The sequence below is a fragment of the Aquarana catesbeiana genome, linkage group LG07, assembly GCF_042186555.1.
Source record: "Aquarana catesbeiana isolate 2022-GZ linkage group LG07, ASM4218655v1, whole genome shotgun sequence".
In the NCBI taxonomy this organism is placed as follows: domain Eukaryota; kingdom Metazoa; phylum Chordata; class Amphibia; order Anura; family Ranidae; genus Aquarana; species Aquarana catesbeiana.
This window is the reverse complement of record NC_133330.1, coordinates 8,000,553-8,072,641: the sequence shown is the minus strand read 5'-3', so window position 1 is coordinate 8,072,641 and position 72,089 is coordinate 8,000,553. Positions and strand designations below refer to the sequence as shown.

The window sequence follows — 72,089 nt, the reverse complement described above, 5'->3', positions numbered from 1 at the left end:
GCTTACTAATTGTATAGCATTAAAATAAAGGTCACCGCATACTATTATTCAGGACACATTATTCTGCTGGTATGCACACAGCATTGATCACACATTGCCAATATTATTCCATCATGTGATATTTAAAAAATAGGTATACCAAGACGTGATAAAACTACACATACATAAAAATTTAAAATGAGAAAAATAAAAATGAAAATGACATGAAATACAAATAAAATAAAATAAAAATAAAAACTGAGGTTTGCCACCTAATTGATGAAGGTGAAAAGAGAGATCAATAATAGGCTGGACATATTAAATGGGATATTTCACATTGCCCAGATATAGGTGGGAATTCGGGTCTTCAGTAGGGCCAATTGACACCCATTTGGAGATGGGAGAAAAATTGGAAATAAAGGGGAGGATACAGCAATTATGCATTCTTTACTGTACTAATGTCTGGGTAGTGGTCTTAGAGGAGATTATTTACAAACACTACACTCTAGTGTGTATATGAGAACCATATGTGTTTTATGTGGAGGAAAATAAGACTTTTTTATGAGTGGGGAAAAGTCTTTTTTAGGTTAGTTGTTACGTCTAATGGCCGTAGGGGTCTTGAAGAGCCCAGAGAGTATTTTAAAAAAAAAACGTTAAAGTTATGACAGAACTTCATCATTATATTGAAAATCAACCAGCGCTAATAATATATGATTATCAATAAGCAGCTGTGATACTGAGGGTAAAATTTATCAAATCCCTAAATATAAGTATTAACAAAAAGCAGTACAGTGCATAAAATTACATTTCATAGGATTCACATAAAAACACTACTAAAAACTCAACTACAAAGTCCATGATAAAGAATTTCCAACAAATGATCCAGTGGCACGAGTGAGATCCACACAAGATGAGTGACTGTTGTGAAAAAGACCTCCACCAACGGTGACACAAGCCGCTCACCTCAGCTGATGGACCCCTGAGTTAAATCAGTCAGGTCAAAGACAGCATTTCCCTCAAAGGGATTTTAGCAGAAACAGATACACTTGTTACCAGTCAGATATCAATATCTTGTAGACTTGCAGTGATCACATGGAATGAAAATAAAGAACATCTAGTGCTCTCTGTATGTTGCATAAAAGGATTTAATGAAAACCAGCAGTAGGAACACTTACAAACAAAGCACTGTACCCCAGAGCGGAGGATAAAATCGTAAATGGATGATCCACGGAGATCAGCGAGCGAGACGCGGGTGACGTCACGATCCAAGTCACGTGATGCTTTTCCGTACACGTTACGTCCCTAATTGGAGGCGGGACTTCTTCAGCGGCCTGTACTGCTTTTTGTTAATACTTATATTTAGAACTTCATCATTATTTATCGAACGAATACTAAAGGTGATATACACAAGGACGAATGTAATACATTCCATAGTGCATATTTTTCAAATTTGGAATGTTTCAAAATTAGATGTAATATACTCCATAGTGCATGTTTCTAAAGACAGAATGATTCTAAAATTGGTGGACCGTGTTGACAAAAAAGAAAGAGTAACGCCTGGAAAAAAGATGTTTAGTGTGGGCCGCACTTTATCATATCATATCTTTTAAGACCTGGTGAACATGCATCATGAATTATTTCAGTTGTGGCAGGGAATGGATTCTAATATTTTAGTCAACTATGAGGAGCAAGAAAAAACAAAAACGCGTGATGGATCCTATATGTGAGGGTCAAATGTAATGTATTCCAAAAGCTACCCCTATATTCTAGAAAAGTATAGAAAGGACATTATCGTTGTAACAGAACTTGATCCCTATATATATATATACAAGGACAAATGTAATACGTTCCATAGTGCATACAACCCCTGGCAAAAATTATGGAATCACCAGTCCCTGAGGATGTTCCTTCAGTTGTTTATTGTTGTAGAAAAAAAGCAGATCACAGACATGGCCAAAAACTAAAGGCATTTCAAATGGCAACTTTCTGGCTTTAAGAAACACTAAAAGAAATCAAGAAAAATAAAATGTGGGGGCCAGTAACAGTTAGATTTACTAGAACAAGCACAGGGAATAAATTATGGAATCACTCAATTCTGAGGAAAAAATTATGGAATCACCCTGTAAATTTTCATTACAAACACTAACACCTGCATCAGATGAAATCTGCTTGTTAGTATGTAGGTAAAAAGGAGTGATCACACCTTGGAGAGCTGTTGCAACAAGTGGACTGACATGAAGCATGGCTCCAACACCAGAGATGTCAATTGAAAAAAAGGAGAGGATTATCAAACTCCTTAAAAAGGGTAAATCATCACGCAGTGTTGCACAAGATGTTGGTTGTTCACAGTCGGCTGTGTCTAAAACATGGACCAAATACAAACAACATGGGAAGGTGGTTAAAGGCAAGCATACTGGTAGACCAAGGAAGACATCAAAGCGTCAAGACAGAAATCCAATCATCCACAGTCCACGATTGCCTTTCCTTAGCCCATTGTAACCTTGTTTTTTTGTGTTTAGGTGTTAGAGATGGCTTTCTTTTAGCTTTTCTGTATGTAAATCCCATTTCCTTTAGGCGGTTTCTTACAGTTCGGTCACAGATGTTGACTCCAGTTTCCTCCCATTTGTTCCTCATTTGTTTTGTTGTACATTTTCTGTTTTCAAGGCATATTGCTTTAAGTTTTCTGTCTTGACTTTAATTAATTGCCCTTTTGGTATGGCAACATACCAAAAGGGCAATTAATGCACATACATAGAAATTGCAGTAATCTGGTCGACTACGGGGAACAAGCAAATACCATAATTAACAGGTTTGTAGACACGTGGACATTAGGGGGTAACACATCTGAACATTATTTCATAAGGCATTAGACCCTGTGGAGGGTGTATGCACATTGACGCCCAGATTTATTTATGCTCTCCTCCTTTTAACTTAGACATTAGAGGGTAACATATCTGTATATTGTTTCTAAGGTATCACACCCTGCTGAGGGTGTACATACATTGACTTAGATACCTTCCGCTGAAAATGTATTATCTATACATTCTTTTGGTACTTTGTTTATCAATTCCTTCACATATCTACACCTGGGTCCGGAGGACTGCAGAGGGTGTAACACAGCAGTTCTATTACAATACATGTGTGTTTTTTTTCTTAACTAGAACAGCGCCACACCTACTTCCCCTTTTACATTCACTCCAGTACACTCCACCTAGGTGGTGGTGTACCTGTAGGGGCAGCAGTTCATTCTTTAATTCACTTTCTGTACTTGCATCCTGTGCGCGGATTTACCCACACACCTTTTTAAGGGGTCAAAACAGACCCCTGACATCTCACCTTTGAGACAGAGAAAGGAATTGAGGACACAGATTCTTCCAATCCTTTCTCTGTAGACTCAGAGCCCCCTCTGCCCCAAAGCACCCCCTCATGTTGAAAGCATGTGGCCTGGTATGGTTCCAGAAGTAAGGGCGCTCACTCATCCCCCCTCTTTACTGTCCTGCCAGACTTAATGCTCGGATAAGGGACTGGTATGGATTTTGGGGGGACCCCACGCCGTTTTTTTTGTTTAATTTTGGCACGGGGTTCCCCCCAATCCATATCAGACTCGAAGGGCCTGGTATGGTTTGGGGGGACCCCCCACATCGTTTTTTTTCTACTTTTTACTATTGCAATGTTTTTTTTCTCATTAAGCTGTCAGCAGGGAAGCACGTTGACAGCTGATGAGTCATCCGTTGGTAAGGACGCAGCGGCCGACTTCCCGGCCCGTTCCTTAACAACCAGCTATTCACTGTGCCTTAATTGGGCAAAGCTTTCCCAATCAGGGCTTAAAATGCACTGTGCAGCGTGCAGTGCATTGTGGGGCACTCAGCAGGGCGAATATCCCACAGAGCGCCCCACAAATTTGGGTATTCATCAAACGGGCGAATTGTCACACTAATTCTCCTCCCGACCAATCAGGAAGCGGATCCTATTGGCCTAGGAGGAGGAGGGAGGAGGCGGGAGGAGACGCATGGTGGAAGCTGCCGTGATGCTGAGGAGGAGACGCAGGGGAGGGAGGGAAGCACTGCCCGTGCCATAGATGGGGTAAGTGCAGGGCTGTTAACCAAATGACTGACCGGGGGGGTGGGGGAATGCAGGTGACACGAACGACCGGGGGGGGGGGTGTGGATGACCTGACCGGGGGGGGGCGGTGTTGGCTGCTGTGGGTGCACTGTATACCATGTCAAATAAATCCAAAGAATTTCCAAGCTCAACTTACCAACCAGCCTGCAACCAACCGAATTTACCTATCTAACAGAATGCGTTAAAAACAGGGGTTTAGTTGCACACGTTTGCAAACACATGCGTAAGCTGCAGGCCCCGCCAAGGCACCCTGTATCCTGCAGACCCTAACTCTAAATTTGAAGAGTCTCCACAGTGGGAGCACATGTGTTCTGATCTGGTGTTCCCACTGTGGAGAATCTTCAAATTTAGAGTTAGGGTCTGCATGATACAGGGTGCCTTGGCGGGGCCTGCAGCTTACGCATGTGTTTGCAAACGTGTGCAACTAAACCCCTGTTTTTTAACGCATTCTGTTAGATAGGTAAATTTGGTTGGTCGCAGGCTGGTTGGTAAGTTGAGCTTGGAAATTCTTTGGTTTTATTTGACATCCATTTCCCCTTCTAGTGCTCCCTGCTGTGAAGACCAGTTATAGGTGGGAGCAGTGACCTTCTCTTGTTTTGCACTGTATACCACCAGCTGCCACTGGGCATCACTGGTGTGGTGTGTTTCTTATGTATCTTATATGATTGTCTCTATAGTCCCCTGCTACCTCTTCTTCTGTATGATAAAGACATGTGTCAGATTTGACATATTTCACATTTGCATGTGCAAACATACTGTCGATGAAGTCTGAACACAGCTGGGGATAAGAACATTTAGGCACATTGATGTGCTGAGAAATGTCATTTGTGCTGCAGCCTCGTAATTCTTCTGTGTACTACAAAACATGAGGATTCCTTTGGTACTTTATTACTTCCTTCTTTTTTTACAGGTATGTGGTCTTTCAATAATCCTGTTGGCGATGGCTGTTTATATGTGTATATTCGGTTCAAAATCAAAACGATATAAAAAGATATACGAAGCCAGTTTGCTCCAGGTCGCTGAGGAGACCATAAATGAGCAAGTAACAAGCAAGCAGAAGGACCACGTAGTCTCCATACTTAAAAGCAATGGCTGGGAAAAATTTAAAGTTGGAGGGTCTGATACCCTAGAGAACTTACAGGAAATGACAATCCTCTAAAAAGGAGGTAAAGAGACAACTACAAAAGCCAAACACCAGTGAAGGCACAGAAGGTACAGGAAGAACTGAAGGCACAGAAGATACAGGAAGAAACGAAGGCACAGAAGGTACAGATAGAACCGAAGGCCCAGAAGGTACAGGTAGAACCGAAGGCACAGAAGGTACAGGTAGAACCGAAGGTACAGGTAGAACCAAAGGCACAAAAGGTACAGGAAGAACTGAAGGCACAGAAGGTGCAGGAAGAACCGAAGGCACAGAAGGTACAGGAAGAACCGAAGGCACAGAAGGTACAGGAAGAATCGAAGGCACAGAAGGTAGAGGAAGAACCAAAGGCACAGAAGGTAGAGGAAGAACCGAAGGCACAGAAGGTAGAGGAAGAACCAAAGGCACAGAAGGTAGAGGAAGAACCGAAGACACAGAGGGTACAGGAAGAACCGAAGACACAGAAGGTACAGGAAGAACCGAAGACACAGAAGGTACAGGAAGAACCGAAGGCACAGAAGAACAACTAACCAAAGAAATATGTACCTCAAATGTTTAAAGTGTATGTAACCCTAAAAAACAATGTTCTAATATGTTTGACATCCAAAGAAACATGAACTGCCCGTGGGACTTTAGATTAGGCGCAACACACTCAATAATAAAATCAATAAAGTAAAGATTTATTGGTAAATATAATTTCCAACAGATCAACAGTGACATAATTGCCATATAGTCAAGCAGATAGGCCAATATATAGATATTAATTCCACAGCCAGGTACAGTGTTTTCAAACATCAATCCATAATAGGTGTGAACTTGCACCTATGTAACCCGACGCGTTTCGTGACATAACGTAACTTCCTCAGGGTTTGATGTGCACACAATTGTGAATCTGCAAGAAATCACATGCTCATGACCTAATGGTAGTCGCTTGGAAATGTCTGACTTGGGAACTATGTTAATTATGTTTGACATCATGCCTCGCTGTATACAATTTTCTTAAAGTGGTTGTAAAGGCTGAAGTTTTTTTTACCAAATATGTATTCTGTGCAGTAAGGTAAAAAAAAAACTTCAGTAAGCAGCTCATCCTGCACCCCCTCCTTAAATAAATACTGTGCCTGAGCCTGATCCCGATCCAGCGATGTGTATGAGTGCTGCTGCTCTCCCGGCTCTCTGCCTCCTCATTGGCTGGGACACAGCAGCCAGAGCTATTGGCCCCCCCTGCTGTCAATTACAGCCATTGAGGAGGGACCAGTGGGCGGGGCCGAGCCCCGTTCTGTGTGTCTTATGGACCACACAGAGTGGGGCTCTGGACAGAGCAAGCACTTTGGGTGGGGGTGCCACAAGGAGAGTGGGGAGGGGGGATTTGAGGGGCAGCGGGGGTATGTATTGTTCTAAGATGAAAATTTTGGGGAGGGGGGTGCTAAGAGTGGTGATTTAGGAGGATTTGTGTTGGGAGGGGAGATGGGGGAAGGAGATATGTGCTAGCTGGTGAAATTAGTGGGGCTTTGTACTGTTAGGGGGGGATTTGAAATGATGGGGAGAAGATGTGTGCTAGGAGGGGAAATTTTTTTGGGGGGGGAGGGGCGGAAAACAACCCCCCCGGTTAGCCGGCACCCTCCGCCACAGTCGATTGGGTCACCCGCACCAAGTCCCCCCCCCCCTCCGGGCTGTCAGTCGGTAATCCAGCCCTGCACTTACTCCATCTATGTCGCGGGAGGGCAAGGCTCCTACGGGCGGCGGGCAGCGGCTTCCATCATATCTCCCCCTCTGCATCACAACGGCTTCTGCCATGTGTCTCCTCTCCCTTCTCCTAGATGCACAATAGAATCACCTGTCTTTTCAGCCAATAGGGATACGGGTCTCAGGACCTGCTTCCTGAATGGCGGAGAATCAGTGTGATAATAGGGAATATTCATTCTCTATTGTCACACTAATGGATGGGCTCAGGGCGCAGTGCTCTGCTCCTCGTTGTTGGGAGGTGGGAGTAAATGATAAAGGCTCTATTCTAGTATAAGGGAGGAAGAAGGGTTGGGGACAGGAGTGGGGTGGGAGGGTAAGGGTAAATAAATGAGAAAGAGAAATAGAAATGAAGACACTTTAACTAAGAGGTGGGGGGTCAATAAGAGCCCCTTAAAGTATTTAGGGTGACGGTATGGCCAATATTGGTCTTATACACATGGGGAGAAAAAAGAAAAGATTGTTTTTGTTTTTTTTTTGGGGGGGGGATAGCATGGCCGATAAGGGCCTCTGCAAAGGAGTTTTATTTGTGTGTGATAGTATGGCCAATGATGGCCTCTTACATTGGTTTTCTAGGTATCATTGGTTTTTGGTTTTTCACTGTTGTCGTTTTGGTGGTAATATGGCCAAATAGGGCCTCTCACACAATTTTTTTATTTTTTTTTATTCTCTCGGGGTAGGGAATGGAGAACACTGGAAAACGATTAAACGTTGTTTACATGAGAGGATAGGGGGGATATTGTAGAAGGAAGGGTGATCTCTAGGGAAAGCAGGGTGTAATCGATGGAACTCCATATAAATAAACTGAGTGTAAGGAGGGAGAGAGTTCAAGAGGGAGGTAATTTCTTCTTTAAAAAGAAGAAAAGGAAAAAATTTAAAGAAAAGAGGAAAGGAAAGAAAAGAGAGAAAAACAAACAAACAAAAAAAAATACCAGGTAACCACCGATGTGCCCCCCCCCTCAAACAAAACCCCACCAGCCGCCACTGGATTATACATATTAAATATTATCATCAAATGTTACCTTTAATTGATTGTGAGCTTTCGGGAGTAATGATCTTTTTTTTGCTTAGCTTTTTGTTACGTACTGTGCATTATCTCTGTATTGCTTTCACAGTACAAATGTTTTATGTATCCATATTATATCCATCTATTAGAATTACTATATTCAATCTACAGTATTATATATTATCTCCATATTGCTTATACGGTACAAATGTACTTTATATTATCTCTGTAATGTGTATACTATATATATATGTATATATATATGATCTCCACAATGTTTATAAAGTATATATGAACTATATATTATTCCTGTCTTGCTTATACTGTATATAAAGTATGTTCTGTATATTAGTTAGTTAGTTTTAGTGGAATTGCCATGGATTCATTCAACAATTTAAGTACATAAAGAACAAAAGGGAGGGGAAGGGGGGGGGGGATGGAAGCGTAATTGAGGCATCACTAAAAAGGCAGCTCAGTCTTAGTGACCGAACAAACATTAAATGAAACCCGCAAGTCCCCTGTAGGTGGGAAAAGAGCCCCCTCCGGGAATAGCCCTACAGGTCTGTCTGTGATACACCCATAAACCCTAAGGCTGGGGTCACACTAGAGTACAGAGCGGCTTACAGCAAGGGTCCGGTGCGCCTCCATTCACCATTTCAGGTCCGATTTCAGTTCCGAGTTCGGACCTGAAACAAAACCAGGCGATGCACAGGACTCGTACGATTCACACCGGAGGTGCTCCAGAGATGTGTACACCAGCTCCATAGAGAGCCGATCACAATCTCCTGACATGCGAATTGGATGCTTGGGAAAAGCCACATCCAATTCACAATAGTGTGAGCTCGGCCTAAAGCTTTGACCACCAATATTGCAAAACCTTTATGAGATATTCTTCAAGCTATGATACGTTTATCTTATGTTATAACCTTCAGTTACTCTCTCCACTATCAAAGCACAATGCGGTCATTTTTGTGGAATGTAACTCCCACTGCTGATCGTTTGTGGAAAATAGGTTAGGGAAAGTGGTAAAAGGGGAAGAATGGTAAAAAGAGAAAAAGAATACAAAAAATAGGAATAAAAATACTATTAGTCCCTCTGGGGATCTACTGCCAGCCATTTCTGGAGTCAACACCTTATGTCTGGGACCTGCAAATAGGCAAGTCAAGGAGACCATATTTTGATGAAGAGGTGTTGTTTGTCTCGTAAGACACTAACCATTTTTTTCATTTTGCATGATCAATGTGAGTTTACGCTTCATTAAGGTTATGTCGGCGTTCAGTCGTTGCCTACTCAAAGATTTTATGCTATGGAGGCTTCTATTTTTCTTTGGGTTTCCTGTACGACCTGTGGAAGTGCGATTTTCTCTGGGGTCACCAAAGGTCCTGCCTGATTGAAAGGTATTGCCTCAATGAGTTAAAAGGGAAAGTAGGGGTGGGTACCATCATCCTATAATTTGTATAGCGAAGAGCTGGGAGATTGGTCAAGGGCTACTCAAAGGTCCTGCCTGGGTATAGAGCTGTAAGCGTGTGTGATCTCCCGTAATAGGAGATCATAGGGAGTTGGTAAGGGGCCATTCTATAAGAGGTGGAAGTCACTTTTCTGAACATCACTCATTTCTTGGTGCACGTTTATTTATTATCATTGTGGGATCACCTTGGATATTACTTCACTGGATGGACTCAATTAATTATTTAATTTTCACTATTTTTATTATTTATGTGTTTAGCCCAACTTAATTTTGAATATGTATAAAATTTAGCTTTTCCAGGTCGCAATGGCAATTTTGGCCACCAGGAACATGAATTATATTAAGTTCTGTGTGTGTCTCGGGACGTTTTCCACTGGTTTATTCAGTAGGGCAATACTTGCATCCTTAATGATAATAACAGACGTAACTGAAAAACGAAAAGAGTGCACTCTCATCCAAAAGTGGTCCACCATGTACTGTATTATTTAAAAGAGTGCCAATCTGGCCACATCCTCTGAAGCAAGAGGCCAATGAGCCTGGTAACATTTTTCAAGAGGTGTTCCAGTACCAGGTTACTATATATTATTTTCACATATTTTTGTACATTGCTACTAAGCATTTTAGAATTTAATTAATAAAAGTTAAAATAAAAATCCTTATACAGTGGAACCTCGGATTGCGAGTAACGCGGTCAACAAGCGTTTCGCAATACGAGCACTGTATTTTTAAAAATCGTAGCTCGGTTTGCGACTGTTGTCTCGCAAAACAAGCACGATTCAGGCCAAAGAGCGTGTAGTACCACGTTTGGCTTGAAGTGGAGGGGCGCCGGAGCTGAGCGGCGCCGAACGCAGTCGATTGGCGATGTTCGGAAATGCATGGAAAGGCCCGAGGACAGCTCGGCTGACCTCGGCAAACCTCGGGAACTGAGTCTTTCTGTGGTTTGCCAAGGCCAGCCGAGGTGTCCTCGGGCCTTTCCGGCCATTTCCGAGGTTCTCCGACGCCCCCCCCACCTCTGGCCGCATGCCATTGAAGTCAATGTGGAACAAATTATTTTCGTTTTCATTGACTTCAATGGGGAAACACGCATTGATATGTGAGTACTTTGGATTACGAGCATTCTCCTGGAATGGATTATGCTCGTAATCTGTGGTTCCACTGTACTGGGATTCTTTACAATATGGTGCTGCCTGGTGACACCATTAGGGAATTCCAGGTAGTGTTCTTTCAGTGACTGTTTTTCTCAGCAATGTCTGTCTTTAGCTCCTAATAAGCTGCTAATCTTCATTCTAGCTAAAAAAAAAAAAATAAAAAAATAAAAAAAGAATACAGAAGAATAAAAATAAATGAATGGGCAGCAACCAACACGCTATCATTTCACGATTCATCCAAAACTGTTGGGTGGTAGGTTATACTGTAGGTTACATTCATTGGTTCATCCGTCTGGTCAGATTTGCAACCTAAACCTGGTGGGAAGTGGTTGGATTGGTCTGACAATTGCTACGTGTGGTCAGCATTATGTCTGCAATGATCCAATGGTACCAAAAACACAGGGGAGGAAGTAGGAGGAGCTACAGCTCTGTATTAGCAGGAGGGATGTGAAGGGGTTACAGCTCATCAGTGCTAATGATCACTGTCAATGAGTGACACAGAGGACAGCCAGAGACCTGAGATTAAAGCCAGGAATACTCTATTCTCAGGTCACCACTGAAGGGTTTTGTATGGAGTTTGGGTGGGGGACTTGCATTGTATTTTTCCCTGGTGTGGAGTATCCCTTAAAATTCATACCAGACATGAAGGACCTGATATGAATTATGGGGTAATCCATTTTTTTGTGTGAGGTTCCCCCATTAACATCTATCCACGCTCTCACCTAGGATAAAGGTCTGTTATGGAAATGAAGGACATCTCACCCTGTATTTCTCTTTCCTGACAGACTCCATGGCAGCCTACGTATGGGTTAATCCTGCCTCTCATACCTCATAGGACCCCACTCCCATAAATCTTTGCTTCTAGTCAGAGACCGTGTTCCTTTTTTGTCCTCCTCCTAGAACCAAGGTGTATCTTAGAAAAAGGGAGAAGGGGCTGTAGGCATAAAGCCTGGGGATTTTAAAGGTGTCAATATCAAAGATTATAACAATCAATTCAAATTATGTTGGAAATAAAAAAATAATTTTATTACAATTTAGATTAAAAAGAGCCTATCAATAGGCCATACATAGTACAACATTGTCCAAACAATTTTTTCATAAAGTGCAAATAACAATTTATGATACAAATACCACGTATATTCTCGACATGTTTCGCTCAGTGGAGCTTCTTCGGGAGATCGTGTGGTATTATTTTTAAAAAACTGAAATTTATATAAAAAAAGAAAATATCAGTACAGAATAACATATAAACGCATATTTGTAGTAGAAATAAATCTTACAGATCAATATATCAATTTGGTAAAGTATTGCATTTAAATTTATAGAGGTCATTATTTATTTAGTTTACATTAAATTGATGTTTAATTAAAAAATTAATAAAAAAAAAAACAAAAAAAAACAAACAAATATATAATGATATGTAATGAAGTAAACTATAACCTTACCAAGAAACAATATTTATAAAATGAAACTGGAAATTTATCAGGTAGTGAAGAGATTAATCCCTACGTTGACCCCATCTCGTTAAAATTCCTGGATCACCAGATTGCTTGCAGAGGCAATACTTCTAAAGTCACAGTTTTTTATATATATATATAAATATATGTTCCCAACTGAAAGAGATAGGACACATATGATTGAAAAAATATTAATAAATGTTTAAATTTATTAAAAAAAGAGAGGATTAATTGATTATGTTCAACAGAAATCATTATATTAGTGGGATTTTTTACCTGAATATATTTTATAGAGTAGAATCAATTTTGCTTTGCATAGGACATCCAGGGTGTTTAGTGGGACAGGAGCACCAACCATAGGATGTAAAAAGGAAACCTCAAAAAAGAGGAGAGGTAGGGACGGTCTGAAAAAGGAAGGGATAAAAATCAGCCTTCATTTAAGTCCATCAGCCATATAGATAGCCCAGTAATAAAAGATTTACTCTCAGTTTAATTAGATCCCAGGCACCTTGGAGTGGGGGGAAAATCTAATAGATAGAACAATAAGAGTTAGCATTCAAAATGGAGCTGCCTACCTTGCAGGAATATCTTGAGCTTTCAGTAAAGTGAGGAGGAGAGATCCTTCCCTCCTCCTTCTGTGGTGTCCAGCAGTGAAGTGACAGCGAGATAAAGAAAATCTCCCTGTTTAAATATTGCACTCCGGAGCGGCTGGCGTCTGACGTCACCGCCGCTCCGCGGACGTACATAGGACCTCATTGCGCATGCGCACGCATTGGATTGAACGGCGTCATGAGCTGTTAAGGAACACAGCTGTCGATCGCCATTTTTGAAGTGGTTTTGCCCTCACATGATGGGAGGGGGGCTGGCGTGGCTCAGAGGGATAGATGCTGATGATACAGACATGAGTGAGCCAAAATAGAAAGTAGTAAAGGTCTATTTAACAGTGCGAGGCATAACGCAGGGGGCCAGGAGAGGCATTTGGAGACGAGGCCATTGATTGGAGACCAACATTCTAACAAATGCCTAGGTGTCTGTGCAAGCTTGTAAAGGGCGAATCAGGATAGAGGAGGGGTCAAAACATAAAGGAACTATTCGATATATGAAAAAAATAGTAACAAGAAAAAATAAATATTCATAATAGAAAATATTGTTAGGAGGTAAGTACTTAGGAAAAAATGAAAATTAAATATAATGTAAATTAATAAAAAAAAAAAATAATAATAATTTTTAAATATATATATGTATATATACTAACACAATTATGGCATACATAAAATACTCATACAGAAAATATGTAGTTAATCCAAGAGAAAAAGGGACATGTTTTGATGTTTTTCACAGAAAGGGTTTGTAGCTTAAAGCATCATTCAGGCCTGGGGCTTTTAAAGCCTCTAAATTTGAAATCCATTTGGCCTCACGTTGTAATAGAATTTGGTGGTAATTACCACCCCTTTCTCCTGGGGGGACATGTTCTAAGGCTACAAAGCGCATCATAGTGTCATCGAATTTATGGAAGAGGCCCATATGACGGCTAATGGGCGTCTCCATTCTTTTTTTGCACACAAGAGAAACATGATCTCGTATACGGTGAAAGAATGGGCGCTTTGTTTTGCCCACATAAAAGGCATCACAGCCACAGGTCATTAGGTAGACAATGCCAACTGACTGACATGTAACTGAGAATTTGGGAGAATAGATACGGCCATTGGGAAGGGCAATAGTGCGTGTTGCATGGATATACCTACAGAAACCACATTTGTGGCTTGGTCGTGTACCCCTATTCACACTGGTAGGGATGAGAGATGGATCATAATGACTGTGAACAATCTTGTCCTTAATGGACTGTGATCGTTTAAAGGTTATTTCTGGATGATTTTTTAAATGTTTGGAGACCCGTGGATCCCCCATTAGAAGATACCAGTATTTCTGCATTAATTCCCGTACTTGTTTGTGTTGTCCTGAGAATCTTGTGATCATTCTTAATTCTGATGGGGGTGTAGGAGTTTTTTGACCATGAATGAGGTCCGATCTATTTTGTTTTTTGGCCCTCGCGTATGCTTTTTTTAGGCTTTTATTGCTATAGCCCTTCCCAATGGCCGTATCTATTCTCCCAAATTCTCAGTTACATGTCAGTCAGCTGGCATTGTCTACCTAATGACCTGTGGCTGTGATGCCTTTTATGTGGGCAAAACAAAGCGCCCATTCTTTCACCGTATACGAGATCATGTTTCTCTTGTGTGCAAAAAAAGAATGGAGACGCCCATTAGCCGTCATATGGGCCTCTTCCATAAATTCGATGACACTATGATGCGCTTTGTAGCCTTAGAACATGTCCCCCCAGGAGAAAGGGGTGGTAATTACCACCAAATTCTATTACAACGTGAGGCCAAATGGATTTCAAATTTAGAGGCTTTAAAAGCCCCAGGCCTGAATGATGCTTTAAGCTACAAACCCTTTCTGTGAAAAACATCAAAACATGTCCCTTTTTCTCTTGGATTAACTACATATTTTCTGTATGAGTATTTTATGTATGCCATAATTGTGTTAGTATATATACATATATATATTTAAAAATTATTATTATTTTTTTTTTTTATTATTTTACATTATATTTAATTTTCATTTTTTCCTAAGTACTTATATCCTAACAATATTTTCTATTATGAATATTTATTTTTTCATGTTACTATTTTTTTCATATATCGAATAGTTCCTTTATGTTTTGACCCCTCCTCTATCCTGATTCGCCCTTTACAAGCTTGCACGGACACCCAGGCATTTGTTAGAATGTTGGTCTCCAATCAATGGCCTCGTCTCCAAATGCCTCTCCTGGCCCCCTGCGTTATGCCTCGCACTGTTAAATAGACCTTTACTACTTTCTATTTTGGCTCACTCATGTCTGTATCATCAGCATCTATCCCTCTGAGCCACGCCAGCCCCCCTCCCATCATGTGAGGGCAAAACCACTTCAAAAATGGCGATCGACAGCTGTGTTCCTTAACAGCTCATGACGCCGTTCAATCCAATGCGTGCGCATGCGCAATAAGGTCCTATGTACGTCCGCGGAGCGGCGGTGACGTCAGATGCCAGCCGCTCCGGAGTGCAATATTTAAACAGGGAGATTTTCTTTATCTCGCTGTCACTTCTCTGCTGGACACCACAGAAGGAGGAGGGAAGGATCTCTCCTCCTCACTTTACTGAAAGCTCAAGATATTCCTGCAAGGTAGGCAGCTCCATTTTGAATGCTAACTCTTATTGTTCTATCTATTAGATTTCCCCCCCACTCCAAGGTGCCTGGGATCTAATTAAACTGAGAGTAAATCTTTTATTACTGGGCTGTCTATATGGCTGATGGACTTAAATGAAGGCTGATTTTTATCCCTTCCTTTTTCAGACCGTCCCTACCTCTCCTCTTTTTTGAGGTTTCCTTTTTACATCCTATGGTTGGTGCTCCTGTCCCACTAAACACCCTGGATGTCCTATGCAAAGCAAAATTGATTCTACTCTATAAAATATATTCAGGTAAAAAATCCCACTAATATAATGATTTCTGTTGAACATAATCAATTAATCCTCTCTTTTTTTAATAAATTTAAACATTTATTAATATTTTTTCAATCATATGTGTCCTATCTCTTTCAGTTGGGAACATATATTTATATATATATTAAAAACTGTGACTTTAGAAGTATTGCCTCTGCAAGCAATCTGGTGATCCAGGAATTTTAACGAGAGGGGGTCAACGTAGGGATTAATCTCTTCACTACCTGATAAATTTCCAGTTTTATTTTATAAATATTGTTTCTTGGTAAGGTTATAATTTACTTCATTACATATCATTATATATTTGTTTTTTTTTTTGATTAATTTTTTAATTAAACATCAATCTGACCTCTATAAATTTAAATGCAATACTTTACCAAATTGATATATTGATCGGTAAGATTTATTTCTACTACAAATATGCGTTTATATGTTATTCTGTACTGATATTTTCTTTTTTTATATAAATTTCAGTTTTTTAAAAATAATACCACACGATCTCCCGAAGAAGTTCCACTGAGCGAAACATGTCGAGAATATACGTGGTATTTGTATCATAAATTGTTATTTGCACTTTATAAAAATATTGTTTGGACAATGTTGTACTATGTATGGCCTATTGATAGGCACTTTTTAATCTAAATTGTAATAAAAATTTTTTTTTTATTTCCAACATAATTTGAATTGATTGTTATAATCTTTGATATTGACACCTTTAAAATCCCCAGGCTTTATGCCTACAGCCCCTTCTCCCTATTTCTACTATATATGGGATGTGGTGTCTTATTTGTTGGTCCTTCTTGTTTCCTTCTTTCATCAAGGTGTATCTTACATTATTAAAGTTTCTACGGTCCAGTCCTGGTTGCACAAATGTTTTTGATGGCGGTTCTGGAGTCCAGCAGTCCCAGCTATTAGCAGGGTGGATATGGACGACATATGCGATGCCATGAAGAGCTTCCTGGCCTTGCCAATGGCAGGCAAGCGGCAACTTGGCCAAACATCCTTGCTATTAGCAGGAGGCCTCTTTTGAAATGCCTTGGTCGTGCAGTGAGTGATCGCTCCCAGTCAGGCTGGATCGGGATCGTGCTGTGGTGGTATTGTATATTGTTTTCTATCCATATGGCAGCAGTATTTGTGTGTATTGTTTGTTAGAATTCCGTCCCTTCTTTTTGCCTTCCTGGCCTCTATAGCGGCTGGAACGCATCTGCGTCCCAGTCCGCCGGCCTCTTCCGGGTTCTCTGCACATCTGCGAGCCTCGTCTGAGATCAAGGCTTGGTCCGCACGTGTGCAGTTCCGGAAAATAGCGGCATGCGCGCGAGCTCCACTGGGAGATGCTGGGGGCGCGGTGACGTCATCGTCGGCGCCAAGTTTAAATAGCTGTTAGATACAGCTATTGCTTGGGATGTCCTGCAGGTTCAAAACGGCAGCTTCCCGGTGCACTGGTTCGAAGTGAACAAGGTAGGAAGCTTTGCTGCTTGCTGACCATGTCTTTATATCTCTCATGTTACCTGTTTCTGATGGTGGGTTGATCTTTTCAGTTATCAAGCTTTCTGCTATGAACCCCAGTGGCCAACCCTTACGCTGTAGGTAGGAATATTTTCCTTCTGCTTGTCTGTTCAGGTTGTTTTTTTCCTGGATCCTGTTTATCTCCTTTTTCTTTCACTCAGCCCCACTAAGTCTGAACATAGGCCTTCAGCATGCGAAGATAACGATCATTCCAGATCACAACATCAGCATTCTTCAAATTCCAGGCATCCTAGATCAGCTTCTAGACGTCATAGTGAAGAGCCCAAATCCACGTCTGGGCATCATTCTCACTGCCATTCTAGCCGCTCCAAAAGGAGAGCTTGCTGGGGATGTAGGGCTCAGGTCCCAGAGGGTAAATCCCTCTGTGAGCTATGCTATTCTCGAGCTGCAAAGGAAAGAGGTGCTGGAGACCAGCAGGTGGAAGCTCTGGTCAGAAAGGTGATTCAGGAATCTTTGATCAGAATGGATCCTGACCGTACAACTTTTCCTCCTTCTGCTCCAGCGCTAGTTCCTGGCGGGGTCTACCCTGGGACTCCTGGTCCCTCTAGACATAATCCCTCTTTAAGTAGATCCTCGGATAGCGAAGCAGAGGTGGATGACCCTGGTGCGGATTTGGATTTTTCCCTGGTTGCACAGTTGGTAAAAGCGGTTAAAGACGCATTGAGATGGGAAGAGCCAGTAGAAGCACACTCTAGACGGGGGGTAAATCAGGGTACCCCAGGACCGTCACCTCTTGGGTCAGAGAAGACTTCAACACAGACAAAATCCAGAGCGTGCTAGAGATGCCTTCCGCTACAGAAAGAACTGGAAGAGAAATCAACCTTCTGGCCAGAAATCCTCAAAGATAACCTCTTCTGGAGGAAAGGAAGCTTCCAAGTCCTTTTGAGATAAAGCCTGTCCAGGCGGAGCAAGTTACTCCTTTTTCAGCACGTCTGGGCAGCTTCGATCAGGGACTACTGGACAGTCAAAACAGTCTCATCAGGTCATTTGTGGGTATTCAGCAGTCCACCCATACACCAGTTTGTTCCTACAGTCCTACCACACTTGGAAGAGAAGAAACAAGTTCTTCTGTCATATACAGACTCGCTGATGGCTCAAGGTGCTGCCATTCTGGTACCAAGAGAAGAAAGATTTCAAGAGGTTTATTCCCCCCTTTTCATGGTCCTCAAAAAGAATGGCTCCTGGAGGCCAGTCATCGACTTGACACACCTGAACTCCTTCATCAAGAAGGAAAAATTCAAGATGGAAACACTGCTAACAATACGTCAGACAATACAACCAGGCGATTGGCTTGTCTCCATAGACCTGAAAGATGCCTATTTTCATGTGCCGATTGCAAGGGAATTCCAGAAGTATCTCCGATTTGCAGTGGACCAGAGGTATCTTCAATTTACATGTCTGCCATTCGGACTTACAACATTACCTTGAGTGTTTTAGAAGCTCTTACTGGCTGTTGTGGCATTAATCAGGGTCAGAGGTATCTGGTTACACCACTATCTGGACGATCTACTCCTGCTTTCGCAAGACAGGGAGCAGCTGTTGTCACATCGAGATCAGGTCATCTCTACTCTGACAGAGTTCGGTTGGCTGGTTCAGGTTTCCGCAATCTCTGCCTTCACAGGTGTATCTTGAACCAGACACCCTCTTACCAGGCAGTTCTTCAGGGGAGCAATAAGGCTCAGGCCTCAAAGAAAACCAAGGTTTTCCAAGTGGGATCTTCCTTTTGTCCTGGATTTCTTTTCAGAAAAAGAAATACAACATATGGATCAGTCATCTATCAAAGATCTTTCTCTCAAAGCTGTCTTCCTTTTAGCCATAACATCAGCTAAGAGGGTCTCTGAGATCAGTTCTCTAGGATTCAAAGAACCATTCCTTACTTTCTTCCCTGATCGAGTGGTCTTGATTCCTATGCTAGGATCAAATCCTTAGGTAACATCTGTATTCCATGAGAATCAAGAGATTGTTCTTCCAATTTTCCAGACAACTGAAAACTCTAGTATTCATCCTTTAGATGTTGGAGACGTTTTAAAGCAATATTTAGAAGCCACAGCTTCTTTTCGGCAGTCTGATCATTTGTTCATTTATTTCCATGGGAAAAACAAAGTGAGTGCTTGAGTGCTTCTTCCAGAACCATCGCAGCTTGGATTGTTCAAGCCATCCAAGGGGCTTATAAGGCTAAGGGTTTTGCTCCTCCAAAGGCAGTGACCCCCTCATTCTACCAGGAGCGTTTCTACTTCGTGGGCAGCTTCCTGTCATGTATCCCCAGAAGTGATCTGTAAAGCGGCCTCATGGTCGTCAATTAACACATTTATGATGCACTATTGCTTAGAACCGGCTTCTTTGTCTTCGGTTAATTTTGGTTTGCATGTCTTATCTGTTGATGGTGCCAATAAACCTTTTTTTTCTTTAACCAGCAATTGCCCACCCGGTTGTGTATGGCTAGTTATTTCCCATATGTACGCTGCCATGGAGTCTGTCAGGAAAATGGAAAATTTACATCAAATACTTACCGTAATTTTCCTTTCCTGATGGACTCCATGGCAGCAGGAGTTCCCTCCCATTTGCTGGAGTAGGCTAAGTTACAGAGCACGGTCTCTGACTAGAAGCTAAGATTTATGGGAGTGGGGTCCTATGAGGTAGGAGAGGCGGGATTAACCCATACGTGGGCTGCCATGGAGTCCATCAGGAAAGGAAAATTATGGTAAGTATTTGATATAAATTTTCCGTTTTTGTGCGTGTGGTTGTACTCTATTAATGTCTATAGCAGACCCTCAGCTGGGATGATGGTCTGGTATAGGTCAAGGTGATGTGTTTGGTATAGGTATTTTGTTTAAAAAAAACAGAACAAATCAGCTGGGAACTGTCATTTTGCCAGTAATTCAAACTAGGGATGCACCAATACCATGTTTTTACTAGTATGAGTACCGATCGATACTTTCTTTTAGTACCAATACCAATTACCGATACCTACTGCAACTGTTTTTTTTTTTAATTTCAGCTATCAGCAATGCTGCAAAGCATTGAAAAGTTATTTCCAAAAATGAAATCATTTTTTTTTTTACATTTTGCGCTTTTTTCAATGTGAAACGTGTAAATATATGTTACAGTTGAGAAAATATTAACAAACAAAGCAAACAAAAAAAAAAGTTTTAATTATTAATCATTTAGAAAAAAGAAGTGAACAAAAAAAAATCAGCAAGAAAATAATAATTAAATGGAGAAGTAGAATAATAAGTTAATTAAGGCTGGTTAAAGAAAATTAAGTGTTAATAAGGGGTTAATCAGAGTAACATTTAATGGAAAACACACAAAAAAAACTTTTTTTTTACTCGACAAGTTGCATTAAACTGACTTTATCTGCAGTAGACATGTGCAATTCGTTTTGTTCTGAATTCGTTTTTCATTAAAAATTCTGCATTTTCGTTCATTCGAATGAATGAAAAATAGTTCTGTGAATTTTTTCAAAAACTAATTTTCTAAAAGAAGGAAAATCCGAAAATTAAAAAAATCAGAAAATCAGAAAGACCGAAAATCTGAACATTCAAAAATTCGAATGAACGAAAAACATTCGGATAATTTTGTTTTTCGTATTTTCTATTATAATTAAATTACTAACCATTATTATATATATATTTTTAATGACTATTATTATTGTGCATTAATAATACATAACAATTATAATAATAATAAAAAAACTATTATAATAGTTAATATGCACTAAGCATTAAGGTGAAAAAAACACGAGCCTTTACAACCCCTTTAAGTAGTCTACCATTTGGGGTAAGGGTCTGTGTGAACCTTTCTTCTTGTCAACATCTAAGCACCCTTTGTGTGGACCTGCACTGAATGGACTTTTATTTGAGATGTTCTACCTTTTAAACAATTGGACTTTTACTATTGCATAAGTGCTGTATTTTTGTCATATTGAAAAAAAAAATGTTAAAAATGCAAAAACAGAAAACGCATAAATACAGAAAAGCTTTGTAACAAAACTTCTCAGCCCTAACCACAACCTTCAGAGGCTCTTGCCACCTGCCACCCCCAAGCTTCTTCCTGTTGTCTAGAAATGCAGACTTAGCTCAATACGACTACAAAATGTCAAATTAACTCTTTTCTAATGCTGCGTAAACGGTTTCGCCGTTAGGATAAACTCTGAAGGTTTCTCCGACGGAACTCTGACGGAATTCCATTCAAGCGGTCTTGCCTACACACGGTCAAACCAAAGTCCGACCAAAGTACGACCCTCAAGAACGCGGTGACGTACAACACTTACGACGGGACTAGAAAAAGGAAGTTCAATAGCGAGTAGCCAATAGCTTCCATCTCGTACTTGCTTCACAGCATGTGTCGTTTTTGGTCCGTTGGACCAGCATACAGACGAGCGGTTTTCCCGATAGGAATTGGTTCCGTCGGAAATATTTAGAACATGTTCCATTTCTAGGTCCGTCAGAATTTTCAAAAAAAAAAGTCTGATGAAGCCTACACGTTAGGAATAGACGATGAAAAGCTTCCGTCAGACTTTTTTTGTCGGACATTCCGCTCGTGTGTACGCGGCATTAGAAATATCTCCATCACAGCCCCTGAGATAGACTAACCTAGTATCTGTTTTTATATAAATACTCCAGTTTTGTGCTTTTGCTCATCCTTGTTAAAGCTGGTTGGTCCATCACTACATAGTCTCCTACAATAAGTAAAGAGAAAAGGATACCATGGCAAAGGAGACCAAAGGATACCGGCATCTTGGTGTACCAGACCCAACACACTGCCGTACACATCACACATTAACCTGGAGATCATCTAAATCCATCGCTGGCTCCATGGAAATGACAAAAACCTCCCTATATCATATTGTATATGTTGTAGAGCAGCCTTTTTCAACAAGGGTGCCTTGAGGTTTCTTCAGGGGCGCCCTGACAAAATGTCTAAAAATTGGCCAAAAATGTATACAATCCAGCAGGTTAGGGTTGCCCCCTTTTCTTCAAGTCAAACCCGAACACTTTGGTGGCGCACAGCAATTATTTTAAAATCTAAACTATACATATATTTTGCAATTAAACATTTCTAATCAAAAGAAGTTAAGCACAAGAGTCCCCCTTTACATCAGAGTCCGCAGAGTTCCGCTTTTACATCAGAGTTCCCTTACACTGTAAGGGGGGGTGACTCTGCAGACTCTGATGTAAGGGAGAACTCTGGGGACTCTAACATAAGGGATGCTCTGGGAACCCTGATCTAAGGGGTTAAATAGAGACCCTACAAGAGGGAAGCAAGTACCCCCGTTATATTGGGACTTTATGGGCGAACAGGAAAAAGATCATGTATAAAATATATCATTTATTCAGAAAAATTTGTTTAAAAAACACACGTGTAATGACAGACATAACAACAGTTTATATAATACATGAAAAGACAAAAACTGCTTATGGTAAATTGTTACAGATTCCAATAAGCGTAGATTTTCTCCTTTTGGCCTGACATGTTTCAGGAAAAATATCCCTTCCTCAGAGGCATTATAGGAGAGAGTACAAATATATTTGACATCAAAATGTAAAGGGTTTTCATGTAAATACTTTAAAAGCAAATTTTCATAGAAGAGTAAATTTGTCGCTGTCTGTCCATCAGAAGACGATGAACCCCGTCTGGGAACGGAACAGCCTTCACAGCGATCCCCACGGAGCAACACTCATGACACGGAAAAAAATCTTAGGGCAAGGGTATAGCCGTGCGTCACTGAGGGTATACCCCTCCCGCTCCTGTGGGGTAACAACTGGACTGCTTTTAGCCACATCGGTTGTTATCCCTAAAAAGCCGACCGCCCGCTCTAAAAAACCGTACCAGGGTGATGCCTGCAGCTGCATATCACCCCGGTATAACCCCTGAAAGCCGAGGCCGCATATGTGCATACCGTCAGTGCTAAGGGGATAACAATGAGCACTAGATTATTTTTATTTGCTTTTATATCGCTATCCAGGATCCTATTGGCTGCCTCGGATCCACTCAGACCATTGGGAGACTATTAGATCCCTTCATGGGAATGCTTGTTTGACCGTCCTTTTGGTTCAGGGAGTCATGGTCCTAGGGTGAGAGGCCATCTGTGTGTATGGTGGAGGTGCTTCACGTTATATGACACTGGTATGTTCAATCTAGAGACACCACTTTGTACTAAACAGGATCTTTTTTATGAACTTTTTATAGAAATTTATTTGGACTTAATTTTATATATTTTATAAGATTTACAGTAGTACCTTGGATTACGAGCATAATCCGTTCCAGAAGCATGCTTGTAATCCAAAGTACTCATATATCAAAGCGAGTTTCCCCATAGGAAATAAGGGAAACTCAGCTAATTCGTTCCACAGTGACTGCTGGTGTATGCAGTAATGTATGTGGCCAGAGGTGCGGGGGGGGGGGTGCTGGAGACACTCGGAGACACTCGGAGATGCTCGGAGACACTTGGCATTTTGGAATGTCTCTGAGTGTCACCGAGGCCATGGGACCTCTGGCCAAATGCAGTACTGCACACCCCAGAGGCTTGAATCCTGCTCGTCTTACCAGACAACGCTCACAAATCGAGTCAGGATTTAAAAAAAAAAAAAAAGCTTGTATTGTGAAACGCTCGTAAACGTGTTACTTGCAATCCGAGGTTCCACTGTATATGTTTTTTAATATATGAATATTTCTTGCACTGCACTATTTTCATTTATTAGTAGGTGGATCAAGCCTGCCTTTTAGTTACACAAAGCCATAGGTTTTTATTGTGCATCATTTCAACCTTCCAGCCACCAGCGTCCTAACAACCAGTGATGTCATCAGTGTTGATAAGAAGGGTGTTGATCACCTGCACAGGATCCTTGTTTGAGTCTCCCCTGTGCTTCTCCATCAACACTGGGGTCTCATTAGCTGAGTGATGGAGAGAAACTGAGGGAGAGGAGAAACACTGGAACACTAGTCGGTACTAGTTTCAAAAATAGAAGGGATAAGGAACTTTATAGGTGCTCAATCACAAATCACAACAAAATTTGTTGGGTTAAAAACCTTAATATTTATTTAAACATAATTATATTATTAGACATTTATACTACCATTTGGTATTGTTGCTCAGACATGTACAGCATTTAGTCAACACCACGCTTATATTTCTGACATGTTTCGCCGTATCTGGCTTCTTCAAAGGAAAGCATGATGGGTTCACTAATAAGGCAAAAAAACTAAATCAATAACAAACAAATATAATACATGCATGTTCAAGCTTCATAGCATATATGGACACACAATACACAACTAGTCAAAGAAGCTGCACCTCTTAGACAGGTATCAGTTCCAAAAGGGAAGGCACCCTACCTCCGAATGTTGCACTTTGTGGTAGGGCTCAAACCAGAGAAAAAAGTGGTAGGAGTCTGTCCATGTGAGCCCCACGTACCGAAGGCCAGGGGAGTCACCACAAGCAAACCGGATCACCCTGGTTTGATTGGGGTGACTTCCCTGGCGTTTGGAATGTGGGGCCCACGTGCTACCATTTTTTTGCTCTGGTTTGAGCCCTACCACAAAGTGCTACATTCAGAGGTAGGGTGCCTTCCCTTTTGGAACTGATACCTGTCTAAGAGGTGCAGCTTCTTTGACTAGTTGTGTATTGTGTGTCCATATATGCTATGAATATGCTATCGGATGCCTTCTCCATTTCGAATGAATCTCGCCAAGGTTGCCCCTTATCCACTTTAATCTTTGTTCTTACACTGGAACCGCTACTAAGATGCATTAGAGCAAATCCAGACATAAAAGGAATAGAGGTGGATCGGCACACCTACAAAGTAGCAGCTTTCGCAGATGATATACTCCTCTTCCTGACGGAACCGCTGACAACTATCCCAAATCTACTTCAAGACCTCAACCACTTTAAACTACTATTAAACCTCCATATCGACTCCTCGAAGTCCAATGCCTTAAATATTGCCCTACCCCCTGTGATATGCAAAAAAAATATAATTGTGTTTAACCGCTTGCCGACCAGCCGCCATCATTATACTGCGGCAGGTCGGCTCATTCCCGCGAATCGCTGTACGGGTACGTTGGCTCCTTTAAGAGCTATAATGGGCACGCGGCTGCACAGCACGGTGGGGGAGCTGATGCGCGTGGCCGGCGGCCGCGTTGTCCGCTGGCCACCCACTGTCGTTCCACAGAGAGCCAGAACAGGGATCTGTCAATGTAAACAAACAGATCCCCGTTCTGTCAGGGGAGTACAGGGTGATCGTCTGTTCCTAATGATCAGGAACAGCGATCTCTCTGTACTCCCAGTCAGTCCCCTCCCCCCCACAGTTAGAATCACCTCCCAGGGAACACATTTAACCCCTTGATCGCCCTCTAGTGTTAACCCCTTCCCTGCCAGTGTCATTTATACAGTAATCAGTGCATTTTTATAACACTGATCATTGTATAAATGCCAGTGGTCCCAAAAAGGTGTCAAATGTGTCCGATCTGTCCGCCGCAATGTCAGAGTCCTGCTAAAAAAAACACTGATCACCGCCATTTCTAGTTTAAAAAAAAATTATACTAAAAATGCCATAAATATATCTCCTATTTTGTAGACCCTATAACTTTTGCGCAAACCAATCAATATATGCTTATTGCAATTTTTTTTAACCAAAAATAAGTAGAAGAATACGTATTGGCAGAAACTGATGAAGAAATTTTTTTTTTTACATTTTTGGCGGGATATTTATTATAGCAAAAATTTTTTTTTTTTTTTTCAAAATTGTCGGTCTTTTTTTGTTTTTAGCGCAAAAAAAAACAAACGCAGAGGTGATCAAATACCACCAAAAGAAAGGTCTATTTGTGGGAAAAAAAAGGACCTCAATTTTGTTTGGGTGCAACGTCGCACGACCGCGCAATTGTCAGTTAAAGCAACGCAGTGCCGAATAGCAAAAAATGGCCCCGGTCATTAAGGGGGAAAATCTGCCCGGGCTGAAGTGGTTAAATAAATATTAAGGCTTTTAACCCAACAAATTGTCTTGTATCTTGTGATTGAGCACCTATGAAGTCCCTTATCCCTTCTATTTTTGAAATTTCCAAAAAATTGGGATGTTGGTGTCATGTTTTTTTTATGTCCCTGGTCATGTCCACATAACTCTTTGTAGTCGGTACCAGTGTGCAAAAGTGTATTTGGTTTGAAAGAATAAATTATCTCTAATGTGTCGATGTTGCCGCATTATGTAAAACTATTAGAATAGCTTCTTACATTTTAGAATGAGGTGCTTTAAGACTGTCCATAATTTTTAAAGGGCGCCTTGACTTGAAAGGTTGAGAAACACTGTTGTAGAGAACATCCAGATCATCACTGGTCGTTTTTGGTTCAGAATAATGTATAGCCAATGAATTTAGAAATAAGGTGATTACAGTTGTATCAAGTTTGATATTTATTATCCGTAATTCTGTCATTTAATCTCCCAGAAATATGGAATAATAAGAAGAGAGGAGAGCAGACAATCCCTGAACAGCCCCAATGGTAGTGCAAGTATGAGAGAGCCTTCTAGATCCATATCCCACCACCATGTAGATAACCTCCACCTTCTCAATGGAATCTATAAAGTCATCAGGCTATTGAAAGATCACCGTCCAACCAAACTTTTTCAAATTTCTTTGGACACCCTCTGCTCAGTCTTGTTGCTTTATAGAACGCAATCACTTTATTGACAAGCTTCTTCCAGTACGACAGTGAAGGCGTCATGGGTTTTGTCCAGTAGAGGATCAGTGCCTTGCGTGGGTAAAACAATAAGCTAAGCAAGGTACGCTGGGCTCTAATAGGTGCCCAGCCCTCCACCAAGCCAAGTAAGCATGTTGCCACCTTCAAGGGCGCTGGTATAGACGCCATTTCCGTTATACAACATCAGACCAGACCTCCCTGGCCACCTGGCAATGCCAAAACACATAGCTAAATCTAGCTGGGGATTGTGAGGAATGTCAACATTCAGCGGACACACACGGGTAGGTTTTAGATATCTTTGCTGAGTATAATATATTCTGTGCAGGAATTTAAATTGAATCAAGCGATCTCTAGCGGATACTAAGTGAGTGAAAGGAACGCTCCACATATCATCCCACTCCTCTCCACCCAATTCTGGGACCTTCTCCACCCACTGCTCCCTACAGTTGTCAAAATCAGAAGATTTAAAAGATATTTGAAATGGAAGATATGAGTAGAATGCAAATGTACCCGTAACTGGAAATTGTTGAAGATTCTGTAGTGAAAAGAGCTGAGGGGTGGTCGGTGGGATATGTTCACTGGGATTTCCTTATTTCAAATGATTAATGATTGCTGAAAATTAATTTATTTTATTTTTGTTATGAGACAAAGTTGCATCCCAAGGTATGGCTCCCCTCCCCCATCCTGGAGCAATTATACATACATAAATCAACATAAAACATGAACTAGAAGAATGCAACACAATATATACTACTATATATACTGGAACTTGACTGGCCTGCACAACTCTGTGTCCTGACCTCAACCCGATAGAACACCTTTGGGATGAATTAGAGCGGAGACTGCGAGCCAGGCCTTCTCGACCAACATCAGTGCCTGACCTCACAAATGGGTTTCTGGAAGAATGGTCAAACATTCCCATAGACACACTCCTAAACCTTGTGGACAGCCTTCCCAGAAGAGTGGAAGCTGTTATAGCTTCAAAGGGTGGGCCAACTCAATATTGAACCCTACGGACTAATGCCGCGTACACACGATCGGATTTTCCGGGAACAAGTGATAGATGTGAGCTTGTTTATGTCTATGCTCCATCGAACGTTTGTTGTCGGACTTTCCTCCAACAAATGTTGGCTAGCAGGTTCTCAAATTTTCTGCCAACAAATTTTTGTTGTCGGACTTTCCGATCGTGTGTACACAAGTCCGTTGTCGCACAAATGTCCGCACATGCTCGGAATCAAGGATGAGCCGGAAGCCCTCGTTCTTGTAAAACTAGCGTTCGTAATGGAGATATCACATGACTATTGAACTTCCTTCTTATCGGCTCGCCGTATGTCTTGTACGTCACTACGTTCGTAATTGTTGGTAAAAAATTTGTGTGACCATGTGTATGCAAGACAAGTTGGAGCCAACAACCTTCAGAAAAAATTCCACGGTTTTGTTGTTGGAAAGTCCGATCGTGTGTACGGGGCATAAGACTGGGATGCCATTAAAGTTCATTTGTGTAAAGGCAGGTGACCCAATACTTTTGGTAATATAGAGTATATATACACTGTATATGTATACACACAACATGAGAAAAAAAATGTTTTTAATAAAATTGGTTTCAATTTAACCCCATTATTTACCATAATTTGCCCTAAATGACAGCTTCTTCTCCTTTTTCCCTCAACTATTATTTCCCTACTGATTTTTATTTTTTGCTATTTTTCTAACTATTAATATTTAAACTTTTTAAACTTCGACAGCAGCTGCACAGACAGTGAGATGTTCATCTTTGTGGTGGCATGCATAGCTTCCTGACCCTTCTCACATCCTGCTGCTGGCCCTATAGAGTCAATGCTACACAAAAGTCAAAGCAGATTTCAGAGATGTGAACAAAATTTCACACTTCTTCTGCAGTTACACCTCGCCTGGTTCATTTGGCATACAGCCTAACCCAACGCTCGCAATGTCTGCCCTTAAAAAAGGCCTAATTTATAACCTGGGCAATCTCATCAACAAAAATTTGAACGTCGTCCAAACCTCGGTTCTCGCTCTGCTCCTTTTGTTTTTGGAACAAATTATGGACATGGAGTTTGTGTGCCACGAGAACGATCATGGACTGGCTATTGGGTACAGTTTGGTATTTCTCCTTGTACCCGCTTTAATTGTGTTGGTTGTGGCGTGCTATTTTAGCTCCTCAGAGATGTGCTGTAAGGGGAAAGAAAAGAATACAAAAAATGGACAAGGTGGGCAAGAAGAGGTGCCTTTGAGAGGGGAAGGAGATGTGATAAACCAACAAGATTCTCCGAGTTGTTTTTACACTGGTTGGAAAACTTGTTGGAAGGACTACAAAGCTGTTCTCTTTTGGGTCGTAATTGTATTGACAGACGGAAGATACATGGATTGCCTGGTGAATTCGGCGTCTGCAATACGCACAAACTGCACAGTGCCTCTACCGAAGTGCCCGAAGCCCAGTTTTATCGCTGTATTTGTCGAGATATCTCAGGTAAAATGTCTCACCTCTTACTTTTACCACTTTTATTCTTCTTACACAATACAAGACAAAGGAACATAAAAACTCCTCTAATCACTTTATCTAAAATGTACTACAAATGATAAATACAATGTTGCAAAGTCCACAATCTTTCCTTGCAATTGTGTTTCATTCACCACCCAAAGAATATCCTTGGATTCATCACCTTCAGCTAGGCAAATTATCCACAGCACTACACACGTTCTCAAATCCACATCACATGCGCTCCAGGTGTACATCAAAATGCACAGAGCCAGGTAAGGCAGGAGATCTCATCCCACTTCTTCATGGTACCTACCTTGAGTGCAAGGACAAGCATGGGATTTATCACTAATGGAGCTCAAAGGTGGCCAGAGCTTTCATGTTGTGGTGGAACGCTATCTGGACGATAGTCTTTCCATACTTGCATCTTGTTTATCTTATTACTATATGTTTTGTTGATAAAGTATTACACTATTGCAGTGGCCTTGAAACTGTGGCCCGTGGGCCGGATGCAGCCCTTTCCTTGCCTTATCCAGGCCTTGGGGCTCTGTTCCCCCCACTGATATGAGAACCTATTCCTTTGACTAACACCAGCAATTAGGCATGATTATACCCATTGAAACCAACAATGGGACATCCCTTTAGAACAGTGGTCTCCTATCTACAGTTCAGGGGCCAAATGTGGCCCTTGGCTTGCCTTTATTTGGCCCCTGGGGCAATATTCCTTACACTGATACAAATCACTTTCCTCTCACTGACACCAATGATGGGGCACGTTTCCTCCCACTGACACCAATGATGGGGCACAATTCCCCCCCACTGACACCCAGGGCCGATCCTGGGCAGGTGCCAGGAAGAAATACACTTTCATGAATAAAAAAAAACCACTCAAGTTAGCCCAATTTTTTTGCATAATGTGAAAGATGATATTATGCTGAGTAAATAGATACCCAACATCTCATGCTTTAAAACTGCGCACACTCGTGGAATGGAGACAAACTACGGTACTTAACCTCTTGTTGCCCGCGCTATAGCCGAAAGACGTCTTCAGCGCGGGCCTAAATTGCCGAGAGGGCGTCCATGTACGTGCGGGGCGTGCACGGTGCGCTCTGTGATCAGTGAGTCCATGAGACTCGGCTCATCACAGATCGGAGTAAGGGGCGGATCCCGGCCCCTTACCACGTGATCAGCTTTCAGCCAATGACAGCTGATCATGTGATGTAAACAGAAGCAGGTAATTGGCCTTTTTTTCCCTTCATGCTGACAGCGTGAGGAGAAAAAAAAAGCCGATTATCGTCTTGTGTAAACGGGACATCGGTCCCGACACACTCCAGACCCACTGCTGATAGGCAGTGCCCACCAGTGCCACCTACCAGTGCTCATCAGTGCTGCCAATCAGTGCCACCCTATCAGTGCTGCCTATCGGTGTCACCTACCAGTACCTATTGACGTGGAGATTTCGCTATACGCTATACGTAATAAATCTCACCTGCGCTAATACGCACCCTTTCAGCCACTTGGTATAATGCATCTTACTATGTTACTCGTCACTTCACCAGCTGTAGTAATAGATAGAGTCTCGCACAAATTGTACGTTAACCATTTAAGCAGTTTACTGAAAGACTTGTTTGACACAATAGACACAGTGGTAACTCAAATATAAAGAATGAAAGTAAACAAAAATCAATGTGTAATTGAAACCCAGAACTCAACGGTCACCTGGAGAGTATATGCAGACAGGCAAGGAGTGGGACTACTGTCCAATATGATAAAGAACTTATATTGAACACTTTCCCACTCCAACCTCAGAGCACACATGCACACCAAATTGGCAGCGAAGTATTAAGTACAATGCAGCGGTGCAATACAATACATATATCTATATCATGTACTCAAGGGCTCCCCTTAGATTTCAATACACTGTCCACTCTGCAAACCGAAGTTGTGCTGCTTTATAGAAAATGACAAAATCTCTTGTCTTCCTTCTCTTCAGCTATCTCAAGGTATTAGACTGCAGTATTTGTAAATCCAGGTAAGAAACAAGTAGGTAGCAAATTATAGTAGAAATGGCATGCTGGCAACCGAGTGCGTGCACATGTAGGACACCTGTAGAACTTCTTCCTTGATGAGGGATGCAACTCAGCATTAACTTTGCAGTACAGGGAAGGGAAACCCTGAAGTTCCACTATACACAGTCTATGGATAAATGAGATCACTTCTGAGATCCCACCAACAGTCTGGAAATAATTCAAACAGCCACAGTGCACTATATCGATCTGGGCAAGTGCCCACTCACCACATCAGGCCCAGATGCTTGCAAGACTCCTTTCCTGGTATCTCAGTCACGGTCCAAGCTGGCGCCGTCACACCGCACCGCTCCTTCGGATAGCCGGCGACTGTAAGAGCAGATGGCTTCAGATGCTCTGAAGCGCAGACCGATCCTCCTGCTCGATCAGGAGGGCCGTCCTCAAGGATCCCTCTAGGGTGGGCGATCCGCTCTCTGCTGTAGGCCACAGGCTCTCCCAGTGCTGGGCACATGCACACAGCCCTCCTGCTGTGTGTTGAATGGCGTCGGGAGAGAGAAAAAATGTGCCACGCCTGTCCCTTTTATTTGCTTATCCAGCAGGCTGTTCTGTGGCTTGGCCTTGTGGGTAAGTGAATTGGGCATTGTGGGTAAGTAGTTCCCAGATTAAATTAAACATGAGTCACTTGAACACGGAACTACATTTCCCTTAATGCTTTGCAGTGCTGTTTCTAGAGTTGTAAGAAAAATCCCAACAGTATTAACATCAAAAGGACACTAGAGGGAGCCAAACTGTTACTTAAAGAACATCACATTGCTTAGCATGATAACTGGGTCAAAACCCCTGCGCTGCATTTATAACAAACTTTGAAAACTTTTTTTTTTTTATTTTCTGTCATTTTTTGTTTGTTTAGCAAAAAATTAAAAACCCAGTGGTGATTAAATATCACCAAAACAAAACTCTATTTGTGTGAAAAAAAAAGATAAAAATTTCATATGGTTACAGTGTTGCATGACCGCACAATTGTCATTCAAAGCACGACAGCGAAAATCTGAAAATTGGCCTGGGGAGGAAGGGTGTTTAAGTGGCTAGTATGTAAGTAATATATATATGCACTGTATATGTATACACACAACATGAGAAAAAAAATGTTTTTAATAAAATTGGTTTAAATTTAACCCCATTATTTACCATAATTTGCCCTAAATGACAGCTTCTTCTCCTTTTCCCCTCAACTATTATTTTCCTACTGATTTTTATTTTTTGCTATTTTTCTAACTATTAATATTTAAACTTTTTAAACTTCGACAGCAGCTGCACAGACAGTGAGATATTCATGTTTGTGGTGGCATGCATAGCTTCCTGACCCTTCTCACATCCTGCTGCTGGCCCTATAGAGTCAATGCTACACAAAAGTCAAAGCAGATTTCAGAGATGTGAACAAAATTTCACACTTCTTCTGCAGTTACACCTCGCCTGGTTCATTTGGCATACAGCTTAACCCAACGCTCGCAATGTTTGCCCTTAAAAAAGGCCTAATTTATAACCTGGGCATTCTCATCAACAAAAATTTGAACGTCGTCCAAACCTCGGTTCTCGCTCTGCTCCTTTTGTTTTTGGAAAAAATTATGGACATGGAGTTTGTGTGCCACGAGAACGATCATGGACTGGCTATTGGGTACAGTTTGGTATTTCTCCTTGTACCCGCTTTAATTGTGTTGGTTGTGGCGTGCTATTTTAGCTCCTCAGAGATGTGCTGTAAGGGGAAAGAAAAGAATACAAAAAATGGACAAGGTGGGCAAGAAGAGGTGCCTTTGAGGAGGAGAGGAGATGTGATAAACCAACAAGATTCTCCGAGTTGTTTTTACACTGGTTGGAAAACTTGTTGGAAGGACTATAAAGCTGTTCTCTTTTGGGTCGTAATTGTATTGACAGACGGAAGATACATGGATTGTCTGATGAATTCGGCGTCTGCAATACACACAAACTGCACAGTGCCTCTACCGAAGTGCCCGAAGCCCGGTTTTATCGTTGTATTTGTCGAGATATCTCAGGTAAAATGTCTCACCTCTTACTTTTACCACTTTTATTCTTCTTACACAATACAAGGCAAAGGAACATAAAAACTCCTCTAATCACTTTATCTAAAATGTACTACAAATGATAAATACAATGTTGCAAAGTCCACAATCTTTCCTTGCAATTGTGTTTCATTCACCACCCAAAGAATATCCTTGGATTCACCACCTTCAGCTAGGCAAATTATCCACAGCACTACACACGTTCTCAAATCCACATCACATGCGCTCCAGGTGTACATCAAAATGCACAGAGCCAGGTAAGGCAGGAGATCTCATCTCACTTCTACATGGTACCTACCTTGAGTGCAAGGACAAGCATGGGATTTATCACTAATGGAGCTCAAAGGTGGCCAGAGCTTTCATGTTGTGGTGGAACACTATCTGGACGATAGTCTTTCCATACTTGCAACTTGTTTATCTTATTACTATATGTTTTGTTGATAAAGAATTACACTATTGCAGTGGCCTTGAAACTGTGGCCCGTGGGCCGGATGCAGCCCTTTCCTTGCCTTATCCAGGCCTTGGGGCTCTGTTCCTCCCACTGATATGAGAACCTATTCCTTTGAATAACACCAGCAATTAGGCATGATTATACCCATTGAAACCAACAATGGGACATCCCTTTAGAACAGTGGTCTCCAATCTACAGTTCAAATGTGGCCCTTTGCTTGCCTTTATTTGGCCCCTGGGGCAATATTCCTTACACTGATACAAATCACTTTCCTCTCACTGACACCAATCATGGGGCACGTTTCCTCCCACTGACACCAATGATGAGGCACAATTCCCCCCCACTGACACCAATGATGAGGCACAATTCCCCCCACTGACACCCAGGGCCGATCCTGGGCGGGTGCACGCTGTACACCGCACCCAGGCACTGCAGAGGTGTTGGAGCCGAAGTGCCAGAATGCTCCCCTCCCTGATATGCATAACGGCCGGCGGCCAGAGGAAGTCGGGTCAGGGCAGGGGCGCCAAAGCTCAAGTGGCACTCACTTATGTAGCGAAGGCCACTATGTCACCCGCGATCCCGCTCCTCCTTTTGGTCGGGCTCACACTAATCCACTGGCAGTGGAGTGAGAGCCATCCTGTCAGGTCCTGCGGGGGATTTCCCACTCCCTCTCCTCCGAACACTGCAGCATGTGCGAGATCCGCTTGCAGAACCCGGCCGCCCACTCTGTTCCCTCCGCTGCTTCCTCATTGGTAGGGGGAGGGAGCCCATCAGCCAGGCCTCAAGCAGCTGCAAAGCATCATGGGACATGTAGTCCCTATCGCCCGCGGCCCAGTAGCAATCCCTGGGGGCAGAAACTCCCCAGCCTGCCCACAGGAGGACGGATGAGAGGCTGCGGGGGAGGGAACTGTCACTCCATGAGGCGAGAGGACAGAGCAGAGATAATGTATGTTTTTTTGGTGAATGTGTTTTTTTTTTTTTATTAAACACTATGAAGATTTCTCTCTTCCTTCTCATGGTTTCATGCTTGGAGCTGATATTATTAACCCCTTCATGCCTAAACCTTTTTTTGACATTTGTTGTTTACAAAGTTAAAATCAGTATTTTTGCTAGAAAATGACTTAGAACTCACAAACATTTTATATATATATATATATATATATATATATATATATATATATATATATATATATATAAATATTTTTTAGCAGAGACTCTAGAGAATAAAATGGCGATTGTTGCAATATTTTATGTCACACTGTATTTGCACAGCGGTTTTTCCAATGCAATTTTTTTGGAAGAAATACACTTTCATGAATACAAAAAAAAAACAGTTATGCCCCGTACACACGGTCGGACTTTGTTCGGACATTCCGACAACAAAATCCTAGGATTTTTTCAGACGGATGTTGGCTCAAACTTGTCTTGCATACACACGGTCACACAAAGTTGTTGGAAAATCCGATCGTTCTGAATGCGGTGACGTAAAACACGTACGTCGGGACTATAAAAGTGGCAGTGGCCAATAGCTTTCATCTCTTTATTTATTCTGAGCATGCGTGGCACTTTGTCCGTCGGATTTGTGTACACACAATCAGAATTTCTGACAACGGATTTTGTTGTCGGAAAATTTTATATCCTGCTCTCAAACTTTGTGTGTCGGAAAATCCGATGGAAAATGTGTGATTGAGCCCACACACGGTCGGAATTTCCGACAACAAGGTCCTATCACACATTTTCCGTTGGAAAATCCGACCGTGTGTACGGGGCATTAGCCCAATTTTTTTGTATAATCTGAAAGATGATATTATGCTGAGTAAATAGATACCCAACATCTCATGCTTTAAAATTGCGCACACTCGTGGAATGGAGACAAACTACGGTACTTAACCTCTTGTCGCCTGCGGTATAGCCGAAAGACGTCTACAGCGTCGGGCCTAAATTGCCGAGAGGGCGTCCATGTATGCGCAGGGCGTGCACGGTGCGCTCTGTGATCAGTGAGTCCATGAGACTCGGCTCATCACAGATCGGAGTAAGGGGCGAATCCTGGCCCCTTACCACGTGATCAGCTTTCAGCCAATGACAGCTGATCATGTGATGTAAACAGAAGCAGATAATTGGCCTGTTTTGCCCCTCATGCTGACAGTGTGAGGAGAAAAAAAAAGCCGATTATCGTCTTGTGTAAACGGGACATCGGTCCCGACACACTCCAGACCCACTGCTGATAGGCAGTGCCCACCAGTGCCACCTATCAGTGCTCATCAGTGCTGCCAATCAGTGCCCCCCTATCAGTGCTGCCTATCATTGTCACCTACCAGTACCTATTGACGTGGAGATTTCGCTATACGCTATACGTAATAAATCTCACCTGCGCTAATACGCGCCCTTTCAGCTACTTGGTATAATGCATCTTACTATGTCCCTGTTTCCCGTATCATCCCAAGTAACAGAGACATGACCACCATCTTACATCCTCAGCTCCACAGCTGGACCAACTGCCCTGATCCTCCAAGCAATCTTTATTCATATAAACAATAGAGCCTGATGGTTTCACATTTGACCAATCAAGCACAGGCATTCCTTCAAACAGGAGGGGTTATACAACAACCAATGAACAATGACTAGGGGTGTCTTATGGGCGTGTCTGGGCAGGGGCAGTGTGTATTTCCCGTCCCCTGTCTCTGTAAGCCATCATCTTCAGCTAGACAAAGGAAGCCGCATGGCTGGTCTTGAAATCATGGACGCTGTCCGACCATAACGCACCCAAAGGGTCCCATTTTTACTGTTGGTGTGAATCCTTATTCTGCATTGTTCAGAGAACAATGCATACCCGGGATTATACTACCATCCCTGTGTAAGGGGAGCTTATTGCAGGGGCACACCATGCCCCCCCCAATGTGTTGAACAGGCACACAGGGGTGACACGAGCGTACATCCTCTAAATCGATAAATTCTTTGCAGAGCGAACACATCCCCCCCCAGACGATCGTTCTGTGCAGTGTCCCTTCGCTGGCGGACAAATCCCGACTCTGCAAACACTTCTCTACATCCTCAAGGAGCTTTTCACTACCAAACAGATCTCAACCAGCGTCAGTCTGCCCCAGTCAGCTCTTTAGAGTGGGCTGCGGGAGAACTAACACTGGGAGACACTGTGACAACACATATTAAATACATCTTCAAAAAATTTCCATCAGTGCAGCCTCATCCATCACATCAATGAAGGAGAAGAATTACCTGTCTGCAAAATTTTGTGTAGCACTCACCCCCGAAGGAGCTGCTGATAATTGTTTTTGGGCCTGCACTCTGCCTCTCAACCCCAGAAATGGACTTAACCCCTCCTTGGCACAACTGTATAGTAATGTTAAGTGTAAGACCCAATAGTAAAGAGAAACACAGTAATGACACACTGTACTGTATATTTACCGTCACCTTGGTACTTGTCACTTCACCAGCTGTAGTAATAGATAGAGTCTCGCACAAATTGTACGTTAACCACAGGGGCGGACTGACAACTCATGGGGCCCCCGGGCAATAGGAGACCATGGGGCCCCCCCTGTGTCCCTTACCACACTCCCCACATTACATACATTGGTCTCTACCCCCTTTAGCTGCAGAGGCAGCAGCTGAGGATGTACACATGCTGCGGCAGGAATTATACCCCCTGTTGCTTTTGGTGGGTGATCGTGACCCAATCAAGTAAATAGGGCTACTCTGCAAACACCCAGCAACCATGTGTAATGCACGCAGTAGCAGCATGCTAGTGTGGGATCCAAGGGCTTAAAGCAGGTTATGTGATGAGGCAATACAACACCTCCTTATAGCCTGCTTTAGCCGCTTGGTCGCTGTACTGCATAAGGTTGCACAACCTTTGCAGAGCAAGCCCCATGCCAAGCGTGACAGGGTGTATAATTTCTGCTGAGGCTGCAACATGTGTACACCCCTGGACCCCTAGGATGGAAGCAGAGAGGGATCCCTGGGATGGAAGCAGAGAGGGGCAAAGGCTGCGGACATGATATGGGAGGTGGACAGAGGCTGCGGACATACTGCAGGTGGACAGAGGTTACGGACATACTACAGGAGGTGGACAGAGGCTGTGGACATACTGCAGGTGGACAGAGGCTGCGGACATACTGCAGGTGGACAGAGGCTGTGGACATACTGCAGGTGGACAGAGGCTGCGGACATACTGCAGGAGGTGGACAGAGGCTGTGGACATACTGCAGGTGGACAGAGGCTGCGGACATACTGCAGGTGGACAGAGGCTGCGGACATACTGCAGGAGGTGGACAGAGGCTGCGGACATACTGCAGGTGGACAGAGGCTGCGGACATACTGCAGGTAGACAGAGGTTGCGGACATACTGCAGGAGGTGGACAGAGGCTGCGGACATACTGCACTAGGTGGACAGAGGCTGCGGACATACTGCAGGTGGACAGAGGTTGCGGACATACTGCAGGAGGTAGACAGAGGCTGCGGACATACTGCAGGAGGTGGACAGAGGTTGCGGACATACTGCAGGTGGACAGAGGTTGCAGACATACTGCAAGTGGACAGAGGTTGCGGACATACTGCAAGTGGACAGAGGCTGCAGACATACTGCAGGTGGACAGAGGTTGAGGACATACTGCAGGAGGTGGACAGAGGTTGTGGACATACTGCAGGAGGAGGACAGAGGCTGCGGACATACTGCCGGAGACGGACAGAGGCTGCGGACATACTGCCGGAAGTGGACAGAGGTTGCGGACATACTGCAGGAGGTGGACAGAGGTTGCGGACATACTGCAGGAGGTGGACAGAGGTTGTGGACATACTGCAAGTGGACAGAGGCTGCGGACATACTGCAGGAGGTGGACAGAGGTTGTGGACATACTGCAAGTGGACAGAGGCTGCGGACATACTGCAGGAGGTGGACAGAGGTTGCGGACATACTGCAGGTGGACAGAGGTTGCAGACATACTGCAGGAGGTGGACAGAGGTTGCGGACATACTGCAGGAGGTGGACAGAGGCTGCATACATACTGCCGGAAATGGACAGAGGCTGCGGACATACTGCAGGAGGTGGACAGAGGCTGCGGACATACTGCAAGTGGACAGAGGTTGCGGACATACTGCAAGTTGACAGAGGCTGCGGACATACTGCAGGTGGACAGAGGTTGCGGACATACTGCAGGAGGTGGACAGAGATTGCGGACATACTGCAAGTGGACAGAGGCTGCGGACATACTGCAAGTGGACAGAGGTTGCAGACATACTGCAGGAGGTGGACAGAGGCTGCGGACATACTGAAAGTGGACAGAGGCTGCGGACATACTGCAAGTGGACAGAGGCTGCGGACATACTGCAAGTGGACAGAGGAGCAGACATATTGCATGTGGACAGAGGTTGCAGACATACTGCAAGTGGACAGAGGTTGCAGACATACTTCAGGAGGTGGACAGAGGTTGCGGACATGATAGTGTCCTCCTCACCCCCTCACAGTAGCCTCCTCCTCTGTCCCCCATTATATTACTTCTCCACATCATCAGTGCTGTGTCCTCCTCCTGGGCCACTTTCACCTCTCCACAGATCAGGGCAGCACTGTGCTGCCCTGACCTGTGGAGAGGTGAAATGGGCACAGGAGGAGGACACAGCACTGATGATGTGGAGAAGTAATATGATGGTGGACAGAACACATCAGTCTCTGTCCCTCCCCTGCATGCCACAGCTTCACCCTCTACCGCCTCCGGGCTCCCAGCGATGTCCCCCGTTCTCACTCCCCACAGTTTTACTCTCCTCCTCCTCCTCAGTCCTCACCCCTGCTCGGCTTCTCTGTCTCTGTCTCCTCTGCCACATAATGTGTCCCGAGCGTCTATTTGAAAATGGCGCCGGTAGGCGCCATTACGTTACTGCGCATGCGCCGCCCGGCCAAGCGCGGACGAGCTTTCACGAGCCCGTCCGGCTTCGGAGCGGCACATGCGCAGTTCCATGGTTGGCTCGCGGCCATCTTTTTTACGGGCACCGATGCCCATAACGGAGTTACGGTCAGCCCCAAAAAGGGGTTAAATCTACGGGCGTTTGGCAACACTGTGGGGCCCCCTGCTGGACACCGGGCCCTCGGTCGGCGCCCGAGTGACCTAATGGTCAGTCCGCCCCTGGTTAACCATTTAAGCAGTTTACTGAAAGACTTGTTTGACACAATAGACACAGTGGTAACTCAAATATAAAGAATGAAAGTAAACAACAATCAATGTGTAATTGAAACCCAGAACTCAACGGTCACCTGGAGAGTTTATGCAGACAGGCAAGGAGTGGGACTACTGTCCAATATGATAAAGCACTTATATTGAACACTTTTCCACTCCAACCTCAGAGCACACATGCACACTAAATTGGCAGCGAAGTATTAAGTACAATGCAGCAGTGCAATACAATACATATATCTATATCATGTACTCAAGGGCTCCCCCTAGGCTGCAATACACTGTCCACTCTGCAAACCGAAGTTGTGCTGCTTTATAGAAAATGACAAAGTCTCTTGTCTTCTTCCTCTTCTTCCTCTTCAGGTAGCTGACTGCAGTATTTGTAAATCCAGCTAAGAAACAAGTAGGTAGCAAATTATAGTAGAAATGGCATGCTGGCAACCGAGTGCGTGCACATGTAGGACACCTGTAGAACTTCTTCCTTGATGAGGGATGCAACTCAGCATTAACTTTGCAGTACAGGGAAGGGAAACCCTGAAGTTCCACTATACACAGTCTATGGATAAATGAGATCACTTCTGAGATCCCACCAACAGTCTGGAACTAATTCAAACAGCCACAGTGCACTATATCGATCTGGGCAAGTGCCCACTCACCACATCAGGCCCAAATGCTTGCAAGACTCCTTTCCTGGTATCTCAGTCCCGATTCAAGCTGGCGCCGTCACACCGCACGGCTCCTTCGGATAGCCTGCGACTGTAAAAGCAGATGGCTTCAGATGCTCTGAAGCGCAGACCGATCCTCCTGCTCGATCAGGAGGGCCGTCCACAAGGATCCCTCTAGGGCGTGCGATCCGCTCTCTGCTGTAGGCCACAGGCTCTCCCAGCCCTGGGCACACGCACACAGCCCTCCTGCTGTGTTTTGAATGGCGTCGGGAGAGAGAAAAAATGTGCCACGCCTGTCCCTTTTATTTTCTTATCCAGCAGGCTGTTCTGTGGCTTGGCCTTGTGGATAAGTGAATTGGGCATTGTGGTTTAGTAGTTCCCAGACTGAATTAAACACGAGTCACTTGAACATTGAACTACACTTCCCTTAATGCTTTGCGGTGCTGTTTCTAGAGTTGTAAGAAAAATCCTAACAGTATTAACATCAAAAGGACACTAGAGGGAGCCAAACTCTTACTTAAAGAACATCACATTACTTAGCATGATAACTGGGTCAAAACCCCTGCACTACATTTATAAAAAAAACTTTGAAAACTTTTTTTTTTTTTTTAATTTTCTGTCTTTTTTTGTTTGTTTAGCAAAAGATTAAAAACCCAGTGGTGATTAAATATCACCAAAAGAAAGCTCTATTTGTGTGAAAAAAATGATAAAAATTTCATATGGTTACAGTGTTGCATGACCGCACAATTGTCATTCAAAGTGCGACAACGAAAATCTGAAAATTGGCCTGGGGAGGAAGGGGGTTTAAGTGGCCAGTAAGTAAGTGAAAATTAAAAATCTCCTATCTCCAAAAAATTTTAAAGGTTCCATGTTTGGAGTTACAGAGTCTTGTGCTAGAATTATTGCTCTCACTCTAATGATCGCGGCGATACCTCACATGTGTGGTTTGAACACTGTTTACATTTGCGGGGGAGACTTACGTATGCGTTCGCTTCGGTGCATGAACCTGGAGGGATAGGGCGCTTTAAAAAAAAATTTCTTATTATTTATTTTATTTTTTATTTTATTTTTTACACTGTCCCTTAATTTGTTTTTTGATCACTTTTATTGCTGTCACAAGGAATCTAAACATCCCTTGTGACAGTAATAGGCGGTGACGGGTCCTCTTTATGGAGGGATCTATAAGACCACAAATCCCTCCTTTGCACTTAAAAGCATTCAAAACGCCAAGTTTGGCTGCTTTAAATACTCAAAAAACAAAAGGGAAGGCTAAAATTCTCCTATCTCAGCGCTATGTAATCATAGGTGTAGCACTAACCCCCGAAGGAGCTGCTGAGTTATTTGGGCCTGTACTCTGCTTTATACCCCCTTGAATGTCTCAGTCCCTCTGACACAGCTGTGGTGTAATAGTGTGCAGTTAGAATGAAATCACAAAGGCAAGTTCACAATACTCAATATAATATACCTGTTTGTAGTTACCTTACCCTCCTCTTGGCTGGTGATGAAGAGTAAAACAACACTTACACAGTTGTACTTAAATAATAACCGTATTTACTGTTGTTGTATTAGAAGGAATAAAATACAATGGTTGTACTGTCAGACCAACATAGTCTGACAGACAACTAAACTTTCCAAAGGTACAATACAGGTGTATAATGACTGAAATAATATATGAGTGGTGTAACAAAGTAAATAGGATACCGTCAGAATGAGTGTATCTCCCTCTAAGCACTGTCCTTTTTCCTGAGCGCTTAAAGCTGTACTTAATCAAATGTTAACCTGATTAAGTACAATACAACACTAGAGAGCTCCCTCCTATAATATCACACCGCCCTGATATAGTAAAATAACCCAAGACCTTATGTGTTACTGAACAGTCCTTCTTTATCTTCTTTTCTTCTGCTACCAAACAAGGTAATTTTGTAATCCAAGGGTTAATGATTCCTCATCAAAGTATGTTGATATATAAAGCAAAGTCCTGATGCAGCAGAGCTATAACTAACTTTGATGCAGTGCCTTAATGTTGAATCCTCTTGACTTTGCTTGTGGGACTACAGGTCCCAGCAACTCTGTCTTGTGTAAACTGATGTATGAAAGTGCGTCAAGAAACTTGTGGGCAACAGCCCTCTCACCCAACCAGGACAATGCTGTCAGGAGACTCCGCTCTGGTGTGCTGGGTTCTTCCTCCGCAGTATCTCAGTTCGTTCGCTGTGGCCACACCGCTATGCTGTACTACTTCACAGACGATCAGGAGTCCTCGGTTACCTCCTTCAAGGGTCTCTGGAACGATCACACTGCTGCTCCAGCACGCAGTGATGTAAGGCCGGATCAAAGACTGCTCACAGACGACCAGGAGTTCTCGGTTTCCTCCTTCAAGGGTCTCTGGATCGATCACACTGCTGCTCCAGCACGCAGTGATGTAAGGCCGGATCAAAGACTGCTCACAGACGACCAGGAGTTCTCGGTTTCCTCCTTCAAGGGTCTCTGGATCGATCACACTGCTGCTCTAGCATGCTGTGATGTAAGGCAGAATTGCTGGCTGCTGTTCCGCTCTGCACAGGGTAGGCCGCAACTCTGTGGAACACACACACCCACAGAGCCCTGCTGGCAGGCCACGCGTCCCAGGAACAAGAGACCTAAGATGGCCGCTCCCAGCCTTTTTATAGGCTTCCCACAATGCAGTTCTGTTCCCTGAGGATTGTGGGAATCACTATGCATTGTGGGCAGGTCAAGTTAATGTCCAGATATAAACAAACAAAAAACTTCCAGGTCAACTTGAAAAGCAAAAAGAAAATAAAGATTCAGTCCTTTTGTACTTTGGCCGCTAGATGGTGCCAGAGGATAAGATATAACACTAACATTGAGTTACATCAAAAATGTGTCCCCTCTACATAGGTATATGACACGAAACAGAGATTGAAATCTATTAGATACCAGTTGTCAACATTGATATCAGTTGTCACAAATTGAGATGTCTCTCAGCAGCCACTTAACATAAAACAAGCATATATAGGCAGATGTGTAGATAATCACTCTAAAAAGGAAACAATAAAACATCAAAGTGGCCCTTTTCTCAGTCAGAAGCTATGACTGATGAGTGTGAAGTGTCTCTGTTTTAAGTACAAGAAGAAGAACTTGAGCAAAGACAAATGTGACGGAAATTAACATAGGGTCTCCAACTGGATACATAGAGTGTGTGTAGCAGATTGGATGAGTGCACCATTCACCATACGTTATGTCACCTCGTGCTGCACACAACCCCGCATGGGGTTCCAACTCACCAGAGCCCGGGGTTTAATAGGCCTTTAAACAGCTTCATCAATCCGGTCGCTCCTAGGGTCCTCAAGGGTGAGTGATTACAACCACCAGCAGCATCCACATATAGGAAAGAGACTCCACATAGTCCAATATCGTTTTGATAATTTATTTAAAAAACAAATCAAGTAAAATAAACAGATCTCTTGGCGCAGTGCCGTTCCAATGTTATCTCTGTAGCTCTCCAATCTCTCTCCAGGAGAGATAAAAAGGGCATTTTATATACATCTATACAGATCACACCAAAATGAGGGACAAATGAGGAGGAAAGAGGGACAGAGGGACATTACTCCACATCAGGGACAGTCCCTCCAAATCCGGGACAGTTGGGAGCTATGGTTAATCAGCCAAGTGATGCTGCTGTTTGTTGTCAAAAAAGGGGACCCATGGAATGTCCTTCGCCTCCCAGCCATATATAAATATAAAACAACTCTAAAAAGCCACATTTATGAAAAATGGAGCCGTGGCCATAGAAACATTTGTAAAGGGGAGGAGTTAGTAAGATGACCATGCCCATGTGAGGGCACCAGAAATATTTCTGCACCCAGGCGTCTGTGACCCTAGGACCGATCCTGGACCGCATTGTTGTGTTTTGTATGTGTAGCGGTCACATTTTTTATATATAAATTAATGTATGTTATAGTTTAGCATCTGGCGCCATCTAGTGACGAGGATTGCATCTTTATTTTTCATCGTTCAAGAAGTTAACATGGAAGTGTTTGTTTGTTTACATTGGACATCAACTTGACCTACCCATGATGCCCATGAACATCAGGAGAACAGAACTGCATTGTGGGAAGATTATAAAAGGGCTCGGCGTGGCCATCTTAGCTCTCTTGGAAACGCATGGCCAGCCTGGGAGGATCTGTGTGAGGTCTCCAGTGCAGTACCTCCATGGAAGAGCGATCCGAGCAGTGATACTGTGACACACCAGAGAGCTGGGCTGACGGTGGGGCAAGACTGGAAAGGAGCCAGAGGAGCCCGTCGGAGCCATCTGAGAGTGTCGGAGCATCTCGTTGTGTGGAGCGGAGCAGCGCAGAGGTGTCGGCCAGCCGGAGACAGGACCCTGTACACCAGAGCAGAACTTTCTGACAACACTGTCCTGGTTGGGTGAGAGGGCTGTTGCCCAAAAAGTTTCCTTGATGCACTTTTACACATTCATCTGTACAATACAGAGTTGCTGGGATCCATAGTCCCACAAGCAAAGTCAAGAGGATTAGACTGAGCTAAAACTAGGCCCCGGGCCTGTGTCTCATTGAGGATTTGGTTCTGTGTCATTGGCATCAGAGATAGCTGCAGTACTGCTTTATCATAACTCTGATTTAATATCCAGCTTTCTTTTATCGAGAGTCATTATCCATTGGATTACAAATTCACTTTATTCATAGCTAGCAGAAGAAAGAAGAAAAGAAGGACTGTCTAATAAAACACAAGGCTTTGTGTTTCATTGCCATATTAAGTGTTATGCCGCGTACACACGGTCGGACTTTTCGACTGGACTTGTCCAACGGACGCCGTACAATCCGATCGTGTGTGGGCTTCAGCGGACCTTCAGCGGACTTTTCCAGTCGCAAATCTGACGGACTTTAGATTTGGAACATGCTTCAAATCTTTACGTCGTAACTCCGCCGGACCCAGAAATCCGCTCGTCTGTATGCTAGTCCGACAGACAAAAACCCACGCTAGGGCAGCTATTGGCTACTGGCTATCAACTTCCTTATTTTAGTCCGGTGTACGTCATCACGTACAAATCCGTCGGACTTCGGTGTGATCGTGTGTAGGCAAGTCCGTTCATTAGAAAGTCTGTTGAAAGTCTGTCGGACAAGCTGTCGGACTTTTGTAGCTGAAAAGTCTGACCGTGTGTACGCAGCATTACAGTGATATCAGATAATGGGAGCTCCCTAAATATTGTACTATATTTTATTAATTCAGCATTTGATTTCCTTATAGTTACAAAGCATGCAAAGGATAGGACAGTGCTCATAGTAAAATCAGTTCACTCTGCCATTTATCCTACTTTTCTTAGCACATTACTAGCAAGTTAATTCAAACACTTTCCATCTGTATAATATCTTTGTAAGCTGAAGTCAGTTGACTGTCAGATTACGTTGGTCTGACAGTACAACTATTGTAGTGTTTTACTTTAAAGCAAATACAGTAAACAAAGTTCTTGTTTAAGTAGAATTGTGTGAGTGTTATTTTCCTTTGCATTATCAACCAAGTGGAGACCAAAGGTAAAGATAAAAAGGTATATTACATTGTATATTGTGAAATTGTCTTTAGAGTCTTTACTGCACACTAGGGATGAGCTTCGTGTTCGAGTCAAACCCATGTTCGACTCGAACATCGGCTGTTCGATCGTTCGCCGAATTGCGAACGATATGGGCCGTTCGCGCCAAATTCGTGTGGCGCGTCACGGCCCATAATTCACTGCGGCATCGCAGTGCATTGCTTGCTGATGATTGGCCAAGCATGCACTATGACCCGCATGCTTGGCCAATCACAGCGCCGCCTTAACAGAGAGCCATAATTGGCCAAAGCCAAGGAGGCTTTGGCCAATTATGGCTCAGGGGATTTAGTACACGCCCCACACTATATAAGGCCGCCTGCACGGCGGCCCTGTGTAGTGTGTGTTCCGGCGTTCAGAGATAGAGAGAGAGAGAGAGAGAGACAGTGTCATTTCATTTGAGTTAGCTAGATTAGGCAGAACAGTCAGTCAGTTAGCTGCACTTAAAGTGTATTGTGTATATATATGCATCCCAGGTGTTGCATATATATATATATATATACACTGTATTCAGTTTAGCTAGGTCCGTTCCTGTTATCTTCTAGACTATTTACATTTAGTGCAGTGAGTCCTGCTCACAGTGTTCTGCTAAACCTACAAGTAAGTGGGGTGCGTCCACCTCACAGTGTTCAGCTAAACCTACAAGCTAGTGTGGTGCGTCCTGCTCACAGTGTTCAGCTAGATCCGTTTCTGTTATCTTCTTACTGACAGGCAGGCTTGTCTTGTTACAGTAAATACAGCTACCTGAAGAAAATTGCTGGTGTTCTTTTGATCCTATTAGTACCACAGTCAGGCAGCTAGACTATTTACAGTTAGTGCAGTGCGTCCTGCTCACAGTGTTCTGCTAAACCTACAAGTTAGTGGGGTGCGTGCTGCTCACAGTGTTCAGCAAAACCTACAAGTTAGTGGGGTGCGTCCACCTCACAGTGTTCAGCTAAACCTACAAGCTAGTGGGGTGCGTCCTGCTCACAGTGTTCAGCTAGATCCGTTCCTGTTATCTTCTTACTGACAGGCAGGCTTGTCTTGTTACAGTATTTTAAATAAAATTGCTGGTGTTCTTTTGATCCTATTAGTACCACAGTCAGGCAGCTAGACTATTTACAGTTAGTGCAGTGCGTCTTGCTCACAGTGTTCTGCTAAACCTACAAGTTAGTGGGGTGCGTCCACCTCACAGTGTTCAGCTAAAGCTACCTGTAGAAGGTTGGTGGTGTTCTCATACTACAGGCAGGCAGTTGATTTTGCTAGCTGCAGTATCAGTACATATATATATATATATATATATATATATATATATCCCAGCTTAGTGCAGCTACAGGCCATTAGTATGTCTGGAAGGCCAAGAAGGAGAGGCAGACAGTCACAAGCCAATAAGAGAGGGCAAGCAGGCTCTGTGTCTAGTGCTGGTCGTGGAGACGGTGCATCCTCATCAGCACGTGGCCATGGGACACGCTTGGCCTTTTTTTCGGCAGCTGGCCATGTTGAGCCGCAACATGCGGAAGACTTGGTCGAGTGGATGACCAAGCCGTCCTCATCCTCCTCATCCTCTCTCACCCATGCCCAGGGTACTTTGTCTGGCAAAGCAGCGGCCTCTTCCCTCGGCTCAATGTCATCAGTGACTCCTTCCCTAGCCCCACCATGTCCTCCTGAGGAGTCCCTCGAACTGTTTGACCATAGTGTTGGGTACATGCTCCAGGAGGATGCCCAGCGTTTGGAAGGCTCTGATGATGATACTGAGCTCGATGAAGGCAGTAACACGAGCACGGACAGAGGGGGTGCCCAAGAAGGACAGCAATCTGGCAGTCATGCTCCCCCTGCTGTAGCATACTGCCAGGTTTGCTCCAGTGATGAGGAGGGAGGGGATTATGAGGTCACTGACTCAACGTGGGTGCCTGATAGGAGAGAAGAGGAGGAGGAGGAGGAGGAGGCGGCACATCACCAACGAGGCAGGATGCCCTCCAGGGGCCAGCCTAAGGGCAGCACATTGACTGCATCACACCCCAAAGCTCCACATGTGCAGGGCGCTGCAGTCTCTGCGTGTTATTCAAAAAGTTCTTTGGTGTGGGCCTTTTTTGAGACGAGTGCATCAGATCGCACCGCTGCTATTTGCAACATATGTCTCAAGCGTATCTCGCGTGGCCAAAACATCTCCCGCTTGGGTACCACATGCTTGACCAGACATATGTTGACCTGCCATGCAGTTCGTTGGCAAGCGTATCTAAAAGACCCACACCAAAGAACAAAGAGGACCTCTGCTTGCTCCTCATCAGCTGAGATTTCCAACCCCACTAGACCTTCAGTCCTCTCTGAGACCTGCACTGAGAGGAATGAAGGTGTAGAATTAGGTGTGTCACAGCCACGTACTTGTGGGCAATCTGATTTTGGTACACCGACGTCAGATTGTACCAGGCAAATTTCCCTGCCCCAGCTGCTGCACCGCCGAAAGAAGTTTGCTCCCCGCCATCCACATGCCCAGCGGTTGAATGCTAGCTTGGCAAAATTGCTAGCACTTCAACTGCTGCCTTTTCAGTTGGTAGACTCTGCCCCCTTCCGTGAGTTTGTGGAATGTGCAGTTCCTCAGTGGCAGGTACCCAAACGCCACTTTTTCTCACGGAAGGCGATTCCGGCTCTCTACCAGCATGTGGAAGGCAATGTCCATGCCTCGCTGGACAGGGCGGTCAGCGGTAAGGTGCATATTACCGCTGACTCATGGTCCAGCAGGCATGAACAGGGACGTTACCTAAGTTTCACGGCGCATTGGGTGACTCTGCTGGCAGCTGGGAAGGATGCAGGACAAGGTGCAGTAGTGTTGGAGGTTGTTCCACCACCACTCCTCCAAAATGCTAATGATTGTGACACACCTCTCTCCTCCACCCCCTCCTCTTCTTCTTCCTCCATGGCCTCTTCCTCGGAACCAGCGGTGCTCCGTAGTCGTTCAAGGGGCTACGCAAGTACGCAGGCCAAAAGATGCCATGCGGTGCTTGAGCTGGTGTGCTTGGGGGACAGGAGCCACACTGGGGCAGAGGTTCTGTCAGCTCTGCAGGGGCAGGTTCAGAGGTGGTTGACGCCACACCAACTTAAGGCAGGAATGGTGGTTTGCGACAATGGCACCAACCTCCTCTCTGCCCTCCGACAGGGACAAATGACCCATGTGCCCTGTTTGGCTCACGTCCTTAACTTGGTGGTGCAGCGGTTCTTGGGCAGGTACCCGGGCTTACAGGATGTCCTGAGGCAGGCCAGGAAAGTCTGTGTGCATTTCCGCCGGTCATATAATGCCAGTGCTCGGCTGACGAACCTCCAAAAGGAGTTTAACCTGCCCAAGAACCGCCTAATCTGTGACATGCCCACCAGGTGGAACTCAACGTTGGCCATGCTGCAGCGGCTGCACACGCAGCAGAGGGCCATCAATGAGTACCTGTGCGACTATGGCACCAGGACAGGGTCAGGGGAGCTTGGTTTTTTTTCCCCACGCCAGTGGGCCATGATCAGGGATGCATGCACTGTCCTGTCACCATTTGAGGAGGCCACGAGGATGGTGAGCAGTGACAGTGCATGCATCAGTGACACTGTCCCCCTTGTCCACCTGTTGGAGCACACGCTGCGTGGAATAATGGATTGGGCACTTGAGGCAGAACAGAGGCAGGAAGAGGAGGACTTCCTTAGCTCTCAAGGCCCCCTTTATCCAGACAGTGTTCCTGCGTGCCCGCCGATCACACAGGAAGAGGACGAGGAGGAAGAGGAGGAGGAGGAGGAGGAAGATTGTGTCAGTATGGAGGTGGAGCCTGGCACTCAGCATCAGCAGCAGTCTTTAAGGGATCAGTCCCAAGAAACACATGGACTTGTACGTGGCTGGGAGGAGGTGGCTGCGGACCATGTCGTCCTTAGTGACCCAGAGGACTCCGGACCGAATGCCTCAGCAAACCTACGCTGCATGGCCTCCCTGATCCTGCAAAGCCTGCGTAAGGATCCTCGTATTCGTGGTATCAAGGAGAAGGACCAATACTGGCTGGCAACCCTCCTTGATCCACGTTACAAGGGTAAGGTTGCGGACCTTATCTTGCCATCGCAGAGGGAGCAGAGGATGAAACATCTTCGGGAGGCCTTGCAGAAAGGTCTGTGCAACGCGTTCCCAGAGACTGGGAGGTTACAAACTCCTGTTTCTGGACAACGTGTTGCTGAGGCTTCGGTCAGTCAAAGAAGGAGCGGTGAAGAAGGTGGCCGTCTGACCGATGCGTTCAGACAATTTTTTGGTCCGCAGCCCCAAGGTATGATTGGTTCCAGCAACCATCGCCAGCGTCTGTTTTACATGGTGCAGGAATACCTAGGGGCAAGATCTGACTTGGACACCTTTCCCACCGAAAATCCTCTGGGTTACTGGGTCTTGAGGATGGATCACTGGCCAGAGCTTGCACAGTATGCAATTGAGCTACTGGCCTGTCCTGCATCCAGCGTTCTTTCGGAACGCACATTCAGTGCTGCTGGAGGCGTGGTAACCGATCACAGGGTGCGTCTGTCCACTGACTCGGTCGATCGACTGACCTTCATAAAAATGAATGAATCTTGGATCACCACCAGCTACCAAGCACCTGATGCTGATGTAACCGAATAATTAAGTGTTCTTGCATAGCAAGACCACTTACTGTTATCTCACATATATATTATTCTTATTATTATAGCCAAATTTACCACCCTAACTCCTCCCACAGTTTTTACACTACATAGACAAGTAATATACCGAAACGTGCGGATTGTTCCCGAATGGTGTGCTATTACTTTGTGGAACGTTTCGCCGAATGGTTCACGAAATATCGTCGTTTTTGCGGCGAAATTGGTCCCATAGGAATGAATGGGGAAACTAGAGTGGGAGATGACAAAAGCTGGAAAATCAGAACATGATTTCTAAACTGCCGCCACTCCCTCATTTTCAAGCCCACCTACACAAATCTTATATCAAAACGTTCAGCTATCCCTGCTGCCACTAAACATGTCCACGGCTAAGCCATAGTCCTGATAGTTTTAACAATATGACCATTTGTTTGCAACTCACGCCGTCCATTGACATTCATTGAAACTACACTCTAGCCCCCTCCAAATTTGAAGGGCAATTTCTAAACTGCGACTGTGCCTCCATTTTTAATATTTCAGAGACATACTATACATCAAAATCTAGGTCTGGGTCTTGTGATTCTCACAATATAAAGATCTTCGCTGTAGGATGTATAGTTTTTAAAATACGGCCATTTGTTTAGAGGTCATTTCAGGAAATTTTAGCCATTAATCAGAGTGTACTGTGTTTGTTTTGTTGCCATGGTTACCAAAGCTTCTGTTATACACAGGGGGGGAGGTGGCTGGAGCATCTCAGCTGATTACAGAGCCCGGGGGAGGGGACAGACACACCATGTACTGATTTATAATAGAGGAATATGATGGGGCAGTTTTGATGGGGTAATTCTGATGGGGCAGTTTTGATGAAGCAGTATTTGGGAAGCATAAACAGGGCATGAGCGTTGCTAGGAAACAGTGGTTGTAAACACAAGATGCTGAGACACTCCAAATGCATGTGACTTCATCTGCTAGACTTGATAATGCTTGTAGACTCCTCCCACAGTTTTCACACTACAGAGACAAATAATATACCGAAACGAGCGGATTGTTCCCGATTGGTGTGTTATTACTTTGTGGAATGTTTTGCCGAATGGTCCACGAAATGACGTTTTTGCGGCGAAATTGGTCCCATAGGAATGAATGGCGAAATGTTCAAAACTAGAGTGGGAAGTGACAAAAGCTGACAACCCCATGATCAGCCAAAACATTATGACCGCCCCATGTAAATAAAAAAAAAAAATTTTGAAAAAAAAAAATAATTTTTGAAAAAAGTAAAAAAATAATTTTTGAAAAAAAAAAATCATTTTTGAAAAAAAAAAAATATTTTTGAAAAAAAAAATATTTTTGAAAAAAAAAAATTATTTTTGAAAAAAAAAAATATTTTTGAAAAAAAAATTACTTTTAAAAAAAAAAATTATTTTTGAAAAAAAAATATATTTGAAAAAAAAAAATATTTTTGAAAAAAAAAAATTATTTTTGAAAAAAAAATTACTTTAAAAAAAATAATAATTTCGAAAAAAAAATTATTTTTGAAATAAAAAAATTCATTTTTGAAAAAAAAAATTACCTTTGAAAAAAAAAATTACTTTTGAAAAAAAAATCATTTTTGAAGAAAAAAAAATTCATTTTTGAAGAAAAAAAAATCATTTTTGAAAAAAAAAATTACTTTTGAAAAAAATGTTCAGCTCTTTCAGCGAATGATTGAACTTTTTTACTACTATTTATACTTTTTAAAATATTAAGCTTTTTAACACTTTTCACAGTTACTCAAGCCACTCCACTCCACCCAGTTACTCCGCCCACTCCAGTTGTAGAGGCAAGAACACTTTCACAATTTCCCCAGAAATTGTACATTTTCTAGTTTTTTTTGAAATCTCAGATCCCTTCAAAGACTGCCTATGCTGATGCTGAGTGACTATCCCTGAGTAATTATCCTCTTCCTCCTCAATCATCATGCTGATAGCTTGTAAGAGCATTTTTGGTTCTGGGCGCCACCACCAGTGCCTAAGGCACAATTTTTCAGCCCCTGTTTAACAGGGGCGTGTAATTACAATTTTTGATGTAATACTTTGCAGCAGGGCTCGTTCCTGCATTCCAACTAGAGTGTCTGTGAGGGGTTGCAGTGTTGTGGCACCAGCACCAGTGCCTAAGGCCTAATTTTTCAGCTCCTGTTCAACAGGGGCATGTAATTACAATTCTTGATCTAATATTTCACAGCAGAGCCCTGTGAGGGCTTACAGTGTTGTGGCCACAGCAACACCTAAGGCCCAAATTTCTGCTGAGTATATAGGGCAGGACCCTACTTTCAAACATCTAACTTACAAACGACTCCTACTTGCAAACGGAAGGAGACAACAGGAAGTGAGAATAAATCTACCCCTAGGAAGGGAAATTCTCTCCTGTAAGAGTTAATATGGGAAAAACATTTCTCCTTTCCACTGATGCTTTCCAATCCATTGGGACAAAAAGTGAAGTGAAATCTTCTGAAGAGGAGGAAAGACAGCAAAACAAATGTCACAGGGGTGATAACCCTTCCCTATGTTTTCCAAAAAGCTTAAAAAAGATTTTTTGGCTGGAGCTAAACACGTTAAAAATGTACCCGTTCAAAATTACAAAGAGATTCTACTTAACAACAAACCTACAGCCTGTATACTGCTGTTCAGAGTATATAGGGCCTGGTGGCCCCACACCTTTCCTTATTTTAAATTTGGGTGCGGGGTTCCCCTTAATATCCATACAAGACCCAAAGGGCCTGGTAATGGACTGGGGGGTACCCATGCCGTTTGTCTCACTGATTTTCATCCATATTGCCAGGACCCGACATTACATTAAACCCGCAAGCAGTTTTAAATGAGATTTTTTCCTTTAAAAATGACATTTGGTGCAGGGACTGTTCTAAACACGGGAAACACGCGTCACTTTACAGGCATACTATAGACACCCCCCAGGTACGATATTTAAAGGAATATTTCACTTTTTTTTTTTTACTTTAAGCATCATTAAAATCACTGCTCCCGAAAAAACGGCCGTTTTTAAAACTTTTTTTTGCATTGATACATGTCCCCTGGGGTAGGACCCGGGTCCCCAAACCCTTTTTAGGACAATACCATGCAAATTAGCCTTTAAAATGAGCACTTTTGATTTCGAACATTCGAGTCCCATAGACGTCAATGGGGTTCTAACGTTCGTGCAAACTTTCGGTCCGTTCGCAGGTTCTGGTGCGAACCGAACCGGGGGGTGTTCGGCTCATCCCTACTGCACACTATATTACACCACAGCTGTGTCAGGGGGACTCAAAGGGGAAACGAAGCAGAGTACAGGCCCAATTAATATACAGCAGCTCCTGCGGGGGTCAGTGCCACATATGTATCTCATATGATTGTCTCTTTAGTCCTCTTTCTCCTCTGTACATTATAAGGACATGGATCAGATTTTACATATTTTGCACGTGCAAATACATTGGTGATGAAGACTGGACACAGCTGGGGGTAAGAACATTGATCTGCTGAGAAATGCCATTTGTAGGGATGATGTGGCAACCCTAGTTCTGCCTCGTGACTCTTCTATGTACTTCAGAACATGAGGCTTAAAGGGCAAGTTCACCTTTACAGAAAAATCTTACACGGGACCCCTTCCCCCCCGGTCCTGCTGACCTGGACCGCAGCGATCTCCCGTCCTGAGCCCCGGTATATCCGCCTTAGAAGTCTGGGGCTTTGAGATCCCCTTGGCTGAATGTTCAAAACATACCCCGTCAGGAGGGACATTTCGGAGCATTCTAATTGGTTGGCGCCGACCAATTAGAAGCCGCATAGCCCGTCCTGTCAGCTGAAAAGAAGACACGTGGAATGCTGAGGGGGTCTTTAAGTCCCAGGCTCCCGACACGAATATACCGGGGCTCAGAACTGGAGATTGCCGCGTTCCAGGTCAGCGGGCCCTGGGGGGGGGGGGGGGTCCTGTGTAAGTTCATCTTACAGATTTTTCTGTAAAGGTGAATTTACCACTTAAAGTGATTGTAAAGTCTTGTTTTGTTTTTTGTTTTTTAACCCTTTCATGACTAAGCCTATTTTTGAAATTTGGTGTTTACAAGTTAAAATCCATATTTTTTGCTAAATTACTTAGAACCCCCAAACATTATATATATTTTTTTAGCAAAGAATCTAGAGAATAAAATGGTGATTGATGCAATATTTTTTATCACACGGTATTTGTGTAGCAGTGTTTTAAACGCAAATTTTTGGAAAAGTGACACTTTCATGAATTTTAAAAAATCCAAACAGTAAAGTTACCCCAATTTTTTTGTATAATGTGAAAGATGATGTTACGCCGAGTAAATAGATACCAAACATGTCACCCTTTATAATTGCACGCACTCGTGGAATGGCGACGAACTACGGTACCTTTGAATTTCCATAGGCGACGTTTTAAAAAAAATTTACGGTTACCAGGTTTGAGCTACAGAGGAGGTCTAGGGCTAGAATTATTGCTCTCGCTCTGACGATCGCAGCGATACCTCACATGTGTGATTTGAACACCGTTTACATATGCGGGCGCGACTTCCGTATGCGTTTTCTTCGCTGCGCGAGCTCGCGGGGACAGGGGCACTTTAAAAAAATTTTTTTTTTTTTTATTTAATTTATTTATTTTTGTACTTTATAAATTGTGTTTAAATTTTTTTTTTTTTTTTTTTACTTTTATTGCTGTCACAAGCAATGTAAACATCCCTTGTGACAGTAATATGTGGTGACAGGTACTCTTTATGGAGGGATCAGGGGTCTAAAAGACCCCCATCCCTCCTTTACACTTCAAAGTATTCAGATCGCCGAAAACGGCGATTCTGAATACTGTGTACTTTTTTAAATTCGGCGCCATTGGCAGCCGAGTAAACGGGAAGTGACGTCATGACGTCGCTTCCGCATTTACAAGAAGAAGGCTGGAACGAAGCCGCTCGCAGCTTCGTTCCAGTCCGCCCCCAGCCGCCGAAGGCAGCGGACCGGACACCGGGCCTCCCGATCGCACGGGAGGCCCGGTAACAGCGGCGGGAGGCGGCGGGAGGGGGGGGATGTCCCCTCCCGCTCCTCCGGTATAACAACCGAGCGGCTTTTAGCCGCATCGGTTGTTATATTCGGGTAGCCGATCGCCCGCTGAAAACAACGGTACCGGGATGATGCCTGCAGCTGCGGGCATCATCCCGGTATAACCCCGGAAAGCCGAGGACGCATATATGCGTTCGGTCGGCGGGAAGGGGTTAATAACAAACATGTTATACTTACCTCCTCTGTTGCAGTTGATTTTGCACAGAGCAGCCCAGATCCTCCTCTTCTCAGGTCCCTCTTCTCTGCTCCTGGCCCCTCCCTCCTGTCGAGTGTCCCCACAGCAAGCAGCCTGCTATGGAGGCACCTGAGCTAAGTCACAGCTCCTTGTGTCCATCCAGACACGGAGCTGCCATTTGGTACCACCCCCTCTCTCTCCTGATTGGCTAACTGACTTTGATTGACAGCTGTGGGAGCCAATGGCGCCACAGCTGTGTCTCAGCTAATCAAGAGAAGAGTCCCGAACGGCTGAGGGACTCGTGGACATCGCTGGAGAGAGATGGAGCTCAGGTAAGTATTAGGGGGTGCTGGAGAGGATGGAATGCATCAAGATAAAAACTCTTTTAATTCGATTCTTTGTTCTTTTTTACAGATAAGTGGTCTTGTCTTGATCCTACTGGTGATTTTCATTTATTGTGTGAGCAAATACAAATCAAAATCAGAGCAAAATGCAGAGAAATATGAAGACATTTTGCTTCAGGTCACCGAGGACACCATAAAACAAAATACAAAAATGAAGCAGGAGGAGTACGTAGAGTCTCAATTAAAAGACGACGAAAAGTGGACAGAATTGGAAGTTGGAAAATCTGATACCCTGGAGATGTTAGAGGAAATCACAAGCAACTGTAAAGAGAAGGTGAAGAAACAACTTAGAGGAGAAGAAGGAGAAGGGGGAGCAGTAGGAGCAGGAGGAGCAGGAGGAGCAGGAGGAGCAAGAGGAGCAGGAGGAGCAGGAGGAGCAGGAGGAGCAAGAGGAGCAGGAGGAGCAAGAGGAGCAGGAGGAGCAAGAGGAGCAGGAGGAGCAGGAGGAGCAAGAGGAGCAGGAGGAGCAGGAGGAGCAGGAGGAGCAAGAGGAGCAGGAGGAGCAAGAGGAGCAGGAGGAGCAAGAGGAGCAGGAGGAGCAAGAGGAGCAGAAGAAGAGGAAGGGGAAGGAGCAGAAGTAGAAAGACTGTAAAGAGAAGGTAAAGAGCCAACTTAGAGGAGCAGAAGGAGAAGGGGGAGCAGGAGGAGCAGAAGAAGGGGAAGGTGCAGAAGGAGCAGAAGGAGCAAGAGGAGAAGGAGTTACAAAAGGCACAAAGGGACAACCATCCATAATCACTGGTGACACAAATGTTTAAGGCGTATATAACCCCAAATACAAAGTTCCATTACGTCTGATATCATGTCTCACTGTTTCCTTATATAAATCATTTTTTTTTAAATCTGTTGCAGTGTTTCCTACCTGGAGATCCTGCCAGTAACAGCACTTCCTGTTGCAGGCTGACAACACTAAGGCCTGTTTTACATGGGCGATGGTTCTACCACCCCCAGAATGACCAGCTGCAAGTTAACAAGGCCAGTGGCCATGTTAGTACACAATGCTGCGGATGCATTGTGGCAACAATTGTACCATAGGTACATACAGTATCTCACAAAAGTAAGTACACTCCTCACATTTTTGTAAATATTTTCTTCTATCTTTTGATGTGACAACACTGAAGAAATGACACTTGTCTACAATGTAAAGTAGTGAGTGTACAGCTTGTATAACAGTGTAAATCTTGCTGTCCCCTCAAAATAACTCAACACACAGCCATTAATGTCTGAACCGCTGGCAACAAAAGTCAGTACACCCCTAAGTGAAAATGTCCAAAATGGGCGATATTTTGTGTGGCCATCATTATTTTCCAGCACTGCCTTAACCCCCTTGGGCATGGAGGTCACTAGAGCTTCACAATTTGCCACTGGAGTCCTCTTCCACATCACGGAGCTGGTGAATGTTAGAGACCTTGCGCTCCTCCACCTTCCATTTGAGGATGCCCCACAGATGATCAATAGGGTTTAGTTCTGGAGACATGCTTGGCCAGTCCATCACCTTAAGACCCCTTTCACACTGGAGCGTTTTGCAGGTGCTATAACATTAAAAATAGCGCCTGCAAACTGCCCCAAAACAGCTGCTCCATTCACTTCAGTGTGAAAGCCCGAGGGCTTTCACACTGCAGCGGTGCGCTGGCAGGGCGTCAAAAAAAGTCCTGCCAGTAGATTCTTTGGAGCGGCGCTGCGATACCGCCGGCAAAATGCAGCTCCGGCGGCGTTTTGCAGGTGAATTTAACCCCTTTTCGGCTGCTAGCGGGGGGGTTAAAACTGCCCCACTAGCGGCCAAATAGTGCCGCTAAAACAACGGTTTTAAAAATAGCGCCGCTTTACCGCTGACACCGGTGAAAGGAGTCTTACCCTCAGCTTATTTAGCAAGGCAGTGGTCATCCTGGAGGTTTGTTTGGGGTTATTATCATGTTGGAATACTGCCCTGCGGTCCAGTCTCTGAAGGGAGGGGATCATGCTCTGCTTCAGTAGGTCACAGTACATGTTGGCATTCATGGTCCCCTCAATGATCTGTAGCCCCCCAGTGCCGGCAGCACTCATGCAGCCCCAGACCATGACACTCCCACCACCATGCTTGACTGTAGACAAGACACACTTGTCTTTGTCCTCCTCACCTGGTTGCCGCCACACACGCTTGTCACCATCTAAACCAAATAAGTTTATCTTGGTCTCCTCAGACCACAGGACATGGTTCCAGTAATCCATGTCCTTAGTCTGCTTGTCTTCAGCAAACTGTTTGTGGACTTTCTTGTGCATCATCTTTAGAAGAGGCTTCCTTCTGGGACGACAACCATGCAGACAAATTTGATGCAGTGTGCGGCGTATGGTCTGAGTACTGACAGGCTGCCCACCTCACCCCTTCAACCTCTGCAGCAATGCTGGCAGCACTCATACGTCTATTTCCCAAAGACAACCTCTGGATATAACGCTGATCACGTGACCTCAACTTCTTTGGTGGACCATGGTGAGGCCTGTTCTGAGTGGAACCTGTCCTGTTATACCGCTGTATGGTCTTGGCCACCGTGCTGCAGCTCAGTTTCAGGGTCTTGGCAATCTTCTTATAGCCTAGGCCATCTTTATGTAGAGCAACAATTCTTTTTTTCAGATCCTCAGAGAGTTCTTTGCCATGAGGTGCCATGTTGTACTTCCAGTGACCAGTATGAGAGAGTGAGAGCGATAACACCAAATTTAACACACCTGCTCCCCATTCACACCTGAGACCTTGTAATACTAACGAGTCACATGACACTGGGGAGGGAAAATGGCTGATTGGGACCAATTTGGACATTTTCACTTAGGGGTGTACTGACTTTTGTTGCCAGTGGTTTAGACATTAATGGCTGTGTGTTGAGTTATTTTGCGGGGACAGTAAATTTACACTGTTATACAAGCTGTACACTCACTACTTTACATTGTAGACAAGTGTCATTTCTTCAGTGTTGTCACATGAAAAGATAGAAGAAAATATTTACACAAATGTGACTGAGGGGTGTACTCACTTTTGTGAGATATCCTATCAGAATGCCAACCCCAGGAGTGCATTCCCCAGGCTGACAATGCAGCTGCAGTGTTGTCAGTGTACCACAGGAAGTGCTGTCACTGGCGGTATCTCCAGGAAAGAGCAATGGGCATCCAAGGTAAAAAAGTTACAGGATTTTTTTTACTTGCCTCAATTTTACATCAGGTGGTAGAACATTTTGGGCTGTTCACATCAATATGTCAGGTCATCCACACAAATACTTCCAATATTCATGTCAACAACCATGTAACCAACCAATAGGAAGCTCAGTAAAAATGAAAGTTATCCAGAAATTGTAGATTAGTGGAAGACCATATTTTGGTAGCCAGGTATCTCGTAGCTTTGTGGTCTCCAAACTGTGGCCCGGGAGCCAAATACAGCCCTTTTGCTTGCCTTTATCCAGCCCTTGGAGCACCATCCCCCCACTGACACCATCAAAAGGGCACAGTTCCCCCCACTGACACCAACTATGTCTTTATGGACTTTGCTTTGTACACTGGTGCGCAGTCATGTTGGAACAGGAAGAGGACATCCCCAAACTGTTCCCACAAAGTTGGGAGCATAACATTTTCCAAAATGTCTTGGTATGCTGATGTCTTAAGAGTTCACTTCACTGGAACTAAGAGGCCAAGCCCAACCTCTGAAAAACAACCCCACACCATAATCCCCCCTCCCCACACCATAATTTCCCCTCCCCCCACATTGTAACCCCCCTCCCCACACCATAATTTCCCCTCCCCCCACACCGTAACCCCCCTCCCCACACCATAACTCCCCCTCCACCAAATGATTTGGGCCAGTGCACAAAGCAAGGTCCATAAAGACATGGATGAGCAAGTTTGGGGTGGAGGAACTTGACTGGCCTGCACAGAGTCCTGTCCTCAACCTGATAGAACACCTTTGGGATGAACTAGAGCGGAGACTGCGAGCCAGGCCTTCTCATCCAACATCAGTGCCTGACCTCACAAATGTGCTTCTGGAAGAATGGTCAAACATTCCCATAGACACTCCTAAACCTTGTGGACGGCTTTCCCAGAAGAGTTGAAGCTGTTATAGCTGCAAAGGGCGGAGCCAACTCAATATTGAACCCTACGGACTAAGACTGGGAGGCCATTAAAAGTCATGTGTGTGTAAAGGCAGGCGTCCCAATACTTTTGACAATATAGTGTAGATCAAACCAAAATGAGGGACAAATGAGGAGGATAGAGGGACAGAGGGACTTTGTTCCAAATCAGGGACATTCCCTCTAAATCAGGGACAGTGGAGAGCACCTGAAAAAAGGACCTTCAGGATATGCATTATTTACATAAAAACATTTAGAAATAAAATGATAGTGTCAAAGCCATTAAAAAAATAAAAATAAACCTGTATCTCTCCAATTCTCATAGATCTCCTCACATGTAAATACTCCAGGTGCCGGCCCGGGGATCCCGTCCTTCTCTCCTTGTAATACCCAGCAAGACAAAGAAAGGCCACAACCCGATGACATCACCTCCTTCAATCCAATGTTACCTACTTCCCACCCAGGCCAATTCTGACATTCCTCTCATACATGTGACAATCAGATTTTTTTTTCGCTAGAAAGATATTTAGAACCCCCAAACATTACCATATATATTTCTTTTAGCAGAGGCCCTAGAGAATAAAATGGTGGGTTTTGCAATTTTTTTATGTCACACGATATTTGCATAGCAGCTTTTTTAAAACACAAATTTGTTGGGGGAAAAAAATACACTTTAATGAATTTTTGTGCACACAAACACAATATAATAGCCAATTTATTTTTTATTTTTTTAGTAAAATATAAAAGAAGATGTTGGGCCGAGTAAATAGATACCAAACATGTCAGGCTTTAAAATTGCATCTGCCCGTAGAACAGCGCCAAACGAAGGTGCCTAAAAATCTCCATAGGTGACGCTTTAAAAGCATTTACAGGTTACCAGTTTAGAGTTACAGGGGAGCTCTGGTACTAAAACGATTGCTCTCACTATGACATTCGCAGTCATACCTTACATGGGAGGTGCGAACGCTGTTTACATTTGTGTGCAGGACTTACATATACATCCGTCTTTGCATGCAAGCAGGGCGGAAGGGGGGCTTTAATTATTTTTCTTTATTATTATTATTATTATTATGATTATTTATTTCATTTAAAATGTTTAATTTTTACATTGTCTCTTTCATTTATTTTATTTTTTTATCAACTTTATTGCTATCACAAGGGATGAACACCATCCACTGTGATAACATGGACAGTGACAGGTTCTCTTTACTGAGGCATCTGGGGTCTATTATAAAGTGGCTAATTCCACTGGGCAACCATCATTCCAGTTGTCTTTTGGTTCCTGGGTGTGTCCTGGTATGGTGTTTGCTCGAATAAAGTGTGATTGAAGGAGGTGATGTCATCGGCGTGCGGCCTTTCTGCTTAGTATAGTGTTGAAACTTATTTGCGAATTTAGTGATTGGATTGCAACATTAATTATGTTTTTTGCCCAAAAGATGAAATAATTGCAAAAAAAAAAAAAAAGATTCTATATTATACATATTATCATCAAACGTTACATTTAATTGATTTTGAGCTTTTTTTTTTTTTTTACTTTGCTCTTTTTTATATACTATATATTCTATCTGTATTGCTTATATGGTACTTATATGTACTATTTAATCTCTGTATTGCTTATACGGTATATATACTATATATTATCTCTATATTGCTTATTCTATATTGCTTATACAGTATATACTGTATGTACTATATATTTTCTCTGTATTGCTCATATGTTGTATATACTGTATGTACTATATATCATCTCTATATTGCTTATATGGTATATACAGTATGTCACAAAAGTGAGTACACCCCTCACATTTTTGTAAATATTTCCTTCGATCTTTTCATGTGACAACACTGAAGAAATGACACTTGTCTACAATGTAAAGTAGTGAGTGTACAGCTTGTATAACAGTGTAAATTTGCTGTCCCCTCAAAATAACTCAACACACAGCCATTAATGTCTAAACCGCTGGCAACAAAAGTCAGTACACCCCTAAGTGAAAATGTCTAAATTGTGCCCAAAGTGTCAATATTTTGTGTGGCCGCCATTATTTTCCAGCCTTAACTCTCTTGGGCATGGAGTTCCCCAGAGCTTCACAGGTTGTCACTGGAGTCCTCTTCCCCTCCTCCATGATGACATCACGGAGCTGGTGGATGTTAGAAACCTTGTGCTCCTCCACCTTCTGTTTGAGGATGTCCCACAGATGATCAATAGGGTTTAGGTCTGGAGACATGCTTGGCCAGTCCATCACCTTTACCCTCAGCTTCTTTAGCAAGGCAGTGGTCATCTTGGAGGTGTGTTTGGGGTGGTTATCATGTTGGAACACTTCCCTGCGGTCCAGTCTCTGAAGGGAGGGGATCATACTCCTCTTCAGTAGGTCACAGTACATGTTGGCATTCATGGTTCCCTCAATGATCTGTAGCTCCCCAGTGTCGGCAGCACTCATGCAGCCCCAGACCATGACACTCCCACCACCATACTTGACTGTAGACAAGACACACTTGTCTTTGTCCTCCTCACCTGGTTGCCCCCACACACGCTTGTCACCATCTGAACCAAATAAGTTTATCTTGGTCTCATTAGACCACAGGACATGGTTCCAGTAATCCATGTCCTTAGTCTGCTCATCTTCAGCAAACTGTTTGCGGGCTTTCTTGTGCATCATCTTTAGAAGAGGCTTCCTTCTGGGATGACAGCCATGCAGACCAATTTGATGCAGTGTGCGGCGTATGGTCTGAGCACTGACAGGCTGACCCCCCCACCCCTTCAACCTCTGCAGCAATGCTGGCAGCACTCATACGTCTATTTCCCAAAGACAACCTCTGGATATGATGCTGAGCACGTGACCTCAACTTCTTTGGTGGACCATGGCGAGGCCTGTTCTGAGTGGAACCTGTCCTGTTATACCGCTGTCCACCGTGGCTGCAGCTCAGTTGGCCACCGTGCTGCAGCTCAGTTTCAGGGTCTTGGCAATCTTCTTATAGCCTAGGCCAGCTTTATGTAGAGCAACAATTCTTTTTTTCAGATCCTCAGAGAGTTCTTTGCCATGAGGTGCCATGTTGTACTTCCAGTGACCAGTATGAGAGAGTGAGAGCGATAACACCAAATTGAACACACCTGCTCCCCATTCACACCTGAGACCTTGTAACACTAAAGAGTCACATGACACGGGGGAGGGGAAATGGCTAATTGGGCCCAATTTGGACATTTTCACTTAGGGGTGTACTGACTTTTGTTGCCAGCGGTTTAGACATTAATGGCTGTGTGTTGAGTTATTTTGAGGGGACAGTAAATTTACACTGTTATACAAGCTATATATATATATATATATATATATATATATATATATATATATATATATATTAGTACTATATATTATCTCTGTATTGCTTATATGGTATATATGTACTATATATTATTTCTAAATGCTTATTGTATTTTTGTACATTGCTACTAAATATTTTGGAATTTAATTATTAGCATATTTTTTTAAATCCTTATACTGGAATCCTTTACAGCATGGCGCTGCCTGGCTAAACCATTATTGGTATTGTTCATGCAGTGACTGTTTTTCTTAGCAGTGTCTGTAAAACCAGAGATCCATCAATTCTTTGTTCCAAAAAAATAAAAATAAATGAATGAATTAATAATAAAAAAAAGAGAAAAAAATAAATAAACAACATAAAACCAACACTCTCTATCATTTCACAGTTCAACCAAATCTATTGGTGGTAGGTTCCATTCATCAGTCTGATCAGATTTGCAACCTAAACCTGGTTGAAAGAGTCTGGGTTATTGCTACGTGTGGTCACCATTATGTAGACAACGATACAATATAACCAGAGACACAGGGGAGGAAGTAGGAGGAGCTACAGCCCAGTGATAGGAATCTACTGCAGACCAGTGAATGATTGACATAGAAGCCAGCCAATACTGGATTAGCGGGAAGAATGTGAAGGGGTTACAGACAATTAGTGATAATGATCACTGTTAAAAAGTTAGATAGATGACAGCCAGAGACCCGAGAATAAAGTCAGGAATTCTCTGCTCCTAAAGTGGCTGTAAAGGTGACTAACCCACCCTGCCTCATACTGATGATTTAAACATACTTTACTATACAAGTTTTATTCTCCTTATTGGTGGTTGTTTTATGAGTGTAGAGCAAAGTCCTTTAGGTAGACTTGAACCTAGGAGTCTAACGGGGGTGGTAGTGACACAGCCCCAAATGATCCACAATGGCTCAAAAGTGATATGGTCCAGAAATATTTAGACAGAATAAAGGTGGATAAAGCACCTGGACCTGATGGCATCCACACACTGATCCTAAAAAAAGTGAGCTCTGTAATTTCAAAGCCATTGTATCTCATTTTTAGGGACTCATTAATGATGGGAACAGTACCACTGGATTGGCACAGGGCGAACGTGGTGCCTATATTTAAAAAGGCATCAAAGTCTTTACCTAGTAACTATAGACCTGTTAGTTTAACTTCTATAGTCGGGAAGATACTGGAGCGTTTAATAAAAGACCACATAGACGAGTTCTTGCTGGAAAAAAAAAATTTAAGCAACGGACAGCAAGGATTAATGAAAGACAGAAGTTGTCAGACAAACCTGATTTCTTTTTTATGAAGAAGTAAGTAAAACCTTGGACAGAGGGGTGGCTGTGGACGTGGTATACTTGGATTTTGCAAAAGCGTTCGACACAGTTCCCCTCACACGGCTCATGTGTAAGGTAAAGTCTACAGGCTTGTAAATATCAGTTTGTAAATGGATAGAAAACTGGCTAAAAGACAGAATTCAGAGAGTCGTGGTTAATGATTCTTACTCTGATTGGTCTAAGGTTATCAGTGGTGTACCCCAAGGTTCAGTGCTGGGACCCTTACTTTTTAATACCTTTATAAATGATATAGGGTCTGGGATCAAAAGTAACATTTCTGTCTTTGCAGATGACACCAAGCTATGCAGTGGAATAACGTCCTTACAGGATGTCTCCAATTTACAAGCTGACCTCAATGCTCTGTCTAATTGGGCGACTATGTGGCAAATAATGTTGAGAAGTGTAAAGTTATGCACTTGGGGGCTAAGAATATGCATCATACATTCTAGGGGGAGTACAACTGGGGGAATCCGTGGTGGAGAAGGATCTGGGGGTTTTGGTAGATCATAAGCTCAATAATAGCATGCAATGCCAAGCTGCGGTTTCCAAAGCGAGCAAAGTCCTTTCTTGTATTAGGAGAGGTATGGACTCCAGAGAGAGAGATATCGTTTTGTCCCTGTTCAAATCATTAGTAAGACCTCATCTGGAATATGCAGTTCAGTTTTGGGCACCAGTTCTCAAAAAGGATATCGGGGAACTGGAGAAAGTGCAGAGAAGGGCAACCAAACTGATAAGAGGCATGGAGGAGCTCAGCTATGAGGAAAGATTAGAGGAACTGAATGTATTCACTCTTGAGAAGAGGAGAATAAGGGGGGATATGATCAACATGTTCAAATATATAAGGAGTCCATATAGTGAACTTGGTGTTTAATTATTCTCTTTACGGTCAACCCAGAGGACAAGGGGGCACTCTTTACATCTAGAGGAAAAGAGATTTCATCTCCAAATATGGAAAGGTTTCTTCACAGTAAGAGCTGTGAAAATGTGGAATAGACTCCCTACAGAGGTGGTTCTGGCCAGCTCAGTAGATTGCTATAAAAAAGGCCTGGATACTTTCCTAAATGTACAGAATATAACTGGGTACTGACATTTATAGGTAAAGTTGATCCAGGGAAAATCTGATTGCCTCTTGGGGGATCAGGGAGGAATTTTTTCCCCTGCTGTAGCAAATTGGAGCATGCTCTGCTGGGGTATATTGGATTGTACGATATTTTTTATTTTATTTATTTATTGTTTTTTAAGGTTGAACTGGATGGACTTTTTTTTTCAACCTGACTAACTATGTAACTATGTAACGGTTTCCAAGAGTTTGTACTATCCTTTGTCCAACTGCTCCTATTATACGCCTTGTGATCCCATTACATTTTAAGCTGATCAGAGTGTTTGATAAAACCTTGGCCCGGTTTCTCCTAGCCTTTCACAAGCAAATATAGTATAGAAGATCTCTGCATAGCGTTAGGGGCCATCACATTTTTTGCTTATCGGATGTGCTATATTGCCTCTGTTTGATCTGATCTTAATGCACAAGTAAAGGCGCAAAAACTGGAAAAATATAAAACCACCATGATTGGCAGATGTGAAACACAAATACTATAGGTATGTATAATACTATATTGGGAGGGAGGGGAATGATATATTAGTCCATGACAGTCCATACAGGGAACATGAGGGAACAGAATAGTGGTATGGGGTCCACAACCAGGGCTGCCTTCCAAAAGAACTGAAACCGAGGTCCAGGATCTGAAGGAAAAAACACAAGGGGAAAGGCGCCTCTGGGTGTAGTATAAAACCAATTTATTAAAAGTCAATGTGCAAACAACTCACATTTAGATGATTAAAAGACAGCATGTGATAGATAGAAGAGATGATCCATCATTAGAACAGTCCGTCAGGTCAGTTACAATAGCCTCTGCTGGCTTGCCGAGCGTGTGGCTTGCTGTACACCGCTGAAGCCGGCCGCGGTACTGATGGGTTTCAAAGCGAGGCCAGGAACGCTGATGGAAGGCAGGCGTGGAGCTGTGACATCACTGGTAAGCAATGCATTTCCTGAGCGTACTGGCTACGATGTCACGGTAGCCGCGCTCCTTCATCAAGCTTAACGAAGGAGCGCGGCCACCATGACATCGTAGCCCGTACTTTAGTTTTCCCCTTGTTGTGCCAGTTTACTATAATGACTATATCAGGTTGCTACGTCTTACCACCTGACGTTTCTTCGCCTAAAGAACATCACCTGCTCAAGATATATACCCTCACCTCTGCACCCCACTGACCTGGGGTAATCTTTCTGCACAAGGTACAAAAACAACAATATACTACACATTCTCATCATATCTACTACCGCTACTACCTCCACATGACCATCAAGGTCCTGTCAATCAATGCTAACGGTCTCAACCACCCTGCTAAGAGATCGTCCCTCTGGAAGTTAGCATCACAAACCAAATGTGATATCATATGTGTTCAAGAAACTCATTTCTGTGCGTTCAATCCCCCTTCATGTACTAACAGTAACTTTGCTAACATTTTTATGGCTAACGTTCCAAACAAAAAGAAAGGCACTTTAATAGCCATCAAGAACTCTTTCTCATTTCAACTGCACACCTGTTAAGGATCAAGAAGGACATTACCTTATAGTGGTAGGAACCATCAACAACTCCCAATACAACATCATATCAGTTTATGCTCCTAATGTCCACCAACTGAGATTCATCTGCAAATTACACAAGAGAGTTCTTACTGTTCAGCAAGGTGCAGTTCTGTGGTGCGGTGACTTCAACGTAACCCCAGACCCCCACATTGACTCCATATCTCTCCGAGGCTAGGCAAACCAGCTTTAAACCCACTGATATCTAACCTGCACCTGTATGATGTATGGAGATGCCAGCATACGGAAGAGCATAATTACACATTTTTTTCATCTTGCAACTCATACTCCTGCATTGACCTTTTTTTACTGGACCAGTGGACCTTATAAAAAGTCTCATCCTCATCCATACTTCCTACCTCCTGGTCGGACCATTCCCCAATATGAATCACCATAGAAGAAAAGCCTTTCTTTGGATACTGAATACCCAAATCCTGCAGTCCAAAGGCTACTCAGACTCCTTATGCACTAATGTGAAAGATTTTTTTCACATAACTCAGGCTCAATAAAAAACCCTCATGCGGTATGGGTCGCACACAAAGTTTTTGTACGAGGCCTATTCATACAAATGGGAGCCCGGGTCAAAAGGCAAAGAAGGCAGCGCGTTGACTAAATCTTAGATCAAATTCAGTCCACAGACTCCCTCAATAAACAACACCCCTCTATAGAACTCAAATCCAAAATTATTAAACTACGGCTTGAATTCGGTTCACTCCTTCAAAACTTTGATAAGACCCAAAAGCGCTTTAAAATGCAACTATATGAATGTGGCAATAAACCAGGGAAACTACTGACTCATCAAACCAAAGGGTGCCAAACTAAAACTCATATACCTTTCCTCTATCATCCTACTTCTAAGTAAAAAATAACCGACCCACAAGCTATCGCAAACGCACTTAGTGTATTTTACAACAACCTTTATAACCCGAAAGATGATAAATCTACAACCCAACCAGATGGCGCCTCTATTTAGGCATTTCTGGACTCTGTTCAGCTTCCCAAACTAACCTCTGCCCAAATAGATACCCTCAATGCTCCATTCACAACCATAGAAATAGGAAAAGCCATCGATTCATTACCTAACAATAAAGCCCCCGGACCCGACAGTTTGATAGGGGAATATTATAAACAGTTCAAAGATCTACTTATTGAGCACATAGCTCCCACGTTCAATGCCGCTGCCTCCTCTGCCTTGTTCCCTCGGGAAATGTTGAAAGCCTTGGTCATCACCTTGCCAAAGCCATGTAAAGATCCTAATACCCCCCCAAAACTTCCGCCCAAATTCACTTTTTAACCATGACACTAAATTGTATGCTAAGGTACTAGCTAACAGATTATTTGATCTACTACCCAACCTGATCCACCCCAATCAATCAGCATTTACAAAAGGACGTCACACTTCTAACGCCACCCCAAGGATGATAAACATTATCCATCATTCTGAATCTCTGGGAGTGCCTTCTCTGCTTCTATCTTTAGACGTAGAGAAGGCATTCAACAGTCCATTGGGGTTACCTAGATGAGACACTGAGGAAATTCAGACTTGAGGGCCACATCCTATCGCCAATTTTAGCACTATATTCTTGTCCTTCAGCCCAAGTTTACTGTTCCTCTATGTCAGGGGTAGGCAACCTCGGCACTCCAGCTGTAGTAAAACTACAAGTTCCATGAGACATTGCAAGACCCCGACAATCACAGTCATGACTCCTAGAGGCAAAGACATGATAGGATTTGTAGTTTCACCACAGCTGGAGGACTGAGGTTGCCTACCCCTGCTCTATGTTATCTACACCCTTTAGCATCATAAATGGGACAAGACAAGGATGCCCCCTCTCACCCCTGATATTTACCTTAATGATGGAACCACTAGCGGGAAAAAGTTACATCTATGCAGGAAATTAAAGGACTAATGATTGGATCACAAGAACACAAAATAAATGTATTTGCTGATGATGCAATTCTCATATTTTCTAACCCAATAACCTCCCTGGCTTTGGTAAGGAATACCCTTTGAAACTTTTAGCCAAGTATCCTACTATAAGGTTAATGCCTCTAAGGCTGCGTACACACGAGCAGACTTTTCGGCAACAAAAGTCCGACGGCCATTCCGGCGGACTTTCGTCAGACTTTTGACGGACTTCCAATGTACTTTTGAACGAACGGACTTGCCTACACACGATCACACCAAAGCCCGATGGATTTGTACATGATGACGTACGACGGGACTAAAATAAGGAAGTTGATAGCCAGTAGCCAATAGCTGCCCTAGCGTCGGTTTTCGTCCATCAGACTAGCATACAGACGAGTGAATTTTTCGACCGGACTCGAGTCCATCGGAAAGATTTGAAGCATGTTTACAATCTAAAGTCCGCCAGATTTTCGACTGGAAAAGTCCGCTGAAGGTCCGATGAAACCCACACATGATCGGATTGTCCACTGGACTCGGTCCGTCGGACTAGTCCGATCGAAAAGTCCACTTGTGTGTACGCTGCATAAGTCATTCATACTCCTCATGGGAATCTCACCTGAACAACAGTCCTCTCTGAGTAAGCAATACCCATACATATGGGCTGAAAACTCAATATCCTACTTAGGAATCAATCTAACCAAAAAAGTATCCTCCCTATTTCAAGCTAATTATATCCCCTTCCTGAACAACCTCCCTAAGGATCTCGAAAATCTCTCCAAATCTCACTTTACATGGTCCGGCAGGCTTGCTGCTTTCAAAATGCTTTAAATACCACCACCCCTCCATACTTTTAGATCCCTACCCATTCCTGTACCATCATATTTCTTTGCTTCTTTACAAAACATACTAGGAAAATTTATATGGAAAAAATACACAGCCAGAAGCTCCAGGTCCAACCTAACAAAACACAGATCAGTAGAGGGTGCGGGGTACATAAGATTTAGAGACTACTATTATGCCTCCATCCTATCACAATTCAAACTCTGGTCTACAAGCAACGTAGTTTGCCCTTGGAGAGATATGGAATCCTGTGTATAGATATGGAATCAAATCTGCACGGGCTGAAGTGGTTAAATAAATATTAAGGCTTTTAACCCAACAAATTGTGTTGTATCGTGTGATTGAGCACCTATGAAGTCCCTTATCCCTTCTATTTTTGAAATTTCCAAACAATTGGGATGTTGGCGTCATGTTTTTTTAAGTCCCGGTGTGCAAAAGTGTATTTGGTTTGAAAGAATAAATTATCTCGAATGTGTCAATGTTGCTGCATTATGTAAAACTATTAGAATAGCTTCTTACATTTTAGAATGGGGTGCTTTAAGACTGTCCATAATTTTAAAGGGCGCCTTGACTTGAAAGGTTGAGAAATACTGTTGTAGAGAACATCCAGGTCATCACTGGTCGTTTTTGGTTCAGAATAATGTATAGCCATTGAATTTAGAAATAAGGTGATTACAGTTGCATCAAGTTTGATATTTCTTATCTGTAATTCTGTCATTTAATCTCCCAGGATTATGGAATAATCAAAAGAGAGGAGAGCAGACAATCCCGGAACAGCCCCAATGGTAGTGCAAGTATGAGAGAGCCTTCTAGATCCATATCCCACCACCATGTAGATAACCTCCACCTTCTCAATGGAATCTATAAAGTCATCAGGCTATTGAAAGATCACCGTCCAACCAAATCTTCCAAACTTTGTCAAATTTCTTGGGACACCCTCTGCTCAGGCGTGTTGCTTTATAGAACGCAATCACTTTATTAACCACTTGCTTACTGGGCACTTAAACCCCCCTCCTGCCCAGGCCAATGTTCAGCTTTCAGCGCCGACGCACTTTGAATGACAATTGCGCGGTCATACAACACTGTACCCAAATGAAATTTTTATAATTTTTTTTCACACAAATAGAGCTTTCTTTTGGCGATATTTAATCACAGCTGGGATTTTTATTTTTTGCTAAACAAACAAAAAAAAATTGGAAAATTAAAAAAAAAAAAAAAAAAATCAGGTTTCATAGTTTAACAGCACAGAAGTTCTCAAAAAAGATCACTTATCCGGCACTTAGGAAAATGAACTAGTAAAATGGAAGAGCAGCTGCTATAGCAGGGGTAGGGAACCTTGGCTCTGATGGGATTCGTAGTTTCACCAC

At 43.4% G+C, this 72,089-nt stretch overlaps 1 protein-coding gene across 2 annotated transcripts; it reads left to right on the top strand.

Moving 5' to 3' along the window:
- The first annotated feature begins 28,683 nt into the window (after positions 1-28,683).
- Positions 28,684-57,716, top strand: LOC141102654 (uncharacterized). 2 transcript variants are annotated; one of them, XM_073591563.1, is made up of 2 exons: positions 28,684-29,313; positions 56,609-57,716. In XM_073591563.1, exons 1-2 carry the CDS (start codon positions 28,774-28,776, stop codon positions 57,188-57,190), a joined length of 1,122 nt encoding a protein of 373 aa, XP_073447664.1. In that variant the 5' UTR covers positions 28,684-28,773; the 3' UTR covers positions 57,191-57,716. The 2 variants fall into 2 exon arrangements, with proteins under 2 accessions (XP_073447664.1, XP_073447665.1); XM_073591564.1 differs by lacking the exon at positions 28,684-29,313 and adding an exon at positions 32,756-33,400.
- Positions 57,717-72,089: the final 14,373 nt, after the last annotated feature.

Coding starts and splice junctions, on each gene's coding strand:
- LOC141102654 (XM_073591563.1), top strand. CDS start 28,774: ATGTCTGCCCTTAAAAAAGGCCTAATTTATAACCTGGGCAATCTCATC. Junction 29,314..56,608: donor TATTTGTCGAGATATCTCAG/GTAAAATGTCTC, acceptor TCTTTTTTACAG/ATAAGTGGTCTTGTCTTGAT.